The sequence below is a fragment of the Phaseolus vulgaris genome, chromosome 4 (assembly GCF_000499845.2).
Source record: "Phaseolus vulgaris cultivar G19833 chromosome 4, P. vulgaris v2.0, whole genome shotgun sequence".
Classification (NCBI taxonomy): domain Eukaryota; kingdom Viridiplantae; phylum Streptophyta; class Magnoliopsida; order Fabales; family Fabaceae; genus Phaseolus; species Phaseolus vulgaris.
Window position 1 is genome coordinate 14,406,296 of NC_023756.2, and position 72,089 is coordinate 14,478,384.

The following is a 72,089-nucleotide window of genomic DNA, read 5'->3' on the forward strand; positions in this document are numbered from 1 at the left end:
AGCTGGTAAAGAACGACTTCCTGAGGGATTACTTGCAGGAAACACAGGGTGTCGAGGATGTGGCGGTGACAGGGGTGACCAGGGGCATGAAATTCCCGTGCATGGTGAAATTCACACCATTGTGGGAGGTTTTTCAGGAGGAGGTTGCACCGCTTCCCAGTGGAAGAAGTATGCACGGGCGGTGATGTCGTTAGAAGCACAAAGGGCAGATGATGCCTTTGACGTTGACCTTGTCTTCACCAAGGCCGACCTCCGAGATGTCGTTCCCCACGACAATGATCCGGTGGTGATCTCAGTAGTAACCGTTGGGAGGAAGGTGCACCGTGTACTGGTGGATCAAGGAAGTTCGGCGGACGTGATGTTCTAGACGACTTTCAACAAGCTACAGTTGTCCCCTGACATGTGTACGGCTTCACGGGAGACCAGGTGGAGGTGCGTAGGCAGTTAGAGCTGAGGACCCCCTTCACGGATGGTACCACGTCCCGCACGGAGAACATTAGGTACCTCGTTGTCAATGCCCCCTCTGCTTATAACATGCTGCTAGGTAGACCTACGCTGAACAGGCTGGGGGCGGTACCGACGACAAGGCGAAGATGAAGCTACCTAACTTGGCGGGAAAGGTGATTACCATCAAGTCAGATCAGAAGGAGGCCAAGAGGTGTTATGAGAAAACCTCAAAACAAAGAGGGGCTATTCATGGTCACTACACGTGCATCGCACTCAGAAGAGGTTGCTCGGACCGAGATCATTCACTCAGAGATCACCTGAGAGGGGCGAGTGCAGAGAGGGGTACCCGCGGTCACCATTCGGGAACCAAGTGAAGAGAGGGCTACCAAAGCAGAGATCGCCCGAGAGAGGCGACCTGAGCCGGTCGGTAACGTGAGGGAAAGAAAGATTGGAGGAAAGTTCTTCAAGCTTGGTCGCGTTCTCGACCAAATAGCATAGGATCGGACTGCCGAGGTCATAGCATGACACCTAGATGCCTTCGCATGGTCTGCCTCGGACATGCCTGGCATAGACCCAGACTTCCTGTTTCACCGCCTGACCATGGACCCCAAGGTTCGACCTGTCCGCCAGAGACGAAGGAAGTTTAATGAAGAGAGGAATCAGGTCATCAGGGAAGAGATGTAGAAGTTGTTGGGTGTTGGCCACATCAGGGAGATAAAGTACCTAGAGTGGTTGGCGAACGTGGTCTTGGTGAAAAAGGCCAATGGAAAGTGGAGAATGTGCGTTGATTTCACGGACCTCAACAAGGCATGCCCGAAGGACTCTTACCCTCTGCCAAGCATCGACGCGTTGGTAGACAACGCCTCAGGTTGCAAGATGTGTTAGAATATATGGCCTTAAACGAGAGCGGGGGTGAATTGTTTAAAGGGGGTTTTCGAAAACTTTTTAAGCTAGAACAAAATCCTTTGAATGAAACTCAATCAGAAATTCAGTTAGCCAAGATATAAAGCACAAAACAGGAAAGCACCAGAAAAACAATCGGTTGTTTATACCAGCAAAGCAATAACAACTGAATTTAAATGAGTTTAAGGGAAGAAAGAAATATACAAACAGTTTATACTGGTTCACTCTTAAACCAAGAGCTACATCCAGTCCCCAGAAGCCACTGGGCATTCCACTAAGCAATCAAATACAAATTACACCCAAAACCACCAAAGAAGTGACCTTGAACCCTTCAAGAAACACACTTCCTTTGGCACAACACACAACACTCCTTGGCTTACAACACCAGAAAGTACAAAGTATTCAGAACAAATTACACTTGTTTACAGAATAAGCTGAAATCAATACAGATGTAATCTTATTCCACTCTCTCTTAAGAAAACCAAAGCTGAAAAGTGAATGTTCAAAACTTGAAAGCAATTTCTCACAACTGAAAAACTCAAATCTATTTTTATTGTTTTTTTATAAAACATAAACAAACTATTTAAGCATTTAATAGAGGAGCGTATTCAGTTGAAAAACATTTAAAGCACACTCAATTAACAAAACAAAATTTCTGTTAGGATTTTCAAACAAACAATCGATTGTTTTGGTTTGACAGCAAGTCAACCAACCAAAACAGTTTTCAACCTTTTCAAAAACACCTAAGAGTAAAACAATCGGTTGTTTCGACAAAACAACAGGTTGTTTTTCACTTAGTTTGAAAAACACTTTAATCTTAAAAGATTTGAAAACACTTTAGCTTTAGATTCAACAAAGAGTGGATTACCCAGATCCTATCCTAAACACAGCAGCAACTTCAGCCTTGCATCAAACACTTTGGATTTGGATTCTTCAAAGCCTTTGATCACTCTTGATTCAACAAGATGCTCAGCTTCCTGGATGCCTTTTCTGGGTATAACCAGATTAAGATGCATCCCAGGGACAAATGCAAGACAACGTTCATGACTGAGCGGTCTTGCTACTGCTACACGGTTATGCCCTTCGGGCTAAAGAATGCAGGCACCACCTACCAGATGTTGATGGACAGAGTGCTCGCACCCATGATAGGACGAAACGTGCAAGCCTACGTGGATGACATGGTCGTGACCTCACAGGCGAAAGAACAGCACTTTGCTGACTTCGAATAGCTATTTACGACAATAGCTAAGTACAAACTGAAGCTGAACCCCGAGAAGTGCGTGTTCAGACTAGAAGCAGGGAAGTTTTTGGGTTTCTTGCTCACCGAGCGTGGGATAGAAGCAAACCCAGAGAAGTGCGCTGCAATTTTGGTGATGAGAAGCCCAAGTTCAGTGAAGGAGGTACAGCAGTTGACAAGGCGCATGGTTGCCCTGTCCAGGTTTGTATCAGCTGGAGGAGACAAAGGCCACCCTTACTTCCAGCGCCTAAGAATGAACAGCAGGTTCGTATGGACCCAAGAGTGTACATAGGCGTTCCTCAGGCTGAAGGAGTACCTAGTCAGTCCTCCAGTCCTGTGCAAACCGCAGCCAAGCACACCGCTTCGCCTGTATTTTGCGATGACTGACCGAGCGATCAGTTCAGTCCTTGTTCAGGAACAGGATCAGGTTCAGAAACCCATATACTTCGTGAGAAAAGTATTGCAAGGGCTTGAGGTAAGATACCAGGCACTGGAGAAGGCAGCCCTAGCGGTGGTATTCTCGGCGAGAAGGCTTCGTCATTACTTCCAGAGTTTCATTGTGATAGTGATGACAGATCTGCCCATTCACAAGGTCCTACAGAAGCCGAATGTGGCAGGTAGAATGGTGCACTGGGCGGTGGAACTTTTTGAGTTCGATATTCGATATGAGCCTAGAGGCCCTATCAAAGGCCAGGTTTACGTTGACTTTGTGGTAGAGCTCTCCTCGGCAAATGCACACCAAGAAGAAGCCAACTTTCGATGGGTGCTCTTTGTAGATGGTTCCTCTAACCAACAAGGCAGCGGGGTAGGTATCATCTTAGAAGGACCGAACGGGCTGTTGATCGAGCAGGCCCTACGATTCGCCTTCAAGGCCAGCAACAACCAGACGGAGTACGAAGCCCTCATTGTAGGTATGTTGTTGGCAAAGGAGATGGGAGCGTGGAGTTTGAGCAAAGAGCGACTCCCTACTAGTCACAGGTCAGGTGACTGGTGAATATCAGGCCAAGGACCCTCAGATGGCTGCCAACTTAGGGTATGTTCAAATTTTGAATGGGTATTTCGCAGTGTTTGAGTTGGTGCACGTCCCAAGAGAGAGAATGCCCGAGTTGACTTGTTGGCTAAGCTCGCCAGCTCGGGCAAGGGACCAGAAAAATCAAGAAAAACTCTACCAAGTACACTCTCATTGATGAAGAGTTGTTTAGACACGGGTTCACGCACCCAATCTTGGTATGTGTAAGCGGAGACCAATGCGCACGTATAATGATGGAGCTCCACGAAGGGATATGTGGGAGTCACATTGGTGGATGATCTCTAGCATCAAAGGCCATTCATGCGGGATACTATTGGCCAACTGTAAGGGAAGATTGCACGAGGTACGCACAGCAATGCAAACAGTGTCAGTAGCATGCTGACTGGCACAAGGTACCGCCAGAGGAGCTCAAGTCGATCTACAGCCTTTGGCCATTCCATACATGGGGGATCGATATCCTGGGACCCTTCCCTTTGGCGGTAAGGCAGATGAAGTACCTCGTGGTCGCGATAGAGTACTTCACGAAGTGGATAAAGGCTGAGCAAGTGGCGCAGATCACGGCTCACAAGATCACACACTTTGTGTGGAAGAACATAGTGTGTCGCTTCGGGGTACCGAAACGCTTCGTGTCTAACAATGGCACACAATTTGCAAGCCAACAGTTGGGTAAGCTATGCTCAGAGGTTGGAATAAAGCAGTTGTTCGCATCAGTCGAGCACCCCCAAACGAATGGGCAAGTCGAGTCTGTCAATAGAATCCTGCTCAGAGGTCTGAAGAGAAGGCTTGAGAAGGCCAAAGGAACCTGGGCAGAGGAGGTTCCTAGAATTGTGTGGGCTTACCACACCACTCCCCAGTCCACCACCAGAGAGACACCCTTCAGCTTGGTGTATGGGTCGGACGCGATGATTCTAGTGGAGATTCAGGAGAGCTCATCGCGTTTCCTAAACTTCGTGGCTGAAGAGTCCAACAAAGAAAGAAAGGTGAACCTAGACCTACTGGATGAAGTCAGGGAGGAAGCAAGAATCAAAGTTGAAGCATTAAAGATAAGGGTGGAGTATAAACACAGCTCGCCAGTTCCAGGTCGCCGACCTGGTAATGCGGAACACCCACCCATATCAGCTAAAGAACAAGCTCTCCCCCAAGTGGACTGGTCCTTTCAGAGTGATAGAGGCCCTTGGGAATGAAGCATACAGGCTGGAGATGCTGGAGGGAGGCACGATTCTTCGCACATGGAATGCGGCCAATCTCAAGTTTTATTTCAGTTAAACAATAACATTATACATCGTCTTAGGGGACGCTCTTTTTCCCTTATAAGGGCTTTTTAATGAGGTCACCCAATAAATTTTGATTGAAATATTTTCTCAAATTTTGTACAATGCAGTTACGAACTTGTTTCCCTTGCGTTAGAGGTCTCGAGAGTGGAAAGGTAGGTTCGTAGAGAACACCTCCCCCCTCGAGTGAGAACGCCAAGGTTGAACAAAATAGTTTACCAGATAAATCCTCCTCGTCTTTGAGCTAGAATGAGGTTAGTTGTAAGTTGTCCCTTGGGTTAAAAGTCTCGAGAGTGGGAAGGTAGGTTCGTAGAGAACACCTCGAGTGAGAACACCAAGGCTGAACAACCCAGTTTACAATTAAACCCTCCCTTGACTTTATACAGCAAGGGCGGGGTCAACTCAGGTTAGTAGGCGAACCCCCCTGCCTAACGGAGTATACGGTAGGATGGGGCGAGGAAGCGCGCTACCTAAAGCTCGGGCGTTGTCGAAAGCGTTGCTAGAAGCATCATGGCGGGAGGTACAATAGTTGATAATCGAGCAAGATAGAAGAGCAGTTTCAGTCAAATCAAAATCAAGGAGGTTAAAGCAACTAACAATCTGAGGCATCCGAACAAGTAAGTTGCAAGCAAATAATGTATTAAAAAAAGAAACTGTTCGTTTGGTAACCAAGTACAAGCTAAGAGGGAAGAACCATTGGCACAATCTACCCGTCTACAACACAGTTCGATGTTACAAAAGGCGAGGCGTCCATCTCGGGGTGTGCGCAGGCAACCTGAGCAAGGGCGTCCTCGAACCCCGCGGCGTAAGCATCAATAGCGTCCTCGGTCAGCTCAGCCTCAGCTTTCTTGAATTTTTCAGCCTGTTGAAGGAGCTCGGCCTCCGCACGACCCAACTGCACTTCTTGATTGGTGGATCTTTCTTCAAGCCTCGCCATCTTGGCCTTAATTGTTTTAGCCGCCTCCTCTAACTCGATGGCGCGGGTTTGTAGGGGCAGGATTTTGGCCTCCAGCTCCATGACCTCTTGACTCTTGTCATGAAGCCGTTTGGAGAGGTCCTTTTTAGCTTGGCGGAGACTGCCCAACTCCTGCTTTAAGGCAGTCTCGCGGGTGGTGAACGCACGAGCCAGTAGGGCCATTTCCTTTAGCTTTGGCCTCTGTCAGTGCCACTTGTTCCTTAACCTCAGTCCTGTTTATGAGGGCGTCAGATTGAGCAAGGAGAGCACCAAAGTTGAGGCCCATCCTTTCCCTTGTCGTGGCCTCATCCGAGTCCCCCATCACCCCTGTTTGGAAGCCTTTGAGGGCATATTGGAGGACATCGGGCAGTTCGGGGGTGAATGGGGTTGCAGGGGCGCTCTCACCGCCACCTTCAAGCGCAAGGAGGCCAGGGGGCGAGGAAGCGCTTGGTGTTAGGTCGTCCAACAGTGGAGGAGTGGCAAGTCGTCGCCATCGTAGGCTTACGCCTCTTGAAGACGGGGCCCTCTGCAGAGTCCTCGTCAGATTCAATCTCCACCACCCCTTTGTCTTCCTCAAGGGGAGGCGGAGCGAGTGATGCTTGGGCGACAACAAGAGGGACCGCGACAATAGGAGTGGAAGGAGTGGGGGAAGGCGCAGCAGCAGAGGTGCCTGAGCCCCGGATGCCCCTTTGCAGCGAGCAAGGGCGCCAACCAGCTTGGCCCGCTTCTCCTCATTCAACACCATACCTTTACCAAAATTCAGAATACAAGATGTTAGAAAGTAATCCATAACACAAGGGTAAACATACGAGTATGAAGAGGCAGAATGTACAAGCACAATAGTATGGTAACAAGCATAACCAAGCAAGATAGGGTGAAGTCGGTACCAATGTAGCCCTTAAGGGCCTCAGCATCATACTCGTGCTTGATCAGTTGAACAGTGTTGAACACTGCCCCTAAACTAGCAAGGACCTGGCAGAGCTCGCGATCATGGGGAGTTAGTTCCTCAAGAGTCCTCGGTTTCTTGAACTCTAATTTCTTCACCCAATAGAGTGGGAAGCCATCTAGGAGGGTGCGGTCGTGGTCGGTGCAACACACTCTGAAGAACTTTCCTTTAAAGCCCTTGTATGATTGTTGGAACAGCGTGAGGAGAACTCTCCCTGCCACGCCATTGAAACTCACCCAAAGATTCTTCCCAGGGCTCTTAGCCTCGAAGAAGTGGAGGAAGACATCCACCGAAGAAGGGTGCCCAAAGTGGTTGCACAGAATTTAGAAGGCCCTCGTGAAGGCCCAGTTGTTGGGATGCAGCTGGGCGGGGGCCACATTGATTTTTGTCAATAATGCCCTCTCAAAGCCGGTCAGAGGAAGACGCAACTTAATCCATTTGAAGACGATTTGGTATAGGAAAAAGTAGGGCTCTCCGTCGTTGGTCCGTTCGTCAGAGCACACAGGTTCGCCCTTAGCGCAGGGCCGGACAGAGACGTAAGCATCGCTCTCTTGCCCAAAGACACTCCCTACATAGTCAGGCTCATCGTCCCTGTGTTTCCTCACATCCTCGCTAGAGGTGAGGGTAGAGGTCTCAGCGAGAAGCTCCGCAGAGGCCCAAGGGTATAAGGCTTTGTGATCTGCTTGGGGTGGAGGGTTGAATGTCGTTTTCGTTCGAGCCATGTCTAAGAAAGCTAGAAAAACAAGGAAAAGAAGGAAACGAAGGTTCAGAAAGGGGCTATGGCGTAACTCAGCGAAAACCCAGAAAAACCCCAAACTCGAAGAAAACCCAGAAAAATAGAGGAACGGAGAAAAAACAGAGAAAGCTTAAAATGCAAGGAATTTAAACAGTCTCAGACAGTTATCAAGCATCAAAATCAATAAGTGAGGATGATCAATGGGTAAAGTTAGTACCTTTGATCAAAATAGGGTGAAAGACCTGGACTTTGTAGAGGGAAACGCGAGGGCGCTTGAGGAAGAAGACGAAGCGATCAAAGGTGTTTATGAGAATGATGGAACAGTGTTTGGGGAGTGCGTGTTTTCGAATACTTAATGTAAACTAAGAAGTGCAAACGACGTTAAGCCCTGGTCGTTGATCAATACACGTGTGCACATATTAAAATAGGCACAGAGACGAGTCACTTTGGTGCACTGTTCACGTCTTGTCACACATAGCCACGTAGGTCGCCAGGGGCGAGGACTTAGTCTCTTTGCTGAAAAAGTTACAGCTCGAGACTGAGGAGCTTGTGTACCGGTTAGTCCTCAGTCGTCGTTGACCACTAGTACTGATGGGGCCACGTAAGCTGGGTCCCACGAGCGACGTGGGCCAGTGTCTCGTTCGTGGGGCCTCGATCACCAGGATGTGTTGATGTATCCTCGGCAGTACAGTGAGGGGATGAGAGATCGGACATCGGTGACTCAAACAGTAGGGCTGGGTCATAAAAGGTGGACCCTAGACCGCACACCAGTTATTAGTGAGGGAGAAGCCTAGGCCGCGAGAGTCCATGCCTGTAGTGGGAATGGCACGTGAACAGCTAGGGCACTCCTAGGACGGGTGACCCTAGAGATCAAGTGCACGAGGTGGCATCCAGGTGGTCATCCCGTCAAAGGTCGCACTCCAGTTAGGGAGCCCTACGCACTAGGTTATCCTAAGAGCGAGTAATAGTGGCGCTAGGGCCCACCCTCAGAAAGTCTATTTTAGGTATTGGAAACAGCGGAAACCCTGGGTTATATAAGGGTAAGGATAAATCTAGTAAGGTACGCTATTCATTTTGCGTCGCTTTAACACACACTCAGTTACACAGAGCTTTTACGCTTAACAGTTTTGGTGTTTCCTTAGCCCTAAGATTGACTTGAGCGCCGGAGTGCAAACGACATCGAGGGTGTCTTTTGTCTTTGTGTTTTCAGGTGTTCAATCGAAAGAAAAACACGAGGGAATGCAGGGATTCTTGGACGTGAGATTGTCGTAGACGCACGAAGAAGTTTTCGGTCAGCCGGCAAGAACAAGTTTGATTAAGTTTTAATTTCAAAAAAAATATTTTACTTACGTGTTAATCAGATCACCTATTAATAATGCTATTTTTTAACTTTTATTAATTTTATTGAGTTTTTACTTTTTACACCATATAATTACTAAATCTATTATGAATGTTTTAAATTTATTCATTGGATTTTGATACAATATCGATTATATTAGTATTTTTTTATATTTTTTTAATTTTATTTATCTTTAATACAACAATGGCCTTACTACCCCTCGACCTCCGGCCAATCCAATACACTATTTCCCCTAAGCATGATTTAGAATGACGAAATGCCAACACGAATTCTCATAATTTTTTATTTTTGATAATGTTACCATTTTTGTTATTATGGTATATTTTGTATTAAATGACTTTTTGTATGAAAGATTGCATTGATTCGTGTGCGTGATGATTATTGTAAACATTCATTTGAAACGTCACTCATCCCTGGCCATAGGATGCATTTGAATTTGACGGTCAATATATGGCATTGTTTCGTTTGGCAGAAGTTGGTGACTTCTATAAATAGTTTTTCTTTGATAACAATGGCCCACTGCTTCTGGTATACTTAATTAAAGATATTTAAATTTGTAAAATATTTATTTTATATATATAATGATTACGTAAAATATTAACCACGTTACTCCACTAATAATAAAATTAAAGAACAGATAATTAAAAACCAACAATAAAATTAAAGAACAGATAATTAAAAAAATTAAGTATTTAATGAAATTAATTTTAATAAAAATATCTAAATTTATGATAACTTAAAATTTAACTAAACTTATTTTTTTTTTACAGTGATAATACATCGACTTTTTTCTCATCATAATTTTAAGATCCCGATATTTGAAAACGAGCACCAGAATACAACTTCCACAAATATTATTATTTTTAATTGTTTGTGGACTGCATGATTTATTTTGGAACTTTTGGAAAATCTTTCTAATATTTTTGCTTATAATTTTTGTTGTCTGCAATTGCAAAGTTTTTCTTATTTTGGAACTTTTGGAAAATCTTTCTAATTTTTTTCTTATAATTTTTGTTGTTTGCAATTGCAAAGTTTTTCTTATACAGTATACGGCTTGTTTTTCCTCCATATTAATAATAATAATATCAATAATAATTTTAATATTAACAATTACAATAATATTAATAATAATAATAATTTTAATTTTAATAATAATAATTTTAATATTAATAATATCAATAATAATTATAATAATATTTTTCCAACTTAGTTAGTGCTATATATTTAATTTTATACTCTTACAAACTCAATTTAGCCTAGTCAAATATGTTGTTGAATAAAATAAATATTTATTACAAACATATTTTTGAATTGAATTTTCTTGACATCATCGCTATAATTTTATTCAAAGTGATTTTTTATAGGCTTAAATGCAAATTGTGATTAGCTTTAGTATGAAGGGTTTCATTTATTGAAGTACTGACCAATTGGATAGTATGGTCACAAAAATAGTTTAAAAAGTGGTGACCTGATCTAAGATTTGCAGAGTGGGCCAGGGAGGATGATAAATGAGGTGAATTGAGTTTGTTTATCACACGTGAAATTTATTATCACATGAAAAATGAAATCAATTATTTTAAACATTTTGAAAACATTGGTAACACATACCCATTGACTAATAAAATTCTCCAATCTAAAACATAAATTATAAATATTGTACACAAATATAAATTTGAATGGTCCACTATAATAACTGTACACTAATAACAATGACATTTAAAAAAATTCACCTTAGTGTCCTTCGCTCAGGTCACTTCAGACATATCTCATGCACCACCCCACCACCAACAATAGTAAGCTCAAAAAATGTTGAAAATTTGTTTAGTGTGCACAAAATTAATAACAGGTCACCACTTATATTGATATTGAGATTAGAGAACTTTATCTCGGTGTCCTCCACTGAGATCACTTTACACACACCATGCACCCCCTCAATAACAACACAAAGCTCACATTTTATTAAACTACTTCACTGTGCAAAAACGTGGTAGCAGGTCACCAATTATTCTTACTGAGGTCACCAATTATTCCTACCGAGATCACCACTTATTGTGTCACTAACTACATTGATAGTGAGATTACAAAACTTGATCTTGGTGTCCTTCATTAAGGTTACTTTACACACAACTCATGTGCCATCTCACCCAAGAACAACAACAAACTCAAAATTTATAAAATTACATCATTGTGAAATGGTAGCGGGTAACCATTTTCTCCTACATAGGTCACCACTTATTATGACTAACAACATTGATGCAAGATTAGAGAATTGACCTTGGTGTCCTACACTGATTTCACTTTACACACACCTCATGCATCACCCCACACAAGAACAATACAAAGCTTAAAACTTCTAAAATTACTTAACTGTGCAGAATTGGTAGTAGGTCACCACTTATTTCTACACATGTCGCCACTTAATGTGGCTATCACTAACTATATTAATATTCATATTCATATTAGAGAACTTGACCTTCGTGTCCTCTACTGAGTTGACTTTACACATACCTCATGCACTGCACCACCCTATCCAAGAACAACACAAACCTCAAATTTTCTAAAAGTAATGAACAGTGCAGAAAGTTGGTAACAGGGGTCACCGCTAATTTCTACATAGGTCACCACTTACTCTAACTAATTACATTGACACTAAAATTAGATAATTGTAGCTTAGTGTCCTCCATTTAGGTCACTTTACACACATACCCTTTTGATTAAATGATTATGAAATTCGTAATACATATCATCATTTTCTTTTTTTTAATACATATTTTATTTTTGTAAATTTTTTAATTCTTTTAATGATAATATTTTTCTATATTGCACATAATCATTGAATTATTGTGCTATGCACTTTATTAATTAGGTTACAAAGTAAAAAAAGTTTACTTCTCACAATTTAGGAAAAGCTTCTAAAAATGTTCAGTTAACATTCTAAAAAAATAAATAAGGATATAAATGATCAATAAAATATACTATTAAGTTTTATATGATTAATATATGTTTCACAAGTTTATAACTTTTATTGAAAGTTTTAAATTTCTGAATTATTTTAAAGAAACATTAGATATGTGATTTTTTTTATGCTTAAAAATTATAAGTATCACAAAATTATAAATAAATAAATAACTTTTTTAAATTGATAAAATATATTATTGTAATAATACATTACTTATTATTCAAATTTTCATTTTATTTTTAGAAAAATTAGTTTTTCATATGCCTATATAAATGATTTTTTCCACAATCATAGTTTTGAAATATTAGTTCTTGAAAATGTTACTTTTTCTTAAATATAGCAAACATGAGACTTATTTTTTAATTTTAATTTTTTTGAAAAGTTATTTTTTTTCTATTTATCAAACATCTATCTCGTCTAAATTAAATAAAAAGACTTTAATATTTAAAAAACTTAATTTCTTAACAATCAATAATATCAAAATTTTAATTGTATTTTTAATTTTTTTAATTTAAGTATGATATAATTTACTATACTGTTATATTATTAAAATAAAGTTATTAGGTTTTCAAATGGCTCCAGTTGTGAAACAATCATTTTCGTAGTTTTAATCTTCAGTTATTTTTGAATTCTTCCCATCTTTCTTAAGTAAGATTTTGATTTGAGTCTCAATAGAAAAACGTGACAAGAAAATAAAATAAAAAACAGCTTAGATAGTTGATCAAACACTTTGGATGTCACACTATGTTTTTCTTTTCTTCCGCAAAAATGATGAAATAGTTAGAATATTTTATGATATTTCGGTGTGTATGGATAAACAACGATTAACGCGACGATAACATAAGGACCACAAGGAGACGTTAACTTGCCACCAATAAAAAATTAAAAAAAACTTTGAGGTCACCAAAATCCCAAAACCGCATATCACAACACCATAACACATTGGCACTATCAATCATCAAACCAAATTTGCATGCAAAATTTTCCTCCACTCTTCACTCCAACCAGAACAGCCAAACCTCTCCAACTCTGAACTGTGAATACAAAAAAGAATCCAAACGAGAGAAAACATGCTACTCCATCCCGTGCTTTCTCTCTCTCCCTTTCCCTCTCTCGTTTCGAACCGTTCGCTCCGATTTCGTCCTCGTCGGAGGCACTTCGCTCCCCGTCGCGCCGTCCAGTGCGCTGCCTCGGCCTCCGGCGGCGATGATTTCACCGCGAAGTCGGGGTACCTGTTCGAGCTGAGCGCCACAGAGGCGGATTCGCTGGCGGAGTACAGGATTCCGAAAATCGCGGCCATTTATTGGCGGAAGCCTTTGCTCGTGGCTCGCCGGTTAGTCCAGACCGGGTTCGCGTTCGGGAAGTGGTTTGGTCTTCGCTACCTCGACACTCTCTTGGACCGCTCCGAGTCAATGTTTCAGGTTTTCATAACGCTCTTTTTATTTTGCTTGTGAATTCACGTTCGGAGGAGGTGATTTTGTGTTATTGGAGTAGTGAATTTTGAACATTTTGTTGGAAATGTTGTGTTGTTATTAGTTAGCAAGTCGGAATTTGTAGGACATGGTTTGTATAGCTGGAATTGAGAATTTTTGAAACTTTTGAAGGGAATGATCGTTGTTAGGGGGGAGAGTATTTTTTGAAACCTATGGAATAATAAGACTATGTCTAGATAAACTTTTCATATGCACTTATAGAGTAGGAACAATTTAAAATGAATTGAACTTCTCTCGTAATAAGTTATAGTAGAGCTTTTATAAATGTTGAGAGCATAAGTTGATTTTAGTTTATGGTCAAAATTTATTTCATTGTATCTTTTTATTTTCTTTTCTTGTAAGTGTTTACAAAGAAGTTTATTCAAATATGGCCTAAGTGAAGATTCTTGATATCTTTTACTTGTAATTTGTATTGCAAAGAATCTATATATATATATATATATTTATTTGTTCTTTTGTTTTGCAGGTTAGAGCTGCAGATCTAAGGAAAATATTGGTAGAGCTTGGGCCGGTATGTAAAGCTGGTTATTGTTTTAGTAGGTTTGAACTTTTTTCATTAACTTGTGCATTTTTGTCTTTGAACTTTGGCATTTCTGGATTGAGTAATGGCGTAATGGCAAGGGCATTGATGTTATTGACCTATTCATTCTTCCAGATTGATAAATTTTGTGACAACAGTTTGTAAATTTGTTGCTATCTGTTTTAATTTTTTTTTTCTCATGGATTTTTTGTTGTAATGAATTTGTTGGGTTTCAGTCCCTGTATGAACAACAAATTGATTTGACTTTGAACATTTAGGGTAAGTTTGATTTCTCCACTTAAAATGGAAAAGGGGCAGTTCAGAATTTTAAATTTTAAACAGAAAAATAGCTCTTAAAACTTTTATCCTCTGTTTTTTTGGTTACCAAATTGTTCCTTACCATAATTTCCCACATCATTTTTTCCCCTCTCTGTCCCTACTTTTATCTTATATTTTTCATCTGAATCTTATTTTATTTTCTTGTAACTTGTTCAATAGTGGGACAGAATGAATAAAATGTTCCAATTCCTAGATATTGTTCCTTTAAACTTGGAGGTCTTTCTAATAATGTCATTTGAACCGTGTTTAGTTAAATCTGATAAACATGAACCTTTTTTTATCCTAGAACCATATTAATGCATAAGATGAATAATAATTTAGTTAAGTAGCGTTTTTTGTTAAATTAGCATGATCATAAGCCAAAATATCTTATTTCTTAATTGCTATTTTATACTACTTTCTTGCAGGCATATATCAAAATTGCCCAGGCTATATCATCTCGTGCTGTAAGTTTTGTTTTATCTGTCACATTAAAACTGGTGCCCATGTTCTTTTGTTTTTCCTCATCTCTGTGATACTTCTTCTAACTCTTTCCTGTTATTATATGTCAATTGCCACGTAAAGAAGACTATTGGTGAAGGAATTCAATGAAAACTGTGATTTACTTGTTGGAGATAAAGCTTTACATTTCCATCGTCATTATGCTGTTTAAAACTATTAAAATTATCTACAGCATAACCAGAAGTCAAGATTCCAATTAATTTTTATCACTGATGAAATGTAACATCATTAAGTGAAAGTTAATTAAACATTTAGAATGCAGTATATATAAATTTATGCACTTCAAACCTTCTCCATCTTGAATCAAATGTCCTAAACACAAATTCCTGGAAATATTACATATGATGATCTGATCGTGTTAGATGTGGTTGATTTACAGGTTTGTGATTTGAACAGGTGTGATGTTCTGTCAATTATTTGAATATTGTATTCTGAATTTGTTTACCAATTAAGATTTAGTATTCAAAATGCAGTTTGTAGTGTGTACAGATGGAGGAAATACTGGGATCTGTTATATTGAAATGTAACTTTGTGCTAATTTTCTGTTAGGATCACACACTTTAATTTACAGTGACTGTAATTAAGATATGCAATTTGAAAGAAATTTTTCTTGTAGGATTTGATACCACCATCATATCTAGATGAACTCTCATTGCTACAAGATCGAATAAGTCCATTTTCCTCTGAAGTTGCTTTTAGTATGATAGAACAAGAACTTGGTTTATCTTTGGTAGAACTTTTCTCAGAGATTTCACCTGAGCCTGTAGCTGCGGCATCCCTTGGGCAGGTTCATTTATTTGGGCATTTTTGCAAAAAAATTTTGTAACGTTTGCAGAGATTCTGAGAGAACATGTATGTATTTCTTAATTTTAGATCTTATCCCCTTAAACTTGGAATTTCTGTCTCTGAAGCATAGGTTTATCAAGCTAGGCTTTCCAAAACAGGACAGGTTGTTGCTGTTAAAGTGCAAAGACCAGGAGTTCAAGCAGCAATTTCCCTTGACATATTAATCCTGCGCTTTATGGCAGGATTGATTCGAAGAGCTGGCAAATTTAATACAGATCTTCAGGTGAAGTTGTAATATATGACTAAGTTTAATTTATGGAACATAAGAATTTTAATTATATTAACACGAAAATGATTATGATTGTTACCTATGCCTCATAACTTCAAGACTAGTTGATATGTAATTATTTATTTTTCTATGAACTCAGTTTTAGGGGGAGTGAGGCATAGTACATGTTGCCTATATTGTATCCTTCAATCTTGTATCTATCTACATGTGCATGTTATATTTTGAAGTTCTATATTGCATTGGTTTATTAAGCATGGATTCCTATATATGCAGGCCGTTGTTGATGAGTGGGCATCAAGTCTTTTCCGGGTATGCATTGTTTTCTTGTATTTTCACCATAATGATGTTGTACATAGAGTATGTGTGATTACATTTGATAGAGAACTAAGAAGAACATGAATGAGGACGAGAAAGTCTAAAGAGGAAAGGACTTTCTGGATCAAAGAAGTATGTTTTGTTGCTAATCAGGCTTCCTTAATCTAGGAAGTCCTTTCTTCTTTAGTCTTACCGGGCCTCTATCATGTTCTTCTTAGGTCTCTATCACTATATTACACAATAATATAAGTTGAAAGGAATAGAAAGAAATAGATGGAATGTATTTCTGATGTGTATTACAAATGTGATTACAGTCTCTATTTATAGACTGTTTTATAACATAATTAAGGAAAGAAATAATAGGTAATGAAAGACAATTATAATGGTTGTTTAAAGCTGTACAAATCAAATAAAATTAAATCACTAACAGATCTGTCCTAATAAATATAAAATGGAATCTGCACTTAATTACAGCATAATCCTCCTGATTATGCAACACTCCCCCTCAAGTTGGTGAATGTATATTTATCATTCCCAGCGTGCAAGTAAGATCTTCGAATTGTTTTGTGGGAAGTCCTTTAGTAAACATATTTGGCAATTGTAGTCTTGACGGGATGTACTCAGTGGCTATAAGACCATTATCCAACTTCTCCTTAATAAAGTGTCGGTCTATCTATACGTGCTTCGTTCGATCATGTTGAACCGGATTGTGTGCAATACTGATAGCGGACTTATTATCACACGCCAAGCCCATAAGAGCTTCATATTTTATTTTAAGGTCATCAAGTATGATCTTCATCCATAATAGTTCACACACCCCTTGAGCCATGGCTCTAAATTCTGCCTCTGCACTTGATCTTGCAACTACATTTTGCTTCTTGCTCTTCCATGTCACCAGATTTCCACCCAAGAACATGCAGTAGCTTGTGGTGGATCTCCTATCAACAATTGATCCTGCATAGTCAGCATCAGTATATACTTTCATGGATAAGTTTTCCCCCTTTTTGAATAACAATCCTTTTCCTAGAGAGGCTTTTAAGTACTGAAGAATTCTATCTACTGCCTGTAAGTGTCTTTCCCTTGGGTCATGCATAAATTGGCTAACCACACTAACTGCATAGGCTATGTCTGGCCTAGTGTGTGATAGATAAATGAGTTTTCCCACAAGTCTTTGATATTGTGTCTTCTCCACTTTTGGGTTTTCCTCATCATTCCCAATCCTATGATTTTGCTCTATTCAGTGGTCTTACAACCCCAACTTACCAGTCTCTTTGAGAAGATCAAGGATGTATTTCCTTTGAGAAATAAAGATGTCCTGTCTCGAGTAAGCAACCTTTATCCCAAGAAAGTACTTCAGCTTCCCTAGATCCTTCATCTCAAATTGAGCAGCTAGTCTCTCCTTCAAATTTTGTTTTTCAATCTCATCATCACCTGTAATAATCATATCATCTACATACACCAAAAGTAGAGTGAGTTTACCATTCTGAGAATGTTTTATAAACAGAGTATGGTCACCTTGGCTTTGTCGGTACCCCAAAGATACCATAGCTTGAGTAAACCTTCCAAACCAAGCACGAGGTGATTGTTTAAGACCATACAGGGCCTTTTTAAGTCTGCACACCTTATTTTCTTCATTAACATTACCATAGCCAGGTGGAATCTCCATGTATACTTCTTCCTCCAAGCTTCCATGCAAGAAGACATTCTTAACATCAAACTGATGCATCTCCCAATCAAAGTGCGCTGCCAAGGAGAGAATAATTCTGACTGTATTCATTTTCGCTACTGGAGCAAAAGTTTCCTCATAATCGATCCCATAGGTTTGAGTGTACCCTTTTGCAACCAACCTTGCTTTATATCGATCCAACGTGCCATTAGTGATACTTCATTGTGTATATCCACCTGACAACCCACTGCCTTCTTATCCTTTGGTCTCTCTACAATCTCCCAAGTCTCATTCTTTTCTAATGCCTTCATTTCTTCATTCATGGCTCGAACCCAGTTCTCATCCTTTAAGGCTTCTTGTACTGATGTAGGGATTCTAATAGAATTAATAGCTAAAAGAAAACTCTGGAGCTGCATAGAAAGTTTTTCTGTAGACACAAATTGAGATATAGGATATTTGGCACAAGATCTTTTTTCTTTTCTCAAGGCAATAGGTAAATCATCTAGGTTAGTTTCATTTAAGGTGTCCTTAAAAGTCTCATAAGTATGAGTTCTTACCTCCAGGACAATTGAAGTTGTTGTTCGATCAGGACGGGTTCTTGTTGCCTTCGTTGGTATTGTTTCCCAAAGTATCTGTCATCATTATTCTTCTCTGGTAATGATATTGGCATAGGGTCTTTGTCATTCCCCCTAAGAACGAAATCCTGCAACAAAGGAAAAACTGGACTTTAAGCCTAACTTAACCCCATAAAACCGGCTCATGAGGTTGAGGTTTGCACCCACTTATATACAATGAAAGGGCTCTAATCTCTAGTCGATGTGAGATCTCCAACACACCCCCCTCACGCCGAGACTGTCAACTCGTGCGTGGGACTATATATTATGGTTGGTCCGATAGCGGCCCGATAGCGGGTGGCACGATAGGCCCAACACAAACACTTGCTAGGATAGGCTCGAAATGACTCTGATACCAAGTTGAAAGGAATAGAAAGAAATAGATGGAATGTATTTCTAATGTGTATTACAAATGTGATTACAGTCTCTATTTATAGACTGTTTTACAACCTAATTACGGAAATAAATAATAGGTAATGAAAGACAATTATAATGGTTGTTTAAAGCTGTACAAATCAAATAAAACCAAATCACTAACAGATGGAATCTGCACTTAATTACAACATAATTCTCCTGATTATGCAACAATATAAAATTGTTTTCACTATTCATTTTACAAACTTATTGATACAAAAATGATATGCCTATAACTAATATCTAGTATTCACTTAACTATGTAAGGAAATGAATAATTATATATTGATATAATCATACCAATTACATTATCAACACTAGTTGTAACTATTAAACTCTTTAAAATAACAAAATGAAAATATGCTGAAGTGAATAGGAAGATTCTAAAGATATATTATACAAATCATTATGAAGATATTGTTATCCTAAATCATTTTCTATATACAATAGTCTCCCTTAAGTTGGTAAATGAATATCAATCATTCTCAACTTGCCTATAAAATCTTGGAATCTACCTTGGGGAAGTTCCTTTGTAAAAATGTTCATTTGCTATCTATAGTTCTATACGGACATGAGTTGTAACCACAAGACCTTTGTCATTTTTTTCTGGTCAATTTTAATATGTTTGATATTATCATGTTGTATTGGATTATGGACAACACTCATGGTTGACTTGTTATCATAGTATAATTGCATAAAGATGTTAACCTTTATTTTAAGGTCATTTAGTATGATTTACATTTAAAGTTCTTTACACACCTTGATCAAGGGCTTGAAATTCGACTTCTACCCTAGAATGAAATACTCATGCTTTTTGCTTCTCCAGGTTATCAGGCTTTCCCCAAGAAACATATAGTATCTAGAGGAGTTAGATTTTTTGTCAGTAACAAAACTTTATAGTTTGCTTCACTATAGATCTTTATGGTCACAATGTCTTCTCTCCTGAATGGACTTGACTTCAAGTACTTAAGAATTTTGTCAACTACTTGGATATGTCTTTTTCTTGGATCATGCATAAATTGTCTTACCACACTAACTACATAAGAAATGTATGGTATTGTGTGTGTGATAGATAAATGAAATTTCCTACCAATATCTGATAATGAATCTTTTCTACTAGAGACTCCCTTCACCTCCAATTTTATGATTTTGTTCAAATAGGAATTCATGAGGTTCTTCATCCCAAGTAATCAATTTCTATTGTAAGGAAATACTTAGATCTTTCATTTCAAACTGGGTTGCTTTTTTTTCTTCAAAGTCAATTTCTTTGTTTGATCATCTCTTGCAATAATCATATTATTCACATAGATCAATAAAATAATGAGTTAACCTGTAATAGAGTATTTTATAAATAAAGTAAGATCACCTTGGCTTTGCTTGTATCCTAAGGAAATAATTGCTTTTGTATTCAAACTATGCTCTTGGAGACTGTTCAAGACCATTTAAGGCCTTCTTTAAGAAGCATACCATATTCCTTCCACTATGTATTTCAAACCTTAAAAGAATCTCCATGTACATTTCTTTTTCTAAATTGCCATGAAGAAAGACATTCTTCATATCCAATTGGTGTAAGTCTTGACCAAAATGAGTTACCATATCAAGAACAACTCGAACTATATTCATCTTTGCTACTGGAGCAAATGTTTCTCTACAGTCAATTCCATAATTTGAGTGGATCCCTTTGTAAGCAATTTGGCTTTATATTTTGTCTAGTGTCTTATATTTCTTTGTAAATATCCATCTGCACCCCATCCTTCAATGACAACAATACAGTTTTTATGTTTATTAGAGAGATTGTAATGCAGACATGTTGAGAAATACGATGTTTTTCACTTTCTCAATGCAACAATTAAATTCTCAATAACACTAACGTCCTCACTATTATCTTCAGTTATCCTCACTTTCGAGTCAAACAACTCTTCTGGCTCCAGAGTCAAAGTGGGTTGTTTCCTCACCATGGGTTGGTTCAATCCCATTGGGGTGACTTCATCATTTAGATCTTGAACAACCTGCAAAGACAAATATGGTAATGACATGAAGGAAAACTCTTCTATTGCATGTGCTTTCTCCCCTTGAAGTGGGTGATTGACAAAAAAAGATTTTGTTTCATGAAAGGTAACATCCATGGTGATAAAGACACAATGACTATGAGGATGATAACATTTGTACCACTTTCTATTAGAAGGATAACCATTAAGTATACATTTAGGAACTCTAGGATATAGTTTGTTGCAATTAGGATTATGAGAGTGAACAAAAACAACACATCCAAATACTCAACAAGATAGATTTTGAAACTAGGGGAGAAGAGGGAGCAAAGATTGTCGAGACTCAATAGGACTAATGTCATTTAAGACACAAGTGAGTAACTTGTTGATGCGGTATGTGACAGATAACATAACTTCTCCCCAATAGGTTTTGCAAATAGACATTTGGGAAAAGAAGGCTCTGGCTACTTCTAGACGATAATGATTCTTCCTTTTTGCAACCTTGTTCTGCTGTCGAGGGCTTACACAAATTAATTCATGAATAATATCATTATAAGAAAAAAATTGTAGAATTCATGAATAATATCATTATAAGAAAAAAAATTGTAGAATTCATGATTCACATATTTAGTACTATCATTAGACCTAATCCTTTTGATGCTTTTTCCAAATTGATTTTGAACAAGATGAAAATATTAACAAAGATTTGAAAGATCTCAAATTTACTTTTCATAATGTATGTCCACGTGACATAGGCACAATCGCTAATAAAATAACAAACCAATTTGGTCCAGAAATAAATTCTAAAATAAGTTTCTATACATCAAAGTGAATAAAGACAAATGAAAAATTACTCTTTTTACCATAGATGGGATAGGATGCACAATGATGCTTTGGTAATTGACAAATATCACATTTGAAAGACTCAATAGACAAGGAACAAGAATTTGACAAGGTTGAATGACAGGCATTGAAGTCTTCTATGATGAATCCAAAGTTGGATTTTGTTTTATAAAACTCATGTTAGGCATAACCACAAAACATCTTAGTTATGGACATCACCATGAATCCACATTTGGAAATTTGCCCATGTTTTTTTTATGTTTATTGCTAGCTTATGACTGAAAAAATAAATCCTAAGAGTTCATCTAATTACTTTAAAATATTATAAGATAATATTTTTAGATATTTCTAATATTGATCAATGTGTTGTAAGGAAAGATGATATCAACCTATAATTTTCATACATAATGTTTCAAAATTAAAACTCTTAGAAATTCAAATTGAATACAGGTAAATCACCTTGAATGCAGGAGATGGACTACAATAACGAAGCAAGCAATGGTATTAGGTTCAGGTAAGTGCATGTTAATGAGATTTTTGAAACAAGATTACTTATTGCCTAAATTTGTATTATTTGAGATAATAGCTGACTTTACTTTTGAGTGTAATTCTATTATGTTACAATTACTTTGCTAACTCAACAATGCGTTAGACTAACAACTACAAAAGTTGGCTCTCTTCTATTCTATCTCTTAATAAATGGCCTGATAATCTTCTCTTCACTCTAATCCTATTTCATGAATTCTATGTTGATGTATGGTATGAAAACATGTGTTTAAGGTTTGGTTCTCATTATAATTATAAACGTAAAGCATATTCAACACAAATTTGGTGTCAAAAGTTGAAACATGTTAGAATATGTATGAAATGTAGGTAGAAAGTAGTTGTATTGGAAAATTGCTTGATGTTGTACCTATCTCTGTATCTAGGAATCTAGTTCAGGCTTTTGATCTTTGCTCATCCCTCTACTCGTTGTATTAGAATTCTATCATTATAAATATGAGATGGTAAGAAAGGTGTGATTAAGCCCTTTTAAAATATATTCTCTCTTTTATTTATCTCAATTTGGTACCAGAGCGGGTTGATCCTGGTCTACTGGTCTCTATGTTCTCCGACATAGTTTCTATCGTCATCCCTCGTCCGTCGATTGCTGTCACAAATTTCTTAGGTGACTATCAAATCTAGAGTGTCTCTTTGGGTGACGACCAACCTTGTTGGTCCCGGAAATAGATTATGTTGCATGTGCCGCCACGCACACACTTTCCATTTGCCACTGCTCTATGCATGTTGGTCATGCATCGTCTTCCTCTCACTGGAGCAACGTTGCGCCTCCTTCCCTGCACTCGTTGGACTTCCTCGTTGTCGTTCTGACCATTGATTCTTCTTTTCCGGCATGGTTGAAAGTTAAACCTAGGGTTTTCAATTTGTAGTTATTATTGGTTATTTCTTTCTCTCGGTTGGTCTCCTCAAACTCCGCAACTGTGTGTTCTGGACCTAGTGTCTCCTCTGGAACCCCTACCCCGACCATTACCTCTGAAAAACTAAATTGAAAAAATTGTCTCTCTTGGTCTGCCTCAGTTGAACTATGGTTCCTTGGCCAAGGTTTCCACGATCACCTTGAACAAGATGAGACTAACATGCCATTTGATCAAGTTCAAAAGTGAAATCAAACTGATTTTCAACTTTGTGCCTTATTATGACAATTTGTGGAACCCAAATTATTGGGTACTCTTAGATCATTTAAAACTTGCAACTCTTTTTTGGAAAAGGCTTAAAATATTTTTGCAAATCATATTCAACGCCTCTATGACTCTGTCAATAGGCTTGCCTCTCTTAAACAAATAGATCATGACGTGATGTCTTTCATGAGTGAAGCTCAATCTGCTTTTGAAGAATTAAAGATGTTCTTGGAAGTTGAGTCATTAGACCTAATCAAGAAAAAACTGAACAAATTCTACATGGTGATAGTCCTCTATTCTGTAAATCCAGACTTTGAACATGTTAGAGATCAACTTTTGATAGTCCCTCCATGGAAAGCTTGACCATGCGGTTCCTTCGGGTTCCAACACTTAAAAGTAGGAATGTTCAAGAACCTATGGAATCTTCTGTCATGGTTTCCACATGTAGAAAAAGAGGACACAATGCTAGAGGAGGACGTGGAGGTTGGAGACATCCTCAATGCACGTACTTTAAGAGAATGGGTCACGTTAACTACTTCACTTTGCATGACTTTCCTGACCAGATGAGTATATCTAAAGTTGTAGTTGCTGAGCCTAAATTCTCTAAAGAATACCAAGGATATATGAGGTTGAAATCTAATAACTTGGCACAATCATCTACATATCCCAGCTTGCATCTCACAATTCATGAAGAGTCAAAGCCAACAGATAGTTGACTTAGATGTTTCGGTAATACCTCTTTGTTCTCATAACTTTCTTTACCAAAATATCCTCATTCATAACTTTAGCCAATGGTTCTTATTAAAGGAAAAGAAAGAATAGGGTAAATCCCTTGTGTATATTGAACACATAGGGTTATGTTTATATAGGAAAAAGAAACATATGGGCTAAGCCCATTACATAAATATGAGATATCTAACAATATCTATAATATCTCATAATATCAAATAATATCTAATTATATCTAATAATATCTAACACTCCCCCTCAAGCTGGTGCATATAGATCATATGTACCCAGCTTGTTACAAATGTAATCAATCCTAGGTCCTCGTAAGGGTTTAGTAAAAATATCTGCTAATTGATTATTTGAATTAACAAACTCAGTCTTGATATCTCCTGATATAATCTTTTCTCGAATGAAATGACAATCAATCTCAATATGTTTTGTCCTTTCATGAAAAACTGGATTTGAGCTAATATGAAGAGCAGCCTGATTATCACATATCAGTGTCATTTGACTAACCTCTCCAAATTGCAATTCTTTAAGTAACTGTTTAAGCCAAATAAGCTCACAAGTAGCCGAGGCCATAGCTCTATATTCTGCTTCTGCACTAGATCTTGCCACAACACTTTGTTTCTTGCTCTTCCAAGAGATCAAGTTATCACCAATGGAGACACAATAACCAGAAGTTGACCTTCTATCAGATGGAGATCCTGCCCAATCAGCATCTGAATAACAAACGACTTTAGTATGGTTATTATGACCATATAACAAACCTTTTCCAGGAGAGCCTTTAATGTACTTCACTATACGAATGACTGTATTCCAATGATCTTCACATGGAGAATTAAGAAATTGACTCACCACACTGACTGCAAAGGAAATATCAGGACGAGTAACAGTGAGATAGTTCAATCTTCCAACTAATCTCCTGTACTTCTCAGGATCTGAAAGAGGCTCCCCCTGATTGGGTAGAAGCTTGACGTTGGGATCCATGGGAGTATCAACAGATTTCGAATTCATCAACCCAATTTCCTCCAAAATATCTAATGCGTATTTCTTTGAGAGATAACAATACCAGTATTGGATTGTGCTACCTCAATCCCCAAGAAATATCTGAGTTTGCCAAGATCTTTGGTCTGAAAGTGTTGACAAAGGTGTTGTTTTACTTGTGAGATGCCATGGTGATCACTGCCTGTAAGAACAATGTCATCAACATATACTACAAGATAGATACACCCAGCACTCGAGTGACGATAAAAAACTGAATGATCGCCTTCACTGCGAGTCATACCAAATTGTTGAACAACATTGCTAAATTTTCCAAACCAAGCCCTAGGAGACTGCTTGAGGCCATATAAGGATTTGCGAAGACGACATACCAATCCAGAAGACTCCCCCTGAGCAACAAAACCGGGAGGTTGCTCCATATAAATTTCTTCCTGCAAATCCCCATTAAGAAAAGCATTTTTAACATCCAGTTGATAAAGAGGCCATTGTTGAAGAGCAGCCATAGCTATGAATAAGCGAACAGAGGCCATCTTTGCTACTGGAGAAAAAGTATCACCATAGTCTAAACCAAAAATTTGGGTATAACCCTTAGCCACAAGACGAGCTTTGAGACGATCAATAGTACCATCAGGACCAACTTTGATAGCAAAAATCCACCTGCAACCAACAACAGATTTCCTAGATGGTAAAGGAACAAGTTCCCAAGTTCCATTATTCTGAAGCGCATTCATTTCATCAAGCATGGCCTGACGCCAACCAGGATGGGCTAAGGCATCACCTACAGATTTTGGAATGGATACAGAAGAAATAGACGAAAGGCAGGTATAAAAGGGTTGAGATAGTCTATGGTAACTCAAAGCAGTATAATGTGGAGAGGGATTACGAGTAGAACGTATACCTTTACGGATAGCAATAGGAAGAGCAGGTTCAACAGTCGGAGGTTCAACTATAGGAGCCGGAGGGGGATGAGGTGTTGGCACCAGAATAGAGTCTGCTGATGGACGATGAGACGGTTGACGACGACTATACACCTGAAGAGTTGGCGGCGGTGGTGAATTGTTAGGTGCACTAGGCACAACAAGAGGAATATTAACTTGATTAGATGAAGAAATTGAAGGAGAAGGACAAGACTTAAAGTAAAGGGAAGATTCACTGAAGGTGACGTCTGCTGAAATAAAATAACGGTTTAAAGACGGTGAGAAACATTTATATCCTTTTTGTGATCTAGTGAATCCTAAAAAGACACATTTGTGTGACTTAGGAGATAATTTATCAAGACCAGGACTAAAATTATGAACAAAACATGTGGACCCAAAAACTTTGGGAGGTAAAGAGTGGAGAGGGTCATGTGGAAATAAAATAGAATGAGGAATTTTGTTATCTAAAACTGAAGATGGCATGCGATTAATGAGATAACATGCACTAAGAACAGCATCACCCCAAAAACGCTGAGGAACATCACCATGGATTAAAATAGTACGAGTTGTTTCAACAAGATGTCTATTCTTGCGCTCAGCTACCCCATTTTGTTGAGGTGTATAAGCACATGAAGTTTGATGAAGAATACCATGAGAAGCCATAAAATTTTTAAAAGAATGAGAAAGATACTCACGTCCATTATCACTGCGCAAAATTCGGATGGAAATTCCAAATTGATTTTTAATTTCATTGTAAAATATTTGAAATATAGAAAACAACTCAGAACGGTTTTTCATTAAAAATACCCAAGTACATCTTGAATAATCATCAATAAAAGTAACAAAATACTGAAATCCTAAATTAGACTTAATACGACTTGGTCCCCAAATGTCAGAGTGAACTAAGGCAAAAGGAGATGAAGCACGTTGTGAGACACTACGAGGAAAAGAACTACGAATGTGTTTCCCTAACTGACACGACTCACACGATAAAGTAGACACATTAGACAAACTTGGAACAAGCTGTTGCATCTTGGCAAGACTAGGATGACCCAACCGAGCATGAATGAGAGATGGAGAATCCATAATTGCGCCAACATGTGCAGAGATCTGTAGTTGATAAAGTCCATGAGACTCACATCCGGTGCCAATCATCCGTCCCGAACTCCGGTCCTGTAAAGTAACAGAATCTTTGGTAAAAGAAATAACACAGTCAAGGGAACGAGTGAGACGACTAATGGATAATAAGTTAAATGGAGACCCAGGGACATAAAGAACATTATCAATAGATAAAGATGAAAAAAGATTAATAGTACCAACACCATGTGATGGTACCCTATATCCATTGGCCATGGTAACTGAAGGTAAATAACCCGTAGTAGATAGGGAAGAGAAAAAAGATTTATTACCAGTAATGTGATCAGTGGCACCTGAATCTAGAACCCAAGGGCCATGGGAAGTGGAGTGAGTGAGGCCAACAAAAGATGTACCTGAATGTGCAACAGAAGCCGTGGAACTAGGGTTCTGACGATCCTCATACCATTTAAGAAATTCATTGAAAATAGCAGGCTGGCTTGGGGTATCAATTGAAGTATGGTCCATGGTAGAAGGTTGCACAGGGGCAATTTGAGCAACCGCAACAGATCTAGGAGGACGACCATGTAAGGCATAACATCTGTCAATTTTGTGGCCAAGTTTGCCACAATGGTCACACTTGTGACGCCCTTTGCCCGGCTTGTGAAGGCGAGTACGATCATTATGCTGAGATACTAAAGCAGAAGAGTCATCAACATGAGACGTTATATCAGCGGTGTGTTTACCTGGCACGCGCAAAAGGGTAGAACAAGTGGAAGTAAAATTGGGCACAATAGGAGATCCCAAAATTTGATCACGAACGTGAGAATAATCATCAGGAAGACCATGTAAACCCAATAACATGAAGAACTTGGATCTTTGTTCTAGTTCTTGAGAAGGAGTAGAGGCAGGAGGTAATAACTCATTAAAATCATGAAGAAGAGCATGAAGTTTACCTAGATATTCTGCCATTGTACCATCAAGACGTTTGGGAGCAACAATTGTGAGAAGATTTTGACACACACTATAAAGACGTTGAGTATCATTGGTGTATAATAATTTTGCTTGTTCCCAAACTTCTGAACATGTTTCATAGGTACGAAAAATTTGTTTTAAAGATGAGTGAATGGTCGATTTGATAACAATGCATAATTGAGCATCAATTTTCGACCAACGAACAACCTCATTTTCAGCAAGAGTAGGATGAGTAAGATGATCAACATAACCTTGACTCTTAAGCCATAATTTAATATCTGATGCCCAAGTGTCATAATTGGTTCCATCCAATTTGTCAATGGAAAGATGAACATTGACGTAATTAGTATAAATAGATGAATCCGGCATAATGACTGAAGAAGAAGCCATAGTGGCAGCGGAAGCGGAAGAAGCCATAAAAGATAAGGACAAATCCAGTCACCGGTTAATTGGCGGGAGCAACAAAGATGAAGGCTCCGACAGCGATTCCGGCGAGATTCCGGCGGCGTCTCCGGCGAAGGTCCGGCGAAGTTCCGGTGAAGGTCCGGCGGAGGTCCGGTGAAGGTCCGGTGAAGGTCCGCGAAGGTCCGGTGAAGGTCCGGCGAAGGTCCGGTGAAGGTCCGGCGAAGGTCCGGTGAAGGTCCGGCGAAGGTCCGGTGAAGGTCCGGCGAAGGTCCGGTGAAGGTCCGGCGAGACAGTGGGGGTGGTGGCTGGAAAATTCCAGTAAATAGTGGATTCACCAATAAAAATTGAACCCTAAACCCTAAACTCTAACCTTATGCTCTAGATACCATATTAAAGGAAAAGAAAGAATAGGGTAAATCCCTTGTGTATATTGAACACATAGGGTTATGTTTATATAGGAAAAAGAAACATATGGGCTAAGCCCATTACATAAATATGAGATATCTAACAATATCTATAATATCTCATAATATCAAATAATATCTAATTATATCTAATAATATCTAACAGTTCTAAAGTTTCCTCAAAGGGGGTTGGTCAAGTTTCCCTTTTCTCCTTACTTAAATCTAAAATCTTTTCTTTTTGTTCCTGTTTGTCCTTCCAATCTTATTTCATTAAGTCAATTAACCAAGTCTTTAAACTGTTCAATAACCTTTGATGTCAATTACTTTGTTATACAAGACCGTATGAGTCTACTGATTGGAGAAGGACATGAATTGAGAGGTTTATACTATCTTGGAACTAGTCCACATGTATCTTGTTTTGCATCTCATCTCCTAAACTTCTACATGATCGTTTGGGACATCTTCACCTGTCAAATTAAAAAAAAAAATGGTCCCAAATCTTGGTAGTCTCTAGTCATTAGAATGTGAGTCATGTCAACTAGGAAAACATGTTAGATCTTCTTTTTCTAAAAGGTTTGAATCAATATGAAATTCTGTTTTTTCTATTATTCATTTATGATATTTGGGGACTGAGTCGTGTCTTATCTTTTGGTTTTAGATATTTTGTTACTTCATTTATTAGGTATAACAGTAATAACTGTTTATAACAGTCCTAACTGTTCACTTGTATTCCATACTGCACTGGGTACTATTAATACCCAGGCTGCTCTACATGTAAATCAGAATCTAAAATACTAAAGTTCTCTCAATCTCTCTCTCTCTTCTTCCTAATCCTTTCTCTCACCCTCTTTACTCTTTTATGGTATCCAGAGCCAAAAATGGCCTCATCATCTACCACTGAACCCAATTCTGAAACTTTTTCTGCCAAGCCCGAAGCCCTTCCCCCTCATATCTTTCATACGCCAATTCCTCTAAAACTGGACTCAGAAAACTTCCTTGTCTGGCGGCAGCAAGTTAATGCCACTCTTCGCAGTTTAGATCTTCTTTATTTTCTGGATGGGTCTTGCATTCCTCCACGTCTCATTTCTATCGAAGAAGACGCTTCTCCAATTGTGAATTCCAAATACATCCAGTATGATCGTCAAGATCAAGCAATCTTGGCCTGGTTACTGGCATCAATGACCGCAGGTGTCCTCACCCAGATGGTTGGCATGGACACGTCAGCCCAAGTCTGGGAAAAGCTCCAAACCCATTATGCGTCCCAAACCCGTGCTCAAATCAAGAAGCACAAGCAGCAGCTGCGTACACCCAAGAAGGACCGCTCCATCTCTACCTACCTTCTTGATATCAAGAAAACTGTAGATCAATTGGCTGCTGTGGGTTGTCCCATCTCTACCGAAGATCACATTGAAGTTGTTCTTGATGGGCTGTCTGAAGAATACGACTCCTTTATAACCTCTATCACATCCCGTCTTGACCCTTACACGGTTGCAGACATTGAAGCACTGCTTCTTGCTCAAGAAAATCGTATTGAACGAAACAAACAATCTGTTGATCACATTCTGCAGGCAAATGTTGCTTCTGTCCCATCCTCCTTCTCTCCCTACAACTCCAGTTCTACACATTCTTCCTCCTTTTTCCGCCCCTCTGGTCACGCCAAACAACGGTTCTACTCTAAACCCCGCTTTCAGTCATCCAAGAACTTCCCCAAGATATCTTCTACTGCTTCCTCTTCTCGGGTTCAATGTCAAATTTGTGGAAAATATGGGCATACTGCCCTTCACTGTTGGCATAGGTTTGATTCTTCCACTCCATCTCAAGTTACTGCTAATACTGCTCATTTTCCTTCATCTTTTGGTGATGATGAACCTTCGATCCTCGGGACTCCCAAAAATCTCCATGATCCCCTTTGGTACCCTGATAGCGGTGCTTCCCATCATCTCACTGCTCATGGCACCAATCTTTCCACAACAACTCCCTACACAGGTTCGGAAAAGGTGGCTGTAGGTAATGGTTTCCAGCTTCCTATTACTTCTATTGGTTCTGCAACTTTTACAGATATTAATACTCATCATACCTTCTCTTTACACCACCTTCTGCATGTTCCTACTATTTCTAAAAATCTATTAAGTGTTTCCAGGTTCGCCCGTGATAATAATGTTTTCTTTGAGTTTCATGCTGATGTTTGCCTTGTTAAACGTCAGGGAACCAACAAAATCCTGCTCCAAGGCAAGCTTAAAGATGGTCTTTATGTGTTTCCCAATCTAGTTCAAAATGCATCATACTCTGCTTACAATACTGCACTCTCTGCTGGCTCTTCTGCTTATCATTTGTGGCACTCCCGGTTTGGTCATGCCCAACCAAGAGTGATTCATCAAATAATGAAGATGTGTAATATACCCTTTACTGCTAAACATGAATTTTGTGAATCCTGTGTTGTTGGCAAGTCCCATCAGCTTCCTTTTAAAGCCTCTCAAACTATATACTCTAAACCTTTACAACTTGTTTTCATTGACATTTGGGGGCCATCGGCTACCCCTGCCACTAATGGTGCTCCTTATTATATCTCTTTTGTGGATGCTTACACTAGATATGTTTGGTTCTATTTAATTCATGCTAAATCACAAGCTCTCACTGTTTTTAAATCTTTCAAAATATATGTTGAAAAACAGACTGGTTTTCCTTTGTTAAGCATTCAGACTGATAATGCAAAAGAATTTCTCTGTTTTAAATCCTTTTTGCTATCCAATGGCATATCTCATCGTCTAACTTGCCCTCACACTCATGAACAGAATGGTTCTGTGGAACGCAAGCATAGACATATTGTTGATATTGGTTTAACTTTACTTGCTTGCTCTAAATTACCCATGCATTTCTGGGGCTATGCTTTCACTGCTGCTGTATCCATTATCAATGTTTTACCCACACCTGTTTTAAATAATCAAAGCCCATACTATTTGTTGTTTAACACACACCCTGATTATGTTTTTTATAAAACCTTTGGATGTGCTTGTTATCCTTTGCTTCGCCCATATAATAAACATAAAATGAGTTTTCGTTCATCTTTGTGTGTGTTTCTTGGCTATGCATCCAATCACAAAGGCTACATGTGTCTCTCTCCCTCTGGGCGTATGTATATTACTCGCCATGTTACCTTTAATGAATCTGTTTTTCCCTATGCTGATTCTTCTAACCCTTTTTCTTTTGTCTCCCACCCACAAATAGCCTCTCTGATGCTTCACCTAGTTTAACTGTTTTTCAACAACCAACTTTCTCTGTGTCACAACCAGCTCTTCCTGCCTCACAACCCATCGCCCCTGCCTCTTCACATGACCAACCTGCTTCCTCTGCATCCACATCTTCTCACTCTGATTTGTCTTCCACGGTTTCACCCCCACAACATTCTGCTCCTCACAACACTCACCCTATGCTTACACGTGCGAAGGCTACCTTACTTGGCCCAAGTGCTTTCACTGCTGTCCCTGTGTTGCCTCTCCCAAAATCCACCAAAGAGGCCTTACAGCTTCCCCAATGGCTTGCTGCCATGCAAGAAGAACTTGCTGCTCTAAACACAAACAACACTTGGATTCTCACTACCCTTCCTCCTGGAGTTCAACCTGTTGGGCCTATCGTGCCACCCGTTATCGGGCCGCTATCGGACCACCCATAATATATAGTCCCACGCACGAGTTGGCAGTCTCGGCGTGAGGGGGGTGTGTTGGAGATCCCACATCGACTAGAGATTAGAGCCTTTCATTGTATATAAGTGGGTGCAAACCTCAACCCTATGAGCCGGTTTTATGGGGTTGAGTTAGGCTTAAAGTCCACTTTCTTAATATGGTATCAGAGCCATTTCGAGCCTATCCTAGCGAGTATTTGTGTTGGGCCTATCGTGCCACCCGTTATCGGGCCGCTATCGGACCACCCATAATATATAGTCCCACGCACGAGTTGGCAGTCTCGGCGTGAGGGGGGTGTGTTGGAGATCCCACATCGACTAGAGATTAGAGCCTTTCATTGTATATAAGTGGGTGCAAACCTCAACCCTATGAGCCGGTTTTATGGGGTTGAGTTAGGCTTAAAGTCCACTTTCTTAATACAACCCATTGGCTGCAAATGGATTTTCAAAATAAAATACAATGCAGATGGCTCTTTTCAGCGCAATAAAGCTCGCCTCGTCGCCAAAGGTTTTCATCAGCAATATGGTTTTGACTATTTTGAAACATTCAGTCCTGTGATAAAGCCTGTCACCATCCGTATTATCCTTACTCTAGCCCTTCAACTAAACTGGTCTGTCAATCAAATTGATATTAATAACGCCTTTTTGTATGGTGACCTTGAGGAATCTGTCTACATGAGTCAACCTCCTGGTTTTGAAATTGGTGACTCCAACACTGTCTGCAAACTTACCAAAGCTCTCTATGGGTTGAAGCAAGCACCTAGATCCTGGTTTCACAAGCTAAGTACCACTTTGCTTTCTCTTGGTTGGTTTTCATCCTACTAAAAGTGACACCTCTCTTTTCCTTCACTTCCACAACAATATTACTCTCTTTGTCCTAATCTATGTTGATGACATACTAATCACAGGGAACTCTAACAGTGCCATTCAGCGTCTTATTCACTCTCTCAGTCAGCACTTTGCCCTAAAGGACCTTGGGACTCTTCATTACTTTCTCGGGATTGAAGCCACTTGGACGTTGGATGGCGGCTTACATCTATCTCAAACTAAATACATTCAGGATCTCCTACGTAAAACCAACATGCTCTCTTCCAAGCCTCAACCAACACCTATGCTCTCCACTACTCGTCTAACAATAGACGCTACCACTGCTGTAGATGATCCTTCATTCTATCGCTCAGTGGTAGGCTCTCTTCAATATATCCTCATCACTCGTCCTGAACTCGCCTATAGCGTCAACAAAGCATGCCAGTTCATGAACAACCCTCAACATCACCACTGGAATGCTGTTAAACGTATTCTTCGTTACCTAGCTGGCACTACCACTCATGGTCTTCATCTTCGGCGCCCTTCTCAACTCACTCTCAATGCCTTTGCTGATGCTGATTGGGGTTCTGATCCTGATGACAGGAAATCCACCTCCGGCCTTGTTGTCTTTCTCGGCTCGAACCCTATTGCTTGGCTTTCAAAGAAACAAAAGGTTGTTTCTCGCAGCTCCACTGAAGTAGAATTTCGCAGCATTGCTGCTACGCTTGCTGAACTCAAATGAATCCAGAATCTGCTCACTGAACTTCGTCTTCCTCCTACGCTACCCACCATTCGATCGGATAACCTTGGCGCTGTTCTTCTTGCATCCAATCCTATTATGCACTCCAAGACCAAGCATTTTGAGCTTGACCTCCATTTTGTTCGTGATGCTATTCAACAAAAGCAACTGCACCTTCTACATGTCCCTGCCACTTTACATATCGCGGATGTTTTCACGAAACCCTTAAGTGCTGGCCCTTTTTCAGCCTTCTCACATAAATTAATGGTGTATCCTAAACCATCAATTTAAGGGGGGGATATTAGGTATAACAGTAATAACTGTTTATAACAGTCCTAACTGTCACTTGTATTCCATACTGCACTGGGTACTATTAATACCCAGGCTGCTCTACATGTAAATCAGAATCTAAAATACTAAAGTTCTCTCAATCTCTCTCTCTCTCTTCTTCCTAATCCTTTCTCTCACCCTCTTTACTCTTTTATCATTGATGAATATTTTAGACGTACTTGGCTTTCTCTTAGAAAGATTGTTCTTTGAACTATTGTTATCTTTACATTTTATTTATAATTTTCTTAATTATCACAAGTTATCTACTTCTTATTGTTCTTTTCTATCCTCAGTGTCTTTTATAACTATTCCAAAAAATGGGAATGAAGCACTTGATAATCCTAGATGGGGACAAGTCATGACTGCAGAGATGCAGACTCTTGACTAGAATGACACATGGGAGTTAGTTCCCTTTCCACCTAGGAAGAAAATAGTTGGATGGCGATGGGTTTATGCCTTTAAAGTTGGCTCCAACGATGAAGTTGATTGTCTCAAGGCAACAATTAATTGCCAAAGGATACACTCAAATTTAAGGCCTTGATTATAGTGATACGTTTTTTTCAGTGGCCAAAATGACTATTGTTTGTCTTTTCTTTGCCATGGTTGTTATTTGTCATTTCATAATCTGGATATGAAAAATGCCTTTCTTCATGGATATCTAGAAAAGGAAGTCTACATGGAACAACCACTTGGGTGTGTTGCTTAAGGGGAGTTTGGTTTGTATGTTATGTTGCTCTCTCTGTGGCCTTAAACAATCATCACGTGCTCGGTTGGGAAGTTAGCTACATTGTTCAAACCTTTGGGCTGAAATGTATTGAAGTAGATCATTCAATTTTTTTTTGTCATATCTCTCTTGGAAAATGTGTTTGTTTAATAGTATATGTTGATGATATAGTCATTATAGGAAATGATGTTGCTAGAAAATTTTAGCTAAAGGAACACTTGTGTAAACATTTTCAAACCAAGGATCTTGGGAGCCTCAAATACTTCTTGGGTATTGAAGTAGCTCGGTCAAAAAAAGGTGTTGTAATTTTTCAAAGGAAGTATACTCTAGACATCTTGAAAAATGTGTCTTTTGCAGTTGGTGTTGTTAGTTAGTTCATGCAGGTTCCTTGTATTGGCCATTGGAATGCTGTCATTTGTATCCTAGGGTACCTCAAAAAGGCTCCAAGACAAGGTCTACTATATAAAGATAAAGGAAACATCCAAATCTTTGGGTATTGTGATGCTGATTGGATAGGATCTTCTATTAACATATGCACTACTACAAGATATTGTGTTTTCCTTAGAGGAAATATTATTTTTTGAAAAATTAAGAAACAAAGTGTAGTGGCTCGATAAAATGCTGAAGTTGAATAGAGTGGCGTCTCTCACTGACAGGTGAAACAATTCCTTCAAGAACTAAACATTTGTGAGATTCAGTTAATGAAAATGTTTTTGATGACCAAGTTGCTATCCACATTGCTTCCAATCTAGTATTCCATGAGAGAACTAAATACATTGAAATTAATGATCATTTTATTCGAGAAATATTGTTGTCCAAGGAAATTTGTACTTGAGCTTGTGGGATCCAATGATCAACTTGTAGATGTGTTAATAAAGTCCTTAAAGGGACCCCATATTGAATTTATTCGTTCCAAGCTTAGTACATATAATTTGTATACTCCAGCTTGAGGGGGAGTGTTAGAACAGGAATTGCTTGTAGGTAGAAAGTAGTTTTATTGGAAAATTACTTCATGTTGCACCTATCTTTGTATATAGGAATCTATTTCAGGCTTTTAATCTTTGCTCTTCCCTCTACTCATTTTATCAAAATTCTATCATTATAAATAGGTGTGATTGGCCTTCTAAAATATATTGTCTCTTTTATTTATCTCAAGTAAACTCTCTCTTTATTTTATTCTTAAGACTTCTGGTTTTGGGAGATGAAATGAACAAAAGCATTGTAAAAGTATGGCTTATTTGCAAGAGTTTGGTTTTAGCAAAACTACATAAGCTATTAGATTGTGGGGTTGGGCCTAGCCAAACCCTAAAAAGCTAGCCCTTAAGATAAAGGTTGCCTCCTCTTATATTCATTGTGTTGGCATTATCTATAGTCGTGAAACCTGAGTTTTTCTTAATATACACTAACTTGGTACTATTTCTAGTCAGCATGAGACTTAGTTTTTCCCAATGGAAGTCTCTCCTAGGGATGCAAATTCGATGTACCTTGTGGTCTTTTATTTATCCATTAATTATTAATGGTTATTGTTTTCTTATTTGTTTTGTGTGAACAGGAATTTATATGGTTCCATACAAGATGTGGTGGTTCCTTTAATGTATACGGAATACACAACGCGCAAGGTCCTAGTTATGGAGTGGATTGAGGTATTTTATGATTTGTTGTCTGCTCAGTATCTTGGCTAGAATAGTTCAGTATTTGTATAAATAAGATACATAGTATTGCATAATTAGGAGATAATTATTTGATAATTAGTGCAAATTCTGTTTTCTATTTATTAGGATAGATTTAGTATCTTTTGGTGATTTGATTTGATTTCTATAGTTTTAATTACCTATTATTTCTTGCTTTAGTTACCTATTGTTTCTTTCCTTAATTAGGTTGTAAATAGTCTATAAATTTAGACTATAATCACATTTGTAAACACATTCAGAAATATATTCAATTTTCTTCTTTCAACTCATAGTAAGTTTATTATATATATCTGTGAATGAGATAAGCAAGTTTGCAATTAGGAAATATCCTAAATATCCCTTGTGATGATTTGGAGATGAACACCTGATATGTACCTAGAGAAATGGTTAAATATTGTCAACACCTTCCTAAATTATGTGATGTGCATTTCAAGTTTTGACATTTAGTTCTTGGAAATATGCCTCAAGTGTCTCTTCCTTGAAAACAAGTTAAGGCGCATGGGGCAAATTTGTCTTTACATATTCTCTTTTGTTGCGCACTGATGAAAGAATTTAGACTTCCTCTAACTTATTATCTATATGGTGTAGGGGGAAAAGTTGTCTGAAGTGAAGGATCTCTACCTGATTGAGGTCATTTGTGAAACTAGCATAAAAAGCACGTTATTCTATATTTTTAATCAGTAAAATTCTTAGATTTTGCATCGTGCTAATCAAGTTTTGTATTTCCTGTTGATGATTAGGTAGGAGTTTATTGCTCATTCAATCAACTTCTTGAGTGTGGGTTCTATCATGCAGATCCACACCCTGGAAATCTTCTTCGAACATATGACGGCAAATTAGCTTATTTGGGTAATTGAAGTTTAATATTTAATATTTTAAATTCTTTGGCTTTTTGGTTAATATTTAAACAAATATGTCTTGTTTCAAGAATTTAATGATAGAAATAAGCTAAACTCTTGGAATCAATTGGTCATTTCTTTGATTCAATGATGCATTCTTTTCCCTTCTTCTGCACTAGATTTTGGTATGACAGGTGAGTTCAAGCAAGAATTACGTGATGGATTCATGGAAGCTTGTTTACATCTTGTAAACCGTGATTTTGATGCATTGGCTAAGGACTTTGTCACTCTTGGGTATTTATATTTATTTATGTTCCCTTGCAGTTATTAAAGTGACTATTGTTATTGAAATAAGATATCACTGCTTGTATTTTTTATAGGCTTCTTCCAGCAACTGCAGACAAAGAAGCTGTTACAAAGGCTTTGACAGGTTTTTACTTTATTGTGTTTAGTTGAATTTTAAACAGCTGTGGTTATGTTGTAGGTAGTGTTCCTCATTTTTAGAGATTTTAATTGTTAATTTTGGCACTTGCGTTTGTTTCTTGATAGGGGTCTTCCAAAATGCTGTTGCCAAAGGAGTTAGTAATATCAGCTTTGGAGACCTTTTAGGAAACTTAGGAACCACCATGTAAGCTCTTTGCTAATGGTTGATGCATTAGATATATAATTGTTGAACCTACAATATATTGGAAATTTCTTTTTTGTATGGTAAGAAAAAAATGGCATATGAAATACAATATAGAAGATCTGTATATCTTACAAGATTATGTGCTGCAGAACGCCAAAGTCATTGCTGATTTATTATATTCATATGTTACAAAAAATTTGGCAAATGTTTTGAAACATGATTCACGTTTGAGATTTTGACAAGTTTAATGTTGGTTATTGAGGGCATAACAGTCTCCTCCTTTACCCATAGTTGGGAACAACTATGAGACCTTAGGTGAAGTTAAATGTTTTGAAAACAAGACTACAAGGAAATAGAGGCGCATAAAGAGATAAAGAGAAACAAATTATATTTACATTTTCTCTTGATTAAAATTTCATGATTTTAGATGTCGAGGGCATAAAGATTAAAGACATAATGGAAGAGTACATCAAACAAGAGGGCCCCTAAAACAATTAGAGCAAAGAGAATTATATACTCATCCTATTCTAGGGTAAATGAACATGGGGTAAAAATGTGTTTTAGACCTCTTTAAGATTGGGTCAAAATTGGTTTTGGTCCCAACATTTTCGGCCTTGTATTTTTGGAAATATGGGATTTGATAGAAACCCCAACAAGGATTACACTGCAACTGTATTATTTGATGAAAAAGAGAATCTAGTAGAATTATTGCAACCAATAAAAAAGATAAACCAGAGTCTAACCACCCTTGTACAATATTCTTTTCTGCCTTCTCTCATTCCCCTAATGTCCTATTAAAGCATGCTGCAAAAAAAATATTTTAACAGAATTCTTTCTGCAAACTCAGTAATGTGTGCGACCTCTTAACTAATTCTCTCTTTCTCTTTTGGATTCTCTTCTTTTAGAGTTCCTCATTTTATCACTTTAGCCAATGGTTCCAAAGTTGTTTTTCCAAGAAGTTGTTCAAGTTTCCAGTCTTCTTTGAATCTAAATTTGTCCTTGTCCCTACTAGTCCTTTTATCTCATTCCTCTGAGTCAATTAACTTAGTCATTCAATTGTTCCATAACCTTTAAATCTTTCATTAATAAACTCAAGTAAAATGAGAATACTCATCGATGAATGTAACAAAATATCGAAACCCAAAAGTGGTACTTGGCTTGGTCCACAAATGTAAAAGTGAAATATAGAAAAGACGAATTACACCGTGTTTAAGGTCTTTTTGGAAAAGAAGATCTAACATATGTTTAAGACATTAAGTTTGTTAAGTCGAGGAACCATTTTCTTCAATTTTGATAAGTGTGGACGACCCAAGCTATCATGCAAATGTTTTGGAGATAAGATGCAAAATAGAACACATAAGATTTGATTCCAAGATAGTAGAGTCCACTAGCATGTCCTCCACCAATCAGTCCACCCGTACCATGCACGTCATCAAAATGGTATAATCGAAAGGAAAAGCAAACAATTAGTTGAAATTACTCATACCATATTACTTTGAGCTAATGTGCTTGTTCATTACTTGAGGTGATGCTATTCTTATTGCATGTTGCCTCATAAATAAAATGCCCTCTTCCTCTCTTGACAATCACATTCCCCTATTTTATCCTATTTTTTAATGAACCTTTATTTCGTGTATCTCATTCATTCAACCATTGTCTCTTTCTCCTCATGACACTTCAAATCAAATCACTTCTCAAGGTTCCCTGCCTCTTTCAATTCCACCTGAACCATCATCCCCTCCTCTGATCATTTATCAACGTAGAACACACAAGATTGGTCCAATGTTACCCTATTAGTCCTTTTTTCCAAGTCTTTCATTACCATCTACCTATAAATGAAGATCCTAGTTGACTAATAGCTGTTTGAAAAGTTACTCGCTATTAAGAAGTGCAATTTAAGTCTAACTCAACCTTATAAAACCGGTTTATAAGGTGAGGTTTGCACATATTTATATAATATGAAATGTTTTTATCTCTAGTCGATGTGGGATCTCCAACACACTCCATCACGTTGAGGCCAACTCGTACGTGAGACTATATAATGGGTCGTTCAATAGCGGCCTGATAGCGGGTGGCCTGATAAGCCTTACAAATTTCGCTAAGATAGACTCTAAATGACTCTGATACCATATAAAGAAGTGAAGTTTAGACCTAACTCAATCTTATAAAACCGGCTTATAAGGTGAGGTTTGCACCCACTTATATGTTATGAAATGTCTTTATCTCTAGTCGATGTGAGATCTTCAACACTCGCTTTACATAAAATCCTCATCGTGTTTGTAATTTTCTAAGCTATCATAGACTATCTTCTTATCTTTTCTCCATCTCATTTGTGTTTATTAAGAAGTGAACTTTAAGCCTAACTCAAACTTATAAAATTGGCTTATAAAGTGAGATTTGCACCCACTTGTATACTATGAAACGTTCTTATCACTAGTCGATGTGGGATCGGATAGCCTGCTAACCCACCAAACTCTTGCTAGGATAGAGTCTAAATGACTCTGGATACCATATTAAGAAGTGGATTTTAAGCTTATTAAGAAATGGACTTTATGTCTAACTCAACCTTACAAAAGCGACTTATAAGGTGAAGTTTGCATCAACTTATATACTACAAGATGTCCTTATCACTAGTCGATTTGGGATCTCCAACACACCCCTCACACGAAGACCTGTCAACTCGTGTGTGGAATTGTATATTTATAGGTGGTTTGATAATAGCCCAATAATGAGTGGTCTAATAAGCCTAACAAATTCTTGTTAGAATAGGCTCTAAATGGATCTGATACCATATTAAGAAGTGGACTTTAAGCCTAACTCAACCCTATAAAATCGACTTATAACGTGAGATTTGTACTCACTTATATACTATGAGATGTCCTTATAACTAGTCGATATGGGATCTCCAATAGTGTGCTCTATTACTATCACCAAAAATGTATAGCAAACACTTAATCATCCTGGATGGCGACAAACCATGATTGTTGAAATGAAGGAAGTTGACCAAAATCAGAGATGGGAGCTTATGCCTCGTCTAGCTAGAAATAAGATAATTTGATGCAATTGAGTTTATGTCATTGTAGTTAGGCCCAATGGTCAAATTGATTGTCTTAAAGCCATAATAGTTTTCGAAGGATGCACACAAATATATGGTCTTGACCTATGAAGCTCGGACACGGCGTGGAGGCTATGTTTTCGCACTTCGGACACATCACTGACACAGACATGCAGCAGATGTGTGAATGACGCGGTGTCAGATACACCTATGTGGGCCAGATACGACCCTGTTTCTGGACATGTCTCACAAAAATCATCCATTCTAATTAAAACAAATAGAAAAATGAGGAACAAATAATATATTTGTAATCTTAACATGCCGTTTTAGCAGGAAGATCAAGTAATCTTAACATCCCGTTTTAGGAGGAAGATCGAGTGCTTATACACTTTATAAATTACACAGAAATTATAGAAGAGGGAAGAAAAAAGAAAAGAAAAACCTTTGTTATGTTGAGTGGCAAAAAGAAAAATAAAGAAAGAAGCAAAAGAGAGAAGAAGGAACAAAAATGGTGAGCAAATTTGAGAAGAAAGGAGAAAGAACGTGCAGAAGGTAAATGAAGTTTTACACTGTCCTTAAATTGAAATGACAAAACAATGTAATTTATTACAAAACCATTCTACCCCAACTTGCAAACGACGATGATTTAATGCACTCTAAAAATTTGCAAACGCCAGTTATTTAATGCAAGAAACTGATATTTGTTTTATTATACTTTATACTACCAATTAATGCATTACACATATACATAACAATGTTTTCAACTAATTAACTTGCTATACATTGGAGTGATCCACTTTTTAGGGTTCAACAATTTTTTTTAACTAAAGTCCAACATGCCATGCACTAAATTCTAAATATAAGTAAATATTTTGAATTTGGAAAACCATAATTAATGACTATAGGAGAATAAAAGAGAATATCTTTACTTATTTTGGTTAGATCTATTATTTTAGCTGGTCCTTTCAATTAGGTGGTTATAACTGTCACCGTTGTCACCTCATGTAGCTATAACTTCTCCTTCTATACTACTTGTACATTCTTTGTATATTAAATAATGTCATTTTTATTCCCTGCTGCTTTAGTCTTCCCGATGTTGGTTGTCTACTCTATATTTCACTTTGACAAACTGTCATTTTTTTGTTCTCTTTGTCTCCAGGTATAAATTCAAATTTAGGATACCTTCATACTTCTCGCTTGTGATTAGAAGGTAGTTCTTTTCTTTCCACAAGTTACTACAACACAACCAATAATGTCTGTTAAAATTTCTAAACAATAATTTATTTCTTTTAGCCTTGCTGTATTGGAAGGAATTGCAATCAGCTTTAATCCTGAGTACAAAGTTTTGGGTAGTACATACCCTTGGATTGCACGAAAAGTACTTACTGATAGCTCTCCTCAGCTCAAATCTTCTTTGGAAAATCTTCTTTATAAGGTAAACATAAAAGAGTGAAGTCCAAGATTTCTCTATGGTACCTCACCTGACATCTTGATGATCAATACATACGATTTTGATTCTCATTGCCATAATTAGTGTTGGAATATTTTCTAAACAACTTTCACATAATTTTGATTATAATCTTTTTTCCAGGATGGAGTTTTTAGAATAGACCGTCTAGAGTCTTTGCTGACAGAGGTAAAATTATCTTAATTTTCTTTACTCTTTTTTTACTATTTTTGGTATGAAGTCAATCTTTTATTATTAGTTATATTTTTAAGTTCTGATCTTGGAGCTGGATTTTAATCCATTCAATGGTCTGTTTAAAGAAAGTACTTGATTGTTATAGTTAGGTTTTTTTGAGAAATCTGCCAAGGTGTCCTGCTAGTTCTTAGTTTTTCTGAGGATTTAATAATTAAAAAGACTATATATTGAAACTTTTCTATTAACTTTGTTGGAGATCTCACATCGACTAAAGATTAAGATATTTCATAGTACAAGAGTCAGTTTTATAAGGTTGAGTTGAACTTAAAGTCCACTTCTTAATATGGTATCAGAGTCTATCCTAGCAGTTTGTTGGGCTTATCAAACCACCCACTATCAGGCCGATTGGACCACCCATAATATGTAGTCTCACGCACGAGTTTGCAGGTCTCAGTGTGAGGGAGGTGTGTTGGAGATCTAACATTGACTAGAGATTAGGACATTTCATAATATATAAGTGGGTGCAAACCTCACCTTATAAGCCGGATTTATAACGTTGAGTTAAACTTAAAGTTCACTTCTTAATTTTGTCATTTATTTCCAATTTAGTATTATATAGTGTTGGTTCTAGCATTTAATTAAAAATGTACTGAGTTAAATCAAGCTATATTAGGTAGATGTTAGTATCACTGAATGCTTCAAGGTACCTTGTGCATTTTTGGCAATATATTTCTTCATCTTGTTTCTTGAATTTTATTTGTTCAAACTATCCTGATATAGTTTCATGACAGTCTCTCCGTGCCAAAACAGAAAAGGCCATAGTAAAACAAACTGAAGGCACTGATTCGAGAATGGCTATGAAGGAAATTCTTTCTTTTACACTGACAGAAAAGGTGCATATTGTTCATTATGGATTAACATTATATTTTTGGCCACCTTTACCTTTTCCCCACTAAATTGGATTTTGCAAAAATCTTTGCAGGGTGAATTTGTGAGGGAAATAATTGTTCAAGAATTTGCTAAAGTAAGTTTCTTCTTATTTTTTTACAGCACTAAATAGCAGTGAGGTATATGAAACATTGGATATACAGTGTCAAAATTGATTGATTGATGATTTTATAGTGTATTTAATAATCATTACTGTTATCATTTGCTTATTTGATTGCAAACTCCTGCATTCCATGATTATTTTAAAGATACTCGACATATTACTAACAATGTCCATATCACGGTGTCACTGAACTCACCTATAATATCAGTTAAGTATTAATTTTCTATTATAGGATTTGATTGAGGCTTTGGTTTTTAACCATGCCAAATAGCGTCCAATGTAGCTGACCTCACCTAGAGGGATAAAATTTTGTTGTTATTGTAAGGTTTGTATGAACATGTTGAAGCTAAATAGAATTTCAACTACAGCATTGAGCTTTATGTTTTGTTCTTGTATTTTGTTGCTTTACTTTCAGCTTATCAGTATGTTGTCTAGATTCTTGAAAAGAAACAATAATGATGGTTTAATACCATCTGATCATGGTTTTTATCAGTTTGTCAAGTTAGCACAAGCTTAAATTTGTCTCTTCATACATTTTAGGTAAATTAGTTTAATCTTTTTGACATCATTAGATCCTTTATTCTTATTTCTATTTTTCACCCCTACTGCGAGTTTTCTAATTTGCTTTTAAACCCATATTCAGGGTTTAGATGCACTTGGGCTAGCAACCTTGGAGACAGCTGCTGCCAGAGTTCCTTTCAGTGCTCTCTTTTATTCCCCTATATTGACTGATGAAGATATAACCAACTTGAGAACCTTCCGACGCCTTATGCTATTGCTGTTAGGAGCTAGAAGAAAAGAAGAGTTCCATACTGTAAGATTTTTATTTTATTTAAAGAGAACAATATCTTTGGATTTTATAATCATGTATTATTTCATTTGGAGGGACACTTGACATTTTACCTGAATTTTTAAACTTAGGAAGCAAGGACCTCAGGATGTTTCATGTCAAAACCCTTTGGTCTTTGCGTCACATTATATCATACCAAATCTAGAAACTAATTCTCTTCCCTACAAAGAAAAAAATGTGTAAAAAATAAAAAATACAACAACCAAGCCTTCTTTTGCCACTAAGCCAAAATTTATTTCAAATTAAAGTCCTAATTATAAAATTACTGTTCTTTTACTATCGACTTCCCTTTAAAGACAATGCTAGTAGACTGGTAAATATAGGTTTTTGTTAAAAATTTGGTTTGGGATTTAATAATTATGTTAAATGTTGACAATATTTAAATTTTTCTTTCTTAAAGTTTAGAGTAAAGTGCTACAAAGTTAAAGTTTAGAGTGTTTGATCGAGTGTTTACCATTAGACCAAAAGTTATAACTAATAGTTAGGATGTAATTGTTTTTACTTAAGAGCATAATAACCCACCTAGCCTCACGGGATGTAATTGTTTTTACTTAAGAGCATAATAACCCACCTAGCCTCACGGGATGTAATTGTTTTTACTTAAGAGCGTAATAACCCACCTAGCCTCACGGGACAATTGATACCACTTGCAACATAGAGTAAGTGGTAATACATTTTTATAAATTGTATTGCCTCCTTGTGTTTTAGTTACCTCGCAAAGAATAAACTAGGGACTAAACATGTATTTCTTGTGAAATGTTGAAACATGAAGTAAGTCAATCTTTCAGCAATAAATTATTAGACTTGGAATGCTAAATGGATAATCGTTTCCTTGTGTTGTTTATCTTGTGAATTTTTTTTGTACTTTTTTTGAATGACATGTAGAGAAGCAGACAGGCCAGTCCTGACAAGAATCAAATATTGTACATGGAGGAGCTTTCTTCAGTCTTAAATCAAGTTGAATCCGTTCAAGACATTCTTCCTGTTCTTTCTATCATTCTCGAGGTAAACCTAACCATTAGCATTTTATTTAAGAATTATAGCCACTTACCCATTTTTTCATTAACCGGGACAAGTCACGGGTCAAGCAATTTTGCCCCTTAATATTGGCTGGTTTGTTGAAGGTTTTTTTCTTCACATTATCACTTCATTTTAAAAAATATTCACTTTTTTTCTAGTTTTTTGTGTTGCGTTTTTTCAAAATAACGTGAACGGAAAAGAGTCATAAATCTGGGGTATAATCAAAAGTAATTTCATAACTTCTCGAAATCTGTTATTGTGAACAAACACGAATCAACTTCTGCTTTTTTAAAATTTTAAAAAAATAATCATTAGGTTATTTATATTTGAATTACTTCTTTTAATCTGAAACAAACAAGCCATTTCTTCAATATACATATGTAACTGCTGAAGCATGACTATATATGTCGTTGCCAGCTCCCACCAGAATCCCAGCAGCAATTGCTTCAATTGCCAGCCAACTTGGTTAGACAGTTAATATCTCGTGCTGCTGCAAGAACTGTCAGGAGAGTGTTTTTGTGACGCGGGGATGCACAGAAGCTGCTGAACCTAAAATATTTTTGTTCTTTTCATCGAGACTGGAGAGCATTGAAAAAGTAAATAGGGCTTCATGACGGGGCCAAAATCTCCTTATCATATATTTTTTTTAGAAATGAAGACTCTATGTTCTGCTTATTTGATTTATGATCCAACAAGAAAGAAGGTTACTAAACTGAGATCGGTCATCTCAAACCCCATCATCATCTCTTTCTTGAATATCTTCGCTAGCCTTGAACTGTTTTCCTTTAATGAAGGTATTATTTGAGGCTATGCAACATCTGTATGAATTGATTACAACTTTGTTGATGCTCTTCATGTTGTCTTTGGAAAAGATATTTTTGTTTTGCTTGCCAAATTGACAGCCTTTGCAGTTGGAAATTTGATCTTCAAGCTTAGAGACATCAACTGTCAACCTTTTTTCTCTCAACTGCAACACCCCTTGATGATGATAATGCCTGATCCATTGTGCCATTTGTTTGAGTGAGAAAACAACTTGCTCCTCCTCCAATGATTTAGAGCAAAACTTTTTTCTTTAATTTTCACCTTAAAGATTTATTGCTTAGTTTCATCTTCATTCAAGCAATATTTGTTTCTAAAGACAACTTTAAATTGCTGTTTAATAAGTTGACTGAAACATAACAAGTTTTTGGTCAATTTCATGAAAAAAAGAAAATAAAAAATAACTTGTGATTGTAATTGTCTCCTTTCCTTTGACTAAGATATAGTCACCATTGTCAATTTTAACTTTGGCCTTAAATATATGAAGACTGCCTTGTCAAAACGCATGCGATTGGTACAACCACTACGAAGCCACTAACTTTTACTTAATTTACCGTTGAAGAAACAAGTGGTCACAAATGGTATGTCTTCCTCCTCTTTGATTAACAACTCATGTCATGTCTTATGAAAGGTGGTTGGTCCTTTTTGCCCCAATATTGAAAGGGTGGATACTTTTTTCTTTCTTTCCTTGCCTTAATTTGGTTGTTTGTTGTCTTTTTTGATGCCAAATTTTTCTAATTTTTTTTTATTCTTCTCAATATCATCATGATGTTTGGCTGGGCAAAACACCTCTAACATGATTTTGTCTCATTAATTTTCGTTACTTTTGGGCAGAGCATGTAGCATTTCTTCCAAAGCAGTCTTAGGCAAATATTTTGTATTCTCCACGAGGCTATAGATGTTTCGTATCTATCCAACACTTTTATTCAAATTTTCTAAACTATTATGGAATAAGAAAAATCTCTACCCAACTTGTTAGGGACACCAATTCGAGCTTAGATTGAGTCGAGTTAGCCCTTAGTTTAGGTTGAGCTGAGTCAACCTGGACCTATGTCAAGCCAACTTGACTTAGGCCCATGTCGAGCCGAGATGGCTTGGTATCAAGATGAGTCGACTCGGGTCTAGGTCGAGCTGACTCGGGTCCAGGTCGAGTTGAGTCAGCTCGGGCCCAGGTACAGGTCAAGTCGAGTCAGGTTGAGTCGAGTCGGCTTGAGCCCATAATGAGTTGAGTTGGCATGGACCCATATCAAGTCAAGTTGGCTCGAGTTCAGGTTAAAGTGAGTTGGCCTAGTATGAACTCAAACGTAGTCGGCCCAGATCCAGGTCGAGTTGAGTTGGCCCTGGTCCAAGTCGAGCTGAGTCGTCCCAGGTCCAAGTCTAGCCGAGTCAATCTGGGTCCAGATCTAGTTAGGTCGAGCCAAGTCAACCTATGTCCAAATCGAAATGGATTTAATGTAATTGACAAAGTGGATTTAATTTATTTTAAGTAGATTTAAAAAAATCAAAATAAATTTAATCTTGTTAAAATAGATATGAATTTTAAATCCAATCAATTTTATTGGATCTGGATCTAAACTGGATTTTGAAAAACCCAATTCATGACCCCTAGGGTGTAGTGTAGTTTGGGTACAGTTTGTAATTATTGGAGTGCAAGAAGTAAAACCCTATTACTCCTCTTTGGAAATCCAAGTTTTTTTTTATCATGTCTGAAATGGTGAGATGAGGTTTCTCATTCACAATTATTTCTCCCTTCAAAATCAAATATCAATGCCACGAATTCCTCTTGTTATTGTCCAACCTTCTCGATTGAAACTCACTTAGAGGCCACCATCATCCATTACGGAGAGGAAAATACTTAGTTCTATTCCTACAAAATTGTTTTAAAAAGAAAAGTTAAACGAGGCTCAAAACTCATGATATTGTGGTTCAGATGCAACAATGGTGGATTAGAACTCAAAAAGTTGGGCAACCAGGGTAAATTGGAATAGATAGAAAAAAATGGAAAAAGAAATTAAAATAATTTATTTCAGATTTATCATTTCTAAAATAATTTTATTTAACCGAGGAAGAGAATAGCAAGAATTAAGACAAAGAACAAGAACACAATACTAACGAAGATTGGAAAAAATTAACATCAAGAAAACTTTTCAAGATAACTAATCACATGCTAAATTAAATTTTGTTGAGAATGAAATATCTTATTCTAATTTAGATTCCTTTTCAAGATACAAATATTCTCTAATTGAATTAACTTCTACTTATGTGATAAATATATTCAATTAGACTCATTTAGTTTTGTATCCTATGTTCATATTATAGTTCTAACATTTTCGCTTAACTTTCTGATCTTCTTTTATATTCTAATTTGAAATATATTAGGAACAAATTCATACTAACAAACCTAATTAGAATAAGATCAAAAGGACCTGAATGTATTAAAGTCATTTTGCCCAATTCCAGAAACTAAAGAGAGAAGTAATGATAATAAAATGAAGAAGTGAGATCATTCAAATTAGGAAAGTAAAAGAAAGATAGATTGTTTTCAATTGGGATCCTTGTGCCATCGTTTCTCCTTAATATTTTTAATGGAAAAGTTATTATTTTAATTATTCTTTTGAGTTCCACTATGTTATATTACTTCTAATACTTTTTTTATACTTTTGTTTTAATACATCACTATAACACTAACTTTATTAAATTTAATTTATGAAAAGTTTTCAATCATTTATTAATTTAAAATTTTCAACTGTATATAGTTTTTTTTAATGATATAATTTACCACTGTCCAAAAATTCAGCTCAAACTGTCAATTAAATTAAAAATAAGTAGAATTTGATTAAAGTTTATTTTCACTAAAGATCATATTGGACGAATAGTCACACTATTAGATCTTAAATATGTTATCTTTGCTAAGATGCTGTCCTAATAAAAATATATTAGAAAATATCTTATTTTATTGGTTGCTGCCATTGCTTTATGATCTTATATCCTCATTCTCAGGTGCGACCCAGTCACGAAGCAATTTCTTTCATCACTATCATACATTTTTTCCATGGATACGGAAAAGGTCAAAATTGTTGTTCATAGGTGTAATCAATAATTCAAAAAATATATTCTCAAATATATTTATAAATCTGAAAATATATTTTAAATTATATAATTAAGAAACATTTTGTATTTTACAATATCAAATATGTCTCTGGATTATTAAATTTGAAATATATTTTCAGATTACGAATCTATAAAAATATTTTAGATTTAAAATTTGTAATAAGGTTGCATAATTAGAAAATGCATTTTAAATTTAATAATCTAAAATATATTTTTTATTGTGTAATTAAAAATTATTTTGGATTATTTTGCATAATTTAAAAATACACTCTACATTGTTTAATTCAAAAATACATTTTGAATTAGATTGCCTAATTAAAAAATATATTCTAGTATAACTTTAAAATAAATTATAGATTATAGAATCTCAAATATATTTTCAAATTAAACAATCTAAAGATATATTTTAAATTAATGTAAAATATATTTATAGATTCATAAGTATATATCGAGAATATTTTAAATTTAGAAGTATATTCTATATTGTTGCATCCAAAATATATTTTCAAACTTCTTGACTTTAAAAATCTAAAATGTGAATATTTTAGAATTGTTTTTTTTAATACCACGTGAAGATACATGAAAAAAAAAACCTTGATAGTAGAGGTATAAAATAATGAAGATGTTGTGACCATTTCCATTCACGAAGAATCTGAGGGATGTGTCTTCCTGCACCTATCAGAGGTTTTTTTTTTTTTCATAGGTGAAATTATCAAATGCTCAATCTACTATCAAACTGCATCTCATTAATTTCTAAAAAAAAATATTTTCTCTTTTATTCAAAATAACTTTAAAAATAAAAATAAAAGCTTTCATGTTGGGCATCATTATGCAACTTTAGATCTCAGTTAGCCTGACACCTCAAGTAACAATAATCATTTGCCATCACATGAAAAAAATATTATTAAAAAAAAAAAGAAAATACAAAAGATATGGAGGATTAGACTAAAACTCATGTTAACAAAAACGATACATAGGTAGACTTTACCTATTCATAAAGAACTCTAAGAACAGAATAAATGGAAGTCTATTATACCAATGAAAAGATTCTCTATGAATAAATCCAAAATTAGTCAACTTTTCACAAAAAATATGAGTAACCTTAAACCTAATTTTCCCACGGTAATTAAGATAAGTATTCCATTGATTACGAAGCATATCAACACACGCATTCTCTTCACGAAAAATATGAGTAATCTTGAATCTAATTTTATTTTCCCACAGTAATTAAGACAAATATTCCATTGATTATGAAGCATCCAAGGAGTAGTGAACGCAACACAAACCAAAGTAGAATCACATTTCAGCCAGACATTATTAAGCCCCATCTTTTGAGATTCCTCCATATCATGTATAACACCATGAAACTCAACAACCAGAGCAGTCTGAACTTCAAGAAACGCATAAAAAAACTCCAATAAATTCTCCCATACTTCAACGGAAAATACCTCCACAAGTAGCAAAACTAGGATCTCCCCTAGCAGCCCCATTAGTGTTAATTTTAATCCAGCCTGGTGAAGGAAACTCCCATCTAACAGGAAGAGGACGCAAAACTTTACCAATACGAGTGTTAATACCAAAAAACTTGAGCACGTTGAAATCGAACATATGTTGATTCAAGGGGTTTAATTTGAAATTTCTGGTAAGATGGGATCCTGAGTATATAAAGTCTATCTTGCATCTTAGCATAACCAATTATTTTCAAGGAGTTTTTGTCTTGAATGTGACAACCATTAGAATCAAAGGTAAGAACACAAGATAGTCTATCAATCAATTTTGTTACTGAAAGAAGATTAAAAGTGAATCAAGGAATATACAAAACATTGTTTATGACATGATTTTGATTGAGAAAAACACTTCCAGAACAATTGGCAATGACTTGATTTCCATTTGGTAATTTGAGATAAATAGGATCAATTTGATGATATGAAGTAAAGTAAGTTAAGGATGAACAAATGTGATCAGTAACACCACTATCAATAATCCAAGAACTAAAAGAAGAAATAAAGTTATTACCAGTTTGTGTTGTCATGTTGGAATGAATAACAAAGACTTGACTAGAAACATTGTCACTGGATTTGACCTATTGTAAAAGAACTAACAATGTTTGATACTGCTCAGGAGTAAAACCAATTTGTTGAGACTCCACTTCTGACTTTGAACCTTCATGATTCTGCTCATTATTGTTAAAATTTGTATTGTGAAAGGCTGCATGACTCTGATGATGGTTTTGATTTTTAAATTTGAAATGAGGTGAAAAACCACGTTTTTTATAGCATGTATCAATGGTATGCCCTGTCTTTCCACAATAACTGCAAATTTTGGAAGTATATCCTCTTCCATATCCATCAACCATGCCATAGGTCGTAGCATTGTTTTTATAACCTCCTTTGCTAGTAGCAATCATTGCTTTGGATTGATCACCAAAAACTTGCCTCTCTTGTTGTGTAATGAGAGAGTAAACTCTATTCAAGGATGAATTATATGATGAACTAACATGGTAAGGTGAACAAAGATCTTGTGAGGGATCAATAACTTCACCCATAGATAAATGTAGCAACCAGAGCTCTAATTAGAGCTCTGATACCATATTATGAAATAGAACAGAGATGAATAAAAGAGAACAAAGATGAACAAAAGAATAAAAAGAAGGTAAAGGATATGAGAATGAATATCTCTTTTTTCTTTTTATTTAAATCAAAACAAATGATCTGAATATATACAAGTAGTACATTCATTCTAGGTTTAACTAAAGAGGGAAATAATCAATAATTAAAAGACACCCAATTAATATTAGGATCTTTCTATAACTTTGGTATTTGTATCCTTTAATACCCCGCCACAAGCTGGGGAGCAAATATTGACGAGACCCAGCTTGGAACAAATATTCTTAAAAGATTGAGGACTTAAAGCTTTGGTATAAATATCAGTCAGTTGCTCTGTGGTGGAAATGGGAAGCAAATGGATGAGACCCTTCTTTAATTTTTCCTGGACCACGTGACGATTTATTTTTATATGTTTTGTACGCTCGTGAAACACTGGATTTGCTGCAATGTATCTTGCTGAGTCATTGTCATAGTATAAAAGAGATGGTTGCTCAAAAGGAACTTTGAAAACTTGAAGAAGATAAGTTATCCATTGAATTTCACATGTAACAGTCGCCATTGCCCTGTATTCAGCTTCACAAGAACTCTTTGATATTATTCCTTGCTTCTTTGATTTCCAAGATATGAGAGAATTCCAAAGATACACACTAAAACCAGTCACTGGTTATCTTGAATCACTGCAGGTGCCCCAATCACTATCATAAAAGGCTTTGAGATGAACAAAGGTAGTGGAAGAGAAAAATAGACCAAGACTTGGAGCCCCTTTGATATATCTGAGAATTCTAATCGCTGCATTATAATGAGCAATTGTAGGCTTAACAAGAAACTGAGAAAGTTGTTGCACAGAAAATGTTATGCCAGGTCGGGTATTAGTGAGATACATAAGTCTTCCAATCAATCTTCTGTAGGCTTGAATATCTATGAAAGGAACACTTCCAGTAGAAGAGAATTTCTCATGATTATCAATAGGAATGGGTGCAGGTTTGCAGGCTAAAAGATCTGCATCTATTAATAATCCCAATGCATATTTTCTTTGATTTACCATTATTCTTGTCTTGCTTCTTGCTACTTCTAGACCAAGAAAATATCTTAAATTCCCAAAATCTTTAATCTTGAATGTTTGATTCAAGGCTTGTTTGATTCGAGCAATCTCTTCTTTACCATTTCCTGCCAATATTATATCATCCACATATACCAATAATGTTGTAAAAGATCATTCAAAAGAATTAATGAACAAGCAATGATCATTCATAGATTGAGTATATCCCATAGAAAGTAAAAATGATGACAGTTTGGCAAACCACTCTCTCTTGGCTTGCTTAAGGCCATATAAAGCGTTTTTTAGTTTACAAACTTTTCCTGGTGGAATAGAATGTTAGAATATATGGCCTTAAACGAGATGGGGGTGAATTGTTTAAGAGGGTTTTTAGAAACTTTTTAGGCTTTAACAAAATTCTTTGTATGAATCCATAACAGAAATCAGGTTAGCCAAGAACAAGATCAATAAAACAGCAAAGCAGCAGAAAAACAATCGGTTGTTTCTGCGAAACAATCGGTTGTTTATACCAGTAAAAACTAAAAACAGAATGTAAATGAGTTTAAGGATAAGAGAAAGATACACCAACAATTTATACTGGTTCACTCTTAAACCAAGAGCAACATCCAGTCCCAAGAAACCACTGGGTATTCCACTAAGTAATCAAACCAGATTACAACACACAATCCACCCAAAGCAGTGACCTTGAACCCTTCAAGAAACACACTCACTTTGGCAATTCACACACCAAGAGTATTGATCTTGACCACCTCAAGAGCACACAACACTCATTGGCAACACAACACCAAAAATACAGAAGGTTGAGAAGAGATTACACTTGTTTACAGAACAATCTGAAATCAATACAAATGCAATCCTATTCCACTCTCTTAGAAAACCCAAAGCATTGATGTGAATGTTCAAATCTTGAATCAACTATTTCACAACTGAAAAACTCAAATTTGTTTTCTTACTTGTTTGAAAACATAAACAAACTATTTATATTTTCCAAAGATTGGTTAAAGCATTTAATGAAGGAGCGTATTCAGTTGGAAATCATTTAAAGCTCATTCAACCATCAAAACAAAATTCTGTTAGGATTTTCAAAGAAACAATCGGTTGAAACCACGAAACAACCGATTGTTTGGTTTGGCAGTTAAGTCAACCAAACTTAAACAGTTTTCAACCTTTTCAAAAACTCCTAAGAGTAAAACAACCGGTTGATTCGACAAAACAACAGGTTGTTTTTCACTTAGTTTGAAAAACACTTTATTTAAAAAGGATTTAAAACGCATCAGCTTTAAATTCAACAAAGGAGTGGATTACATATAAAACTACCCAGATCCCTCCCAAAACACAACAACAACACAGCCTTGCATCAAACACAAAGGATTTGGATTCTTCAAAGCACAATTTGAATTCTTCAAAGCACTTGATCACTCTTGATCAACATAGAAGTCAATCCAGAAGAAGCAACCATGTATACATCTTCTTTCAAATCTCCATGTAAAAAGGCATTGTTTATGTCTAATTGTTTCAATTCCCAATTATAAATAGAAGTTAAAGATAGATCCGGATATATGTTCCCCTTCATCTCCAAGAACCTCTTCAACAATTGTTCTTTGAGAAGCCTCCTCACATTGTCCAGCTTTTGGCTTTTCAACCAATCAAAGGAGACAACTTTTAGGTTGTTTATCACTTTTATACTTGTTTCAAAGCGATACCTCTCAATCAATTCATTATCTCCTGAAAACCAGCCCTCAAGACGTCCTCCTGTTCTAACAACCCTAGTTTTAATCCTTTTTATGTAGGTGGAGTGGAATCCATGGAAGCAGAATGAGAAAAAGGAACACACACAAGGAGAGAAAGAGATGTAACAAGAGATGAACCAATGGGTTATTTTTGTGAAAGAAAACAGCTGCAACAGATTTTATAGCAAAGCAGAATCCCTCTTTGATCCTTTGGTGGTAGTGGGTTTCAATCTTCAAGGTAGAAAACTGGTCCAAGCCTTGCACAGAAAACGTCAGCATAGAGCAGAAAAACACATGGTCAACACATGTGACTTTTGACTAGACATAAAGGATCTTGAATTTCCAAGATATGGAATATATTCCTTTATGATAAGATGTAACTTCCTTCAGAACCAAATCAGGCTTTCAAGACTGCTTTATTGACTTAAAGACTCATTAAGATTTGAATCTACAAAAGATAGAATGCATGAAGAAGTTAAATCAATTCTTCACAGTGCTGTCAGAGAAGAAACAATCGGTTGTTTCAAGGAAACAATCGGTTGTTTTTCTGCAGCAACAACAATATTTGTATTTTAAACAGAAACTGAAAAGAGTTTAAAACAGATGAATTTCTCTTATGTAGATGAAGAATTTGATATGAATTTATAAATTGAAAAACAGAGATATGGAAGGTCTTATCCTTTTATGAAGTTCCTTCAATGAGTCATTGTTTGTGATCAAGAATGCTTCTTTTTGCCTTTCAAGACATCTTGTACTGGTACACACCCTTAATTCAGTTCCAGTCACACTTATTTTCTTCCAAGGACTTGATCAGATAACTCAGGACTTCATGTTTCTCTATTATCCCTGCATTAAAATGAATTCAAGCAACAAGATTTGGTCCCCTTACAAATGTGGGTCCTTTTGATTTATCTTTATCATTTGAAACCTCACAACCTTTGGGAATCCATTGTAAAATACCTTTAGGAACTAAATATTTCCTGATTTTAAGAATCTAACTAAGTGGCCTCTTTTCATGCAATAAAAGCATGTAACAACCGGTTGTTTCGACTTAACAATCGGTTGTTTTCCTGGCAGTTTTGAAAAAGACTTTGAAAACTTATCTTGCTTGTTCTGTGGATTAAAACCTAATCCTGTTTTTACAAAAACACAATTTTGAGATGTCAAGACATTCTCAAAGTTGGATTTACCCTTTGAAAGCTTATCCACAGTTCTAACAAGATAATGAACTTTATTTTCAAGGTTTTCACAATGTTCACAAACAAAAGAGTCACACTTGCAAGAAGATTTTTTGTAAAGAATTTCAAGATTTTCAAAATCTGTTTTTGAATTTTCCAACTCTTCTTCCAGTGATTTAACTCTGTCTTCAAGCCAGTTGTTCATTCCCTTCAACCGATTATTCAAGAGAGCCAATCGGTTAGTTTCTTCATGAGTTTCTTTAAAGGCTTGAAGTAATTGACTATAGTTTTCAGCATTTAAAGAAACAAAAGAACTTACACTACTTTCACTGTTGAATCATCCTCCTTTTTTACCATAAAACACAAATTTGATTTTGCCTCCTTTTTCTTCTTGCTTGACTTCTTATCTTTGCTTTCTTTATTTCAGTGATACTCTCATGAGTTGCCTTAAGTGTATCCCACATCTCCTTAGCAGATTCACATTTTGAGATCCTGAAAAAATTCTTTAGAATCCAAAGTAGAGGTTATGATATTCTTGGCAATGCAATCAAACTTGGCCTTTTCACTTTCTTCATTAGTCCATTAGGACCAAGGTTTCTTAATAAAAGATCCACTCTTTTTAATCTTAGGAATGAAAGGTCATTTTCAATTGCATCCCAAATTCCTTGATCAATAGATTCAACAAAGATTTTCATTCTAACTTCCCAATACTTATAATTCAAACCACAAAACAAATGTGGTTTTTTAATTGAAGCACCCTCCTCAAAAAGTAGTTTTCCAGCCATAGAAAAAAGATTTTAGGATCAAACTTGAATATATTTCAAGTACCAAGCTCTTGATGCCAATTGTTAGAATATATGGCCTTAAACGAGAGGGGGGTGAATTGTTTAAGAGGGGTTTTTGAAAAATTTTAGGCTTTAACAAAATTCTTTGTATGAATCCATAACAGAAATCAGGTTAGCCAAGAACAAGATCAATAAAACAGCAAAGCAGCAAAAAAATAATCGGTTGTTTCTGCGAAACAATCGGTTGTTTATACCAGTAAAAACTAAAAACATAATGTAAATGAGTTTAAGGATAAGAGAAAGATACACCAACAGTTTATACTGGTTCATTCTTAAACCAAGAGCTACATCCAGTCCCCAGAAAACCACTGGGTATTCCACTAAGTAATCAAACCAGATTACAACACACAATCCACCAAAGCAGTGACCTTGAACCCTTCAAGAAACACACTCACTTTGGCAATTCACACACCAAGAGTATTGATCTTGACCACCTCAAGAGCACACAACACTCATTGGCAACACAACACCAGAAATACAGAAGGTTGAGAAGAGATTACACTTGTTTACAGAACAATCTGAAATCAATACAAATGCAATCCTATTCCACTCTCTTAGAAAAACCCAAAGCATTGATGTGAATGTTCAAATCTTGAATCAACTATTTCACAACTGAAAAACTCAAATTTGTTTTCTTACTTGTTTGAAAACATAAACAAACTATTTATATTTTCCAAAGATTGGTCAAAGAATTTAATGAAGGAGCGTATTCAGTTGGAAATCATTTAAAGCTCATTCAACCATCAACACAAAATTCTGTTATGATTTTCAAAGAAACAATCGGCTGAAATCACGAAACAACCGATTGTTTGGTTTGGCAGTTAAGTCAACCAAACTTAGACAGTTTTCAACCTTTTCAAAAACTCCTAAGAGTAAAACAACCGGTTGATTCGACAAAACAACAGGTTGTTTTTCACTTAGTTTGAAAAACACTTTATTTAAAAAGGATTTAAAACACATCAGCTTTAGATTCAACAAAGAAGTGGATTACATATAAAACTACCCAGATCCCTCCAAAAACACAACAGCAACACAACCTTGCATCAAGCACAAAGGATTTGGATTCTTCAAAGCACAATTTGAATTCTTCAAAGCACTTGATCACTCTTGATCAACATAGAAGTCAATCCAGGAGAAGCAACCATGTATACATCTTCGTTCAAATCTCCATGTAAAAAGACATTGTTTATGTCTAATTGTTTCAATTCCCAATTATAAATAGAAGTTAAGGATAGAAGCAACCTTATGGTGGGCATCTTTGCTACTGGAGAGAAAGTATCAAGGTAGTCAATGCCTTTTGTTTGTGTATATCCCTTTGCCACTAACCTTGCTTTATACCTTTCAATTGTCCCATCAGCCTTATATTTTATTTTGAATACCTATTTGCAACCTATCGAAACTTTGTTCTTAGGCAGAAGAGCGGTCTCCCAAGTTTGATTTGACTCTAAAGCAGATATCTCACATTGTATAGCCTTTCTCCAACAGTCATGTTTCATGACTTCAGAATAAGTGTTTGGCTCAACATGTGAAGAAAGAGACATAACCAAAGATTTGTAAGAAGGTGATAAATTGCTATAAGAAAAAACATAATTCAAAGGATATTTAACTCTTGAAGATGTACTAGAAACATTAAGATTACAATGATAATCCTTTAAATACTCAGGTGGTTTTTTCATTCTTGTGCTTATTCGGACAGATGGATCTGATTCAGAACTTTGTTCTATATCATGATTTTCATTGAGGTTTTGGTTTATATGGGAACAATCTTCTTCTGAAACCTCAATTTGTGACTCACAATTATTATCACTGATATTTTCAACATTATCACAAGGTGTATTATCACAAGGTGCAAGAATGGCTTGCGATGGATGGCTTGATTGATCTTCAGCAAACAAAACTTGATCATTAATGTTAGGACTATTAGTTTCATTGTTAGTATCTTGAACCCTTTGGTATGGAAAAACATGTTCATAAAAGACAACATCCCTAGACACAAAAATTTCTCTTGATTGAATATTCAACAAAATATATCCTTTTGTCCCCCTTTGAAAACCAATAAAAACACATTTTGATGTTCTTGGATCAAATTTTCTTCTATTTGTTGACATAGTGCTAGCATAACATAAAGAACCAAACACCTTTTGATGGAGATCAAGCCCAAGAGAACATGGAGGCCACTCATCAAGCTCAAGAAGAGGTGGAGGCACAAATGGAGGACGCCCATGGAGGTCAAAGTCCACCTCAAAGGATTACAAGAAGCATGTTCAAAGCCTTGGGAGCAAGAGGACATTTATTTTCTCTTTTTGTAGTGTCTTTAGTTGAAGGTGCTTAGAGGGAAACCTTAGAAACCTCTTTTGTTATAGCATCTTTTAGGTTTTAAATAGGACCTTTAGGGGGGTGTATTAGTAGATAGGTGTAGGAGTAGAATAGGGGGTGCCAAAGTGAAGGAAGGGATCACACCTTCCTTGCTTAGGCAAATTAGCGCCGGTTCTAGTGGCTTTTGGAGGGAGTTTTTGAATTGTTTAGCTTTCATTTTTCAGCACCTTAGGCTATAAATAGAGGTGCCTTCCTTGTAAATTTCAGATTTGAATTTTATCTAAAGAAACTATACTCAAAATTGGAGTGAGCATTTGGAGAGCTTTGAGCTTCTTCTCTAGTCTTATCTTGAAGGACCATGGTTTCCTCAAGTGGCGGCTTCCACACTCATCTAGGAGCATCCATTCTTCTAGTGGCGTGATCATCCAACCATTCCTCCATCTTCATGAGCATTCTCTTCTCCTTCCTTTCTTCTTCTTCAATTTGTTCTTGTTGCCTTGAGTTTTGAGTTGTTCTTGTTTCGGTTCCTTTAATTTTCCAGCACCTTTATTCTGTTTAGTTTTTAATTTCTGTTCAGTTCTTTTGTTTTTAAGTTCAATTCTGTTCGGTTTATTCTTTTCCTTCTCCTTTGTTGATTCAATTTGACCATATTTGGTTCATCCAAATGAGTTTGGGATTTGGTACTTGTTTTGGTGAGTTCTTGATCTTAGAACCATGATCCAACTTCTAAGAAAGTGCCTCTACATTTTCCAGCTCAAGGTGATTCCTCAAAGTGTCAAGAATCTTGTTCTATGTGGCTATTGGAATCACATCATGTGGTATCATGAGTCTTAGGTTCTTCTTGTTTAATTGTTGAGTTGTGTGCACTTTATTTCAAGAGCTCTTTTAATTTCTTGCAATTTAAGTTTCTGTTTTAGAATTTTAATTGAGTTTTCTTGCTGTTTTTCTTTTGCTCCAAGTGTTTGAGGAAAGGTTTATGGCACTCATAATTCTTATGAGTATGGTTGCTCTTTTGGAATGGCATTATCCTTCCTAGAGTTTACCTTAAGCTTCCTTTCATTTGTTACAATTTGTGTTGTGTCTTTTAATTTTTGAATCATGTCAAGTTGTGTCTTAGTCATGTTATTCCATATATGTCATTACTTCTAGTAGTACTTTTATTGTTTTGATTGTTTCTTGCTTTGGTGTCATATAATTTTCTGAATTGATGTTGATCCTTTGTGCATTTTCTTTTTAGAATTGAGTTCATACTTGTATTCTAGACCTATACAAGTTCCAATACATCATTTTCTATTATGTCTTTGCTAGTTCATCATTCTGTTTTTTTTATTCCTATTAGGTTTCCTCTGTTTCTGAAAAGAGTGCTTACTGTTTTTCCTTATTGCAACTGATTTACGTACTGTAAAATTCTGAAATTCTGGATTTGAGATATTCAAAGTGTTAGAAAAGAATAGAAAAAAGAATCATTCAAAAATATGAAGTACACAAAAAATGATAAATAAAATAAAAAAAGTGTACATTCCTGCCGAAAAAAATACGGTAATCTGGCAGTGATTTTAAAAAATTTATTTCTCTCAATTGCCTTACTGTTTTTAATTGATTCCAGTGCCATTATTGAGTTAACATCTTGAAGTTTCTGTGGTATAAATTTCATAATCCAGTTCGCTCTACAACGTTCCAGTTAAATCAGTGAATATCAAACACAGTTTGCATAAATTTTTTTTTTTTTTTTCCAGTAGCTAATATTTTTGTTTTCTTCATCTACTCTAGTGCTTTTCCTTAGGTATTCTTTTGTGTGCCTACTTTTCTCATTGAGTTCTTTATTTTCTTGATTGTCTTTCATTCTTACTCTTTGAGTTTGTCTTACATATTATTCCTTTTGCAATTACCTTTCATTGCTTATACCTTTTCTTGTTTGTCTTTATTGTTTCTTTGGTTTTGTGGTGGTTTGCTCTTAAGATTGGTGTGCTTGCTTTGACATATTTCATTTGAGGATTCCAAGGCCTCAAGATCAGATTGGTGCAAGAACATTATTTCTTTGAGAGTGATATTTTTTTTTCAGCCTTAAATTCACTTCGGCAGTTTCAATTGCAAAGCTCACTGTTTTTGCTAATTTTTAACTTGTTTGCTGTTTTGTGTGTTTGCTGTTTTTTTTTAATTACAAATGGCTGGATCTTCAAGTGATGCATCCTACAAGCAGAATTCTCCTTCCAAAGCTTCAATTCTTGGTGAATTACATGAAGCTCAAAGAACAATTAGAAGGTTGGAGGAGAAATTGCAAAAGATGGAGGTCCAACAAACTAGACCATCTCCTTCTATCCATGATGGACATCATTCTCATAGACCATCTTCAAGAGCTTCTTCAAATGATGTTGGCCGTGAAGATGAGCATAGGAGAAGGAGACCTCCACCCCAAGTCCATGGACAAAGACATCATCACCAAGGGGAAAGAATTCACTACGGCAATGGCTTCTACCATGATGCAAAGTCCAAGCTTCCTTCGGTCAAACTACCTTGTTTTAATGGTTCTAGTGATCCAAATGTGTATTTAGATTGGGAGGCTAAGTGTGAACAAATTTTTGAGATCCATGAGATCCAAGATGAGCATAAGCTCAAGCTAGCCACCCTAGAGTTTAGTGATTATGCCATGAAATGGTGGCATGGGATTGTAAAGGACATTATCTATCACAAGGGTCCTCCCGTGGACTCTTGGAACTCTTTAAAGGATCATATGCGCGCTAGGTTTGTGCCCCCACATTTTAGGAAAGACCTCATGTTGAGACTCCAACGGTTTCAACAAGGCACGCTAAATGTGGATGAATATTATAAGGAGCTTGAGACGCTTGTGCTTAAAATTGAATTAGAAGAAAGTGAAGAAGCCATGATTGCTAGGTTTGTGAGTGGTCTTAGGAAGGATATCCAAGACATTGTTGAGTTACAAGAGTATTCATCATTGGGCTCTTTAGTTCATCTTGCAATGAAGGTGGAAGCCCAACTTGCTAAGAAAAACTCTTTTAAAAATGCTTCCAATAATGGATACTACTCCAAGTCTTGGAGAAACAAAACTTCTTTTTCAAAACATCCTTCCAAAGATTCTTCTTTCAAACCCAAGGAATCTAAGCCATCAACATCTAGACCTAAGTCTCCCACTAGAACATCTAACACTAAATGCTTTAAATGTATGGGTTATGGTCATATTGCTGCAAATTGTCCTTCAAAACGAAGTATGTACATGCATGAGGGCATTGTAGTTAGTGAGCATGATTCGGATTCTTCAAAGCATTCATTGCATTCTCATGCATCTAGTGAGGAAGAGAGTGAATGTCCACTTGAAGGGGACTTGTTAGTTGTGAGAAGACTTCTTGGACAAGTTTCACAACCTTTTGATGAAAGTCAAAGGGAAAATATTTTCCATACAAGATGTCTTATTCAAAACAACATTTGTTCCTTGATAGTGGATGGGGGTAGTTGTGCAAATGTGGCTAGTACAAGAGTAGTAGATAAGCTTGGATTGCCTACTATCTCTCATACAAAGCCCTACAAATTACAATGGCTTAGTGAAGTAGGAGAAATAATTGTTAATAAACAAGTCCTCATCCATTTCTCCATTGGAAAATACAAAGATGAGGTATTATGTGATGTTGTGCCCATGGAAGCCACTCATGTTCTTTTGGGAAGGCCTTGGCAATTTGATAGAAAAGTTTTACATGATGGCTTTACCAACAAATTATCTTTTGAATTCCATGGTCACAAGGTTACTTTAAAATCTCTCTCTCCAAGAGAAGTCCATGAGGACCAAGTTATCATGAAGAAAAAGAGGGAGAGTGAAAAAGATAAAAAAGATAAAAAAGATAAGAGTTCTAAGCCTACACTCCTTGTGTCTAGGCATGACATTGAAAGGGAAATAGTGGCTCATCATCCTCTTTTTTTAGCCATCCCTAGAACTCTTAGCATAGAAACACTTGTTGATAGTCCTCATTGTTTGGAAAATTTGGTAGAAGAGTTCAAAGATGTGTTTCAAGATCCTCCAAATGGACTTCCACCTTTGAGAGGGATTGAGCACCAAATTGATTTGATACCGGGCTCTTCTTTACCAAATCGTCCCGCATATAGGACCAATCCAAGTGAAACCAAGGAAATTCGCCAACAAGTTGAGGCTTTGATTGAAAAAGGGTGGGTGCAAGATAGCATGAGTCCTTGTGCTATGCCTATCATATTAGTGCCAAAAAAGGATGGCACATGGCGAATGTGTTCGGATTGTAGGGCCATAAATAACATAACCATTAAGTATAGGCATCCCATACCTAGACTCGATGATTTGTTGGATGAATTACATGGTTCAAAAATCTTTTCAAAGATTGATCTTAAAAGCGGCTACAATCAAATCCGTATTAAACCGGGTGATGAATGGAAGACGGCTTTTAAGACCAACTTTGGTTTATATGAGTGGTTAGTTATGCCTTTTGGTTTAACTAATGCACCAAGTACCTTCATGCGCCTCATGCATCATGTTCTTAGACCTTTCATTGGTAAGTTTGTTGTGGTTTACTTTGATGACATTCTCATTTATAGCTTATCTTTGAATGACCATAGGTTGCATGTTAGGCAAGTTTTGGAAACCCTTAGGAAGGAACATTTGTATGCTAACCTTGCTAAATGTATGTTTGCTCTTGATCATATAGAATTCCTAGGGTTTGTTGTGAGTTGTAAAGGGGTCCATGTGGACAAAACCAAGGTGGTGGCCATTCAAAATTGGCCTACACCGAAATCTTTGAATGAGGTCCGAAGTTTTCATGGGCTTGCTTCTTTCTATAGAAGATTTGTCCCAAACTTTGGTACCATTGCCGCACCACTCAATGACATAGTGAAAAAGGATGTGGTCTTTCATTGGGGAGAAGCACAACAAAATGCTTTTGATACTTTGAAAGAAAAATTGACTAATGCTCCCATCTTGGCCCTTCCTAATTTCACTAAGACATTTGAGATTGAGTGTGATGCTTCAAGCATAGGTATTGGGGCTGTTCTCCTTCAAGAGGGCCACCCCATAGCCTATTTTAGTGAGAAATTGAAGGGAAGTCATCTCAACTATTCCACCTATGATAAGGAATTATATGCACTTGTTAGGGCTTTGTTTACTTGGCAACACTATCTTTTTCCCAAAGAGTTTGTGATACATAGTGATCATGAATCTCTTAAATATTTGAAAAGCCAAAACAAACTTAACAAGAGGCATGCTAAGTGGGTGGAATTCATTGAGCAATTTCCTTATGTGATCAAACACAAGCAAGGCAAAATAAATATTGTGGCGGATGCTCTTTCTAGAAGATACACCTTGCTAAATCTTTTAACCTCTCAATATCTTGGTTTTGATCACATTAAGGAACTTTATCATGATGACCTTGATTTTTCTCTCCTCTATCAAGAGTGTCTTAAGGGAGGACACAAAGATTTTTTTATTCAAGATGGCTTTCTTTTTAAGGGAAAACGTCTTTGTGTTCCCCAATGCTCTATTAGATTATCTCTTGTTAGAGAAGCTCATGAGGGGGGCTTAATGGGACATTTTGGGGTTGCTAAAACTTTGGATGTGTTGCATGAACATTTCTTTTGGCCTCATATGCATAAACATGTTCATAGTTTGTGTGATAAATGCATAGCTTGCCGCAAAGCTAAATCTAAGATGCATCCCCATGGTCTTTATACTCCTCTTCCTATTCCTTCAATGCCTTGGGTAGATATATCTATGGATTTCATCTTAGGCTTACCCAAGACATCAAAGGGAAAGGACTCCATTTTTGTGGTAGTGGATCGTTTTTCAAAGATGGCTCACTTTATTCCTTGCCACAAAGTGGATGATGCATGCCACATTGCAAACCTCTTCTTCCAAGAAGTGGTTCGCTTGCATGGGATTCCTAGGTCTATAGTGTCCGATAGAGATCCTAAGTTCTTGAGTCACTTTTGGAAGACCTTGTGGGGCAAGCTTGGAACTACGCTTTTATATTCTACCACTTGCCACCCACAAACCGATGGTCAAACCGAGGTGGTAAATAGAACTTTGGGACAACTATTGAGATGCTTTATTTCGGGGAATCCTAGAGTGTGGGAGAATTTACTACCCCATGTTGAGTTTGCATATAACCGAGTAGTAAATTCTACCACCTCCCATTCTCCTTTTGAGGTGGTCTATGGGTTTAATCCCCTAACACCTCTTGATCTTCTTCCTATTCCCCTTCTTGACGATGTCTTGTGCAAAGATGGGGATGAAAAGGCTTCTTTTGTGAAAACTTTGCATAAAGACATCAAGAAGAGAATTGAGAAGAAGGTTGGCAAGTATGCTGAACTTGCCAATAAGAGGAGAAAAGCATTGTTGTTTGATGAGGGCGATTGGGTTTGGCTTCACTTGAGGAAGGATCGTTTTCCTACTCAAAGGAAGTCCAAACTAATGCCTCGAGGGGATGGACCTTTCCAAGTCCTCAAGAGGATTAATGACAATGCTTATGAGTTAGATATGCCTGATACATTCTTAGGTAGTCATACATTTAATGTCAGCGATCTAACTCCTTTTTCTGTAGGTCTCCAGAATTCGTGGTCGAATTCTCTCCAACTCGGGGAGTATGATGGAGATCAAGCCCAAGAGAACATGGAGGCCACTCATCAAGCTCAAGAAGAGGTGGAGGCACAAATGGAGGACGCCCATGGAGGTCAAAGTCCACCTCAAAGGATTACAAGAAGCATGTTCAAAGCCTTGGGAGCAAGAGGACATTTATTTTCTCTTTTTGTAGTGTCTTTAGTTGAAGGTGCTTAGAGGGAAACCTTAGAAACCTCTTTTGTTATAGCATCTTTTAGGTTTTAAATAGGACCTTTAGGGGGGTGTATTAGTAGATAGGTGTAGGAGTAGAATAGGGGGTGCCAAAGTGAAGGAAGGGATCACACCTTCCTTGCTTAGGCAAATTAGCGCCGGTTCTAGTGGCTTTTGGAGGGAGTTTTTGAATTGTTTAGCTTTCATTTTTCAGCACCTTAGGCTATAAATAGAGGTGCCTTCCTTGTAAATTTCAGATTTGAATTTTATCTAAAGAAACTATACTCAAAATTGGAGTGAGCATTTGGAGAGCTTTGAGCTTCTTCTCTAGTCTTATCTTGAAGGACCATGGTTTCCTCAAGTGGCGGCTTCCACACTCATCTAGGAGCATCCATTCTTCTAGTGGCGTGATCATCCAACCATTCCTCCATCTTCATGAGCATTCTCTTCTCCTTCCTTTCTTCTTCTTCAATTTGTTCTTGTTGCCTTGAGTTTTGAGTTGTTCTTGTTTTGGTTCCTTTAATTTTCCAGCACCTTTATTCTGTTTAGTTTTTAATTTCTGTTCAGTTCTTTTGTTTTTAAGTTCAATTCTGTTCGGTTTATTCTTTTCCTTCTCCTTTGTTGATTCAATTTGACCATATTTGGTTCATCCAAATGAGTTTGGGATTTGGTACTTGTTTTGGTGAGTTCTTGATCTTAGAACCATGATCCAACTTCTAAGAAAGTGCCTCTACATTTTCCAGCTCAAGGTGATTCCTCAAAGTGTCAAGAATCTTGTTCTATGTGGCTATTGGAATCACATCACCTTTAATCCATTAAAATTTGCATTAGTTTTGAAAAGCATTTCATGAGGAGAAGAATAGTTTAAAACAGGTGTGAGGAGCATGTTTATAATATGCGCAACATGTATCACAGAATATGACCAATAAATTTTGGGTAAATGAGATTGTATCATAAGAGCTCTTGCTACATCTAATAAATGACCATGTTTCCTTTCAACTATACTATTTTGTTGTGGAGTATTAACACATGATGTTTGATGTATTATTCCTTTACTGACAAAAAAATTAGTTATGAAAAATTCAGTTCAATTATCACTTTTTATTATTTTTATTGTTCTCCCAAACTGTGTTTGAATAAAAATAACAAAATTTTCCAAAACCTTAATAACTTTAGATTTTTGTTTCAAAAAAAAATCCATGCGTACCTCGAATAGTCATCAACTATGGTCAAGAAATATTTATGACCATGAATTGATGGTATTGAGTATGGTCCCCAAACATCTACATGAATAAAATCAAAACATTTTTTTGATTTAGATGTACTAATAAGAAAATAAAGTCTTTTTTGCTTTATTACAAAGTGGACTTTAAGCCTAACTCAACCCCATAAAATCGGCTCATGAGGTGAGGCTTGCACCCACTTATATACAATGAAATGTCCTAATATCTAGTCGATGTGGGATCTCCAACACACCCCTTCACACCGAGAGTGACAACTCATGTGTGGGATAACATATTATGGGTGGTCCGATAACGACCCGATAGCGGATGGCCTGATAAGCCCAACAAACATTCACTAGGATATGCTTTAAATGGCTCTAATACCATATTACAAAGTGGACTTTAAGCCTAACTCAACCCCATAAAACCGACTCATGAGGTGAGGTTTGCACCCACTTATATACAATGAAATGTCCTAACTTCTAGTCGATGTGGGATCTCCAACAACATATAATTCTTTATTGAAGCTTTAGACAAATTACCGCAGTAATTAAGACAAGTATTTTATCGATTATGAAGTATTCAAGAAACATTTGTCATAGCAGTACACAAACCAAAGCAGAATCACATTCCAGCCAAACATTAGTAAGCCTCATCTTTTGAGCTTCCTCCATAGCATGTATAACACCATAAAACTCAGCAACCAAAGCAGTCTGAACTTTAAGAAACGCAGAAAAAGATCAAATAAATTCTCCCATACTTCCACGAAAAATAGGTCCACAAGTTAACACAACTTGGTGAAAGAAACTCTCATCTAACAGGAAGAGGACGTAGACGTAGAAGTACGAGTATTAATACCAAAAAAATTTGAGCACGTTGAAATCGAACCTATCATTCTTCTTTGAAGTTTTAGACGAATTACCCACTACACAAGTTAAATCTTTAATAACCAAAATAACCCTAGAAACCTCAATCTTATCCTAAAAACGAGCATAATTCCTCATACGCCATATCATTTGTTTCTAAAAAATGTTTTTTCAGAATACATTTCATGAATTTTAGAATGGATATTCTGAAAATCTTAAAAAAAATAAATCTAGAAGTAATTTTGAAAAAAAGATAAAATAGTTTTTTTAGAAATTGATGGGGTGCAGGAAGAGATATTTGAGATGCTGAAGAAAGAAACACCCATCGAAGTCAGATTCATGGACTTAAAGCCCAATACAATGTCCAGGCCCACTCATTCCTTTTTAAATACTGACCACGACTTTTACCTTCAATTTTCCATTTTTCAATTTTCTTATCTGTTCCGATAAGGTTTCCGTGCGATTGCTGAACACGCAGGTGACGAGATCTACGGGTAAACTCGGTTCTCTGTGTTGGATTTTATGAAATTGGAGGATTAGGTAAAACAACAACCGCTGTAAAATCTCATCTCCATTATAGTTAGTTGTTGTTTTTCCTATTCCACCAATTTCATGTATCACTGTTGTGAGAACGCGGGTTCTTAGTCTCTGTCTTTCAATGGCTACTTCCATCGAACGTTAATCTTTGCATCAGGAGAACACAGGTACACTGCCTTCTTACTCCGCTTCGATCTCCAACTAAATTCATTTTAAGATTATTAACTCATTTTTTTGTTTTTTTTACTTATTTTTCTCGATTTTGGCCAGAAATTAGTTGACGGATATGAGAGTTTTAGGGTTTACTGGTTGTCTGTTTATAAGAGATGTTTGATACTTTTGGATCTGATTTCTTCAACTTACAAAATCTGTTATCTCAAAATTGTGAGATTAAACTTAGTGAACAACATAAACAAACTTAAAATGCTTCTACGTATCCTGAATTGATTTTAAGAAAACTTAACTTATCTGTTATAAATTAATACTTTTAAATTAATAGAAGACACTCATTTCTTGTCATTTTTCAACCAACTGCTGAGTTAATTTTATGGACAGGATACACAAACAACTGTACTTATTATACATTTTCTTTTCTTTTCTCATTATATTATATATATTTTATAAATCTATATTTGTTATTATGCTCTTTTTTTATTATATTATATACCATATAAATTTATTATTACTATTTTTTCTTTCTTAGGTGTACATTAATGTTTTAGGTGCACTGAAACATTTTCCTAATTTTATTATACATTATTTAAAGTCCGTGGAGACAATTATTTTTGAAAGTATGTTTAGAAAAATATATTAATTTATGTATAAATTAATTTTAATTTTTGGATAATTTTTTTAAACTTTATATACTAATGCTCTTATAAGGGATTTTATTATTTGATTTTTTACACCTAGAATATGTTTTAATTGTGCATTTTTTAATATAAAACGTGTAATAGATTTGGTCTATGGCATGTACTTCTCTTTAACCTTTATACTTTATACTTGCTGAATGGTTAAAATTTTCCTTAAAATGAATGAAAATTAATATAAAAATTACTATTATTGTCGAAAACACATGCGTGTCGTATGTGGATTGATACTTTTATAATCTATTATTTTTATGTTTAATTAATAAAAAAAGGAAAATACTGTAATTTATAAAAATAATATTAAAAAAGTATATGTATTACATAAGAGTGCTTGTGACCTCAACCCAGGTATTTGGGAGAGGTCTGTTTGGCGTTTGGCCCAAGAGGTGAACATGAGTTAGAGATTAAGAGGTTGAATGTTCAAGAAAGTAGAGATAAACATGTGAGAAACCTTACCCTGAAGGCTGTTGTACACAAAAAGTGTCAAGACTCAAGTGATGATAGTGAAGGAGAAACACTAAGCTTGTTGACCAGGAAATTCAACAAATTCCTAAAGAAAAACAACAAGAATCAATTTTCCAACAGGTATAATAGCAAGAAATTCAATGATTTTAACCCTAACAAATATATTTGCTTTGGTTGTGGTGAACATGGACATATTAAAGCTAATTTCCCTAATAATGAGAGCAAAGAAAGAACAACAAGCAAGAAAGGTGAAAGAAAGACAAAGCTAAGAAAGCCTACATTGCTTGAGAAGATAATGAAGTTTCTTCATCTAGTTCATCTTCAGGAGGTGAAGAAGCTAACCTCTGCTTAATGGCTAAGGCAAAATCTGTCACGAGCTGTGTAACTTCCAACACTTCAATTAATTTTGAAAACTACAGCCACTTTTTAATGCTTTTAAAGAAACTTATGAAGAAGTTAATAGGCTAGCCCTTTCAAATAACCAGTTGAAAGGCTTGACTAATTGGTTGGAAAATAGAATCAAAACATTGGAAGAAGAACTAGAAAATTTGAAAAATGATTTTCAAAATCTCGAATTGATTTACAAAAATTCTTCTTGCAAATGTGACTTAAGTGTTTGTGAAAATTGTGAATCTCTTCAAAAGAAGGTTCATTATCTTGTGAAAACTGTGGATAAGCTTTCAAAAGAAAAATCAAATTTTGAGACTGTTCTGACATCTTAAATTTGTGTTATTTTGAAAATCTTGATTGGATTTTAATGCACAAAGCAAGAAAAGTAGTATTTCAAAGCCTTATTCAACCATCAGGGAAAAACAACCGATTGAAAAGTCGAAACAACCGGTTGTTTCATGCTTTTATTGTATAAAAATGGTCATTTTGTCAGATTCTGTAAAATTATAAAGTTTTTTTGTTCCCAAAGGTATTCTTAAATGGGTTCTTGATGACTTTTTATGACAAGTGCACCACATTGTTAGAAGTAATAATTGTCCCTAAGGACGAATATCGATCCCACGAGGAACAATGAATTATCGAGTACAATATTCGTTAAATATAAAATAAAATAATAAAAAAATGTTTGGAAATTGTTATAATGACAAGAATTAACAAGAAAACAAATCAAAGAGTAATTGCGTCAATTGAAAAAATGGGGGTTAGGTTTCATCTGTTTCACTCTCATGTATTTTGATTAATATGTTAACATTAAGTTCTTTGATTGAGATTGTTGCCCATATAAAAGTCATTTATATCGATTCTTCGCATATAAAATTATTAAGAATGTTTCATAACTATCAACCTCTCGCATAATTATAAGAACAACTTATAACGAAGCTTAGACATTAATAACAATTAACATTTCAAAGATATTTCTAGCACTCAAATATGTTAAGTATTGTTGTTTAGGTCAGAATCCTAAAACTACTTCCCAGTTAGATTTAAGATTCTAAATTTATCATGAAAATTTAGAAATAAAACAACAATACCAATAATCAATCAAGAACACAATATTATATCATATTAAATATCACCTCAATACATAAGAGTTTGAGCAGATTACTCTCAATCCCAAAGGGTAGAATTTGCCACGCAAACTTCTAACACCTTCCATTCTCCCAATTGGTTACAAATCACTCAATGGTGTTTTTCTCTCAAATCCCGCACACTTATTGGTTTTTCTTAAATAACAAAATGAACATCTTAAAGAAGAAGAACATATCTACAATTCAATTATAGAGAACATATATTTTATCTAATCACCACTTTCTTTCGATGTCATTTTTCCTCATTTTCTTTCTGTCTTTTCATGATTCTCATGATA

At 36.3% G+C, this 72,089-nt stretch overlaps 4 protein-coding genes across 5 annotated transcripts; 2 read left to right on the plus strand and 2 right to left on the minus strand.

Moving 5' to 3' along the window:
• The first annotated feature begins 2,966 nt into the window (after positions 1–2,966).
• LOC137838326 (uncharacterized) lies at positions 2,967–3,581 on the plus strand. Its single transcript, XM_068647574.1, has one exon. The coding sequence runs from the start codon at positions 2,967–2,969 to the stop codon at positions 3,579–3,581; it is 615 nt and encodes a 204-aa protein (XP_068503675.1).
• A 9,133-nt stretch (positions 3,582–12,714) lies between these two features.
• Positions 12,715–46,773, plus strand: LOC137837345 (uncharacterized aarF domain-containing protein kinase At1g71810, chloroplastic). Of its 2 annotated transcripts, XM_068646323.1 has the most exons (21): positions 12,715–13,265; positions 13,804–13,848; positions 14,604–14,642; positions 15,314–15,484; positions 15,614–15,766; positions 16,046–16,081; positions 22,083–22,126; positions 36,632–36,722; positions 37,359–37,400; positions 37,511–37,619; positions 37,789–37,903; positions 37,990–38,039; positions 38,159–38,237; positions 42,452–42,502; positions 42,586–42,727; positions 42,884–42,928; positions 43,726–43,827; positions 43,917–43,958; positions 44,629–44,799; positions 45,721–45,840; positions 46,273–46,773. In XM_068646323.1, exons 1-21 carry the CDS (start codon positions 12,915–12,917, stop codon positions 46,375–46,377), a joined length of 2,103 nt encoding a protein of 700 aa, XP_068502424.1. In that variant the 5' UTR covers positions 12,715–12,914; the 3' UTR covers positions 46,378–46,773. The 2 variants fall into 2 exon arrangements, with proteins under 2 accessions (XP_068502424.1, XP_068502425.1); XM_068646324.1 differs by lacking the exon at positions 12,715–13,265 and having other exon boundaries at positions 13,798–13,877.
• Positions 26,944–28,035, minus strand: LOC137837346 (uncharacterized). Its single transcript, XM_068646325.1, has 2 exons — positions 27,352–28,035; positions 26,944–27,115 (listed from the first exon to the last, which is right to left on the minus strand). The coding sequence occupies exons 1-2, from the start codon at positions 27,986–27,988 to the stop codon at positions 27,078–27,080; spliced, it is 675 nt and encodes a 224-aa protein (XP_068502426.1). The 5' UTR covers positions 27,989–28,035; the 3' UTR covers positions 26,944–27,077.
• Positions 46,774–53,055: 6,282 nt separating the features above from the next.
• On the minus strand, positions 53,056–53,436 carry LOC137838327 (uncharacterized mitochondrial protein AtMg00240-like). The gene has a single exon (XM_068647575.1). The coding sequence runs from the start codon at positions 53,434–53,436 to the stop codon at positions 53,056–53,058; it is 381 nt and encodes a 126-aa protein (XP_068503676.1).
• Positions 53,437–72,089: the final 18,653 nt, after the last annotated feature.

What these genes read in the sequence shown, in the direction of transcription:
- LOC137838326 (XM_068647574.1), top strand. Translation starts at nt 2,967, where the DNA reads ATGACTGACCGAGCGATCAGTTCAGTCCTTGTTCAGGAACAGGATCAG.
- LOC137837345 (XM_068646323.1), top strand. Translation starts at nt 12,915, where the DNA reads ATGCTACTCCATCCCGTGCTTTCTCTCTCTCCCTTTCCCTCTCTCGTT. An exon ending in TATTGGTAGAGCTTGGGCCG is followed by an intron (nt 13,849 to 14,603) that starts GTATGTAAAGCT and finishes ACTTTCTTGCAG; the next exon opens with GCATATATCAAAATTGCCCA. An exon ending in GGGCATCAAGTCTTTTCCGG is followed by an intron (nt 16,082 to 22,082) that starts GTATGCATTGTT and finishes CCTTGAATGCAG; the next exon opens with GAGATGGACTACAATAACGA.
- LOC137837346 (XM_068646325.1), bottom strand. Translation starts at nt 27,988, where the DNA reads ATGGCAGAATATCTAGGTAAACTTCATGCTCTTCTTCATGATTTTAAT. An exon ending in TGCCACTGATCACATTACTG is followed by an intron (nt 27,116 to 27,351) that starts GTAATAAATCTT and finishes GTTACTTTACAG; the next exon opens with GACCGGAGTTCGGGACGGAT.
- LOC137838327 (XM_068647575.1), bottom strand. Translation starts at nt 53,436, where the DNA reads ATGGTAAATCAAAGAAAATATGCATTGGGATTATTAATAGATGCAGAT.